A 71533-nucleotide genomic window follows, 5' to 3' on the forward strand; every position below is an offset into this window, starting at 1 on the left:
TCAACATGGTGGTTGTAATTATAAGCAAATCGAATGACCCACTCGGGGGGTGAAATTTAACTTATTGGTGATCCATTTCCAACTAATTGAACACATCTTCTCTCTGGCTTGCTCCATGAGCCAATTTGATGACCCACATGATTGGAAAACTCCCTTATAGACTGTACCAAGTATAACACAAAGCTGCTGGTGTTGGTGCCAAAGGACAACTTCCATAATGCAACCTTTTGTTTTTATCGATTCAAAGAGCTATATATTAAATGCTATATAAAGAAGATAAGGATGGGGAATTTCTTGAAAGGAGAAAGATGGATGGTTCTTAAAACCAATACATTCACCCTAGGGGCCCTATAACCAGCACTTAAAATAAATCGAACTGGTCGTCCATGATCACTCCTATGGAGGATTCAAACCTGACAGGAAAAAAAGCTGAATAAGGAACAAGATCTTTGCCCCTAGAACTACTATAGATCATGTCTCTTTACACAAAGCTGTCATGTGGGTCGATTCTTAGTGGAGCTCTGCAACTTTTAAAATAATAATAATAATAATAAAAAACGAATGTGTTGGAGCAGGACGAAGTGATTTGGCAGATGAGAGAGTTTCTCCACTAACGTGTTGAACAGGGGGCCTCATGTTTATTCAAATATTTCAGTTACCAAGACAAGATTTGGTTCCCATATGAAACTTGGGTTTTGTTTTTTTCTTCTTAATTACATTTGAGGTTGTGTCATGTGTGATTATATGCCAATCTTAACAGAGATCTTCATTGAAGATCCCGAATAATGTTGGGGAAAAGGAAAGATGGAGGAATGTTTGATTTTTTTAGCCTGGAATGGTGGTCGAGAAGAATATAAATGGCTTTAGCAACATTGGAAATGGAGGTGACACTGGTTTTGGTGCAGGGGATAATATTTAGATTCCGATCCGATTATAGAAGCTTTTCAGCTTTATCTGGGGCTATCACAAGAAATCTAACGTTCAAACTAGTGTGCAATTTCTCTCTCCTCATGTTGTTCATTGTGGAGCAATTCAATGAATCTGCGGATTTGTCTTTTGGGGGTAATTCATTTCCCGGACCAGACATGTAACATCAGCGTATCAACAATTCTGGGGTAGACTTGGAATTCGCAGATGACTAATGAAGATACATAACCGACGATGACACGTTTTACTTGAATTTATTCACAAAATATGTTTGAATCTTTGAATTTAATAAGTGGTTTTAACTATACATGGATACAGATATTGAATAGATATATCTGAAGTTAATTCAACACGTTAATCGCATCTTTTTCAATTGATGTTTTCAACCTGTTTTTTTTTTTCGTCTTAAGCGACCACACACGAAGACGACGGGGGTCGTATGATGTATGACAATGGAAAGATACTGTTAAAGATTTGATTGAAAACAAAATGATTAGCTCTTGATTATTGCGTGATTAAATTTGCTTACTCTTTCAAAATTTAATTACACAATTATCTTTGTATTTGATTTAATCATTAGTATAAGATCTAGTGATTGACTAATCCAGATCAGATACTGCAGAAGTGAAAACGATTCTTCCAACTCAGTTTGTTCCATTCACAAACGTCAGGGTTCAAATCCTTAACATTGCTTAAAGAATCTAGTGTCTCACAAAAACAAAAGGAATAACAGCTATCAAGTTTTTCTGACTGGATGAACCCTAATGCTACCGCTCTCTGATTCTCTTAACTCAAAAAAACCTTGTCGCCGGGATGATGAGCCGCCTAATCCCGGCACCCACCTGCCTAGTCGAATGGACCTCGACAAGTCAATTCCATGCCCTCCGACTTCGCCCCCTCCCATGTCTCGTTCAAAGACACCCTTATTGGTGGTGACAATTTGATTCCGCCTATTGATGAAGAGATTTTCGAAGATGATGATATCGATATAGTTGATGGTGATGTTAAACGGGGTAATGTCAATGGCTTAATTTCAATTCATTTCTCTGATTGGGTCATCGAATTAGCGAACAAAAGTTTTGATCAAACTATTGTGATCAAACTTCTTGGCAAAAAAATCAGTTACACTGCGCTTTGCAATCGTCTTTACAACTTGTGGAAGCCATCGCAACCCTTTCGCCTCATGGACATTGATAATGATTATTTTTTGATCTCACTCCGCACTCACTCTGATTATTTGAAAGTCCTTGTTGATGGTCATTGGATGATTTTCGGACACTACCTAACGTTTGAACCTTGGTCCCTAGAGTTCTTTACCACCCATCCTTTCCCACGCCGGATAGTTGCTTGGATTCTCCTACCAAACCTGCCAGTTACGCTATATAAACGGAGTCTTATCAATGAAATCGGAGAGTGTATTGTTCCAGTTCTGAAAATTGACTACCACACTGAAAATGGTCGACGTGGTAGATTCGCCAGGATAACCATCAATATCGATCAGACGCGCCACCTCATCTCTAAACTCATCGTCAATGAGAATATACAAATAGTAGAATATGAAGCCTTACCGATCGTTTGCTTTCAGTGTGGACGTTACAACCACATTAAGGATTTCTGTCCTGAAAATTGATCGGATGCCCCAAGTGAACCATCTCCTGCAATCGCACCTGTTGAACCACCCCAACTTGTTCAACAACAAGAATCCATGTTAGGTCCTTGGATGGTAGTTGAACGGCGCCAACGACGAACTCTTAAGCAGGGTGCAACTCCTAAAAATATTGTAACTGAAACTCCAAGTCAATGATCCCGATTTGCAACTCTCGATACCCCTCAGAGGAGACCCTGACGAGCGATAATGATGGTACGGTCTCAGCTCCCATCCATGTGACTTCTCAGGCTGTACCCCTGACCTCCCAGCCGAGCATGCCTAAAAAAGATCCCAAAATTTCGCGTGGTAAAGCTATGCTACCGGGTACGTAAACCCCTCGCTATCTCTAGTTCTAACTCCTAGATTCAAAAGACGAGAACATCACCTTCCATTGTTGGTCAAAGTAGTTATAACTCTCGGAATGCTGACCCTTCTCGTCACTTCGACACGTCCCAAAAATTAACCATTCTGGACCACACCAAGCACTCTGCTTGCGGATCTCCGAGAAATCTGATCCCAACATTTCCAATGTACTGTTTGCTTTGGGTCATGTCCCACCAACAGCACTCACAAAACTGCCTAATCCTGGTCCCACTATTGTCTTGGTCCAAGTAACCGATGTCTCTACTACTGCCACTATCAATCATGTTCAAACACCATCCCAAGTGACTCTTCCAAATGTCCAGTTCGGTTTGCATGCGCCAGATAATCGCGACCACGTGGTTTCCATGTTGGAATAATTGAGGTAACCCTCTTACACTCAATATTTTCTTATGAATTTTAATTTTTTTTGTTAGAATGTTCAGGGTTGTGGACACCCGAAGTTTGTGCAAACTATTTGACAGTATCTCGGCGATCATAAACTTGATGTTGTGGCTTTTATCAAACCTCATGTAAATGGCTCTAAGGCCGATATGGTGATTTGGTCTATTGGTTTTCCTTTCTCCCACCGGATTGAAGCTGCAGGATTTTCTGGCAAAATTTGGATATATTGGTTTGACACTGTTCATGTGGACGTCATCTCCAACCATTTCAATTTGTTCACTGCAGGATCACTTCTATAAAATATCACACTTCATTCTTGGCAACTATTGTCTATGCCAGTCATTGCTTTACAAAGAGAAAATGTCTTTGTCCTCATCTGCGCCATCTTACTTCCTCGATTTCTAGTCCTTGGATTATTCTTGGCGACTTTAACGCAACCCTCAGTCACTCGGATAGATCAGGCGGTGCTACCAATTCTCGGCCAAGCTTGGACTTCCAACTCTATCTCTATAATTTTGGTCTTCGTGATATGGGGTTCTAAGGTCTGGCTTTTACGTGGTCAATAGGCTATACTTCGGTTCGTCTTGACCGAGTAATTTGTAATTTCTCCTAGGATGATTCCTTCCAAGACGCAATGGTTTTTCATCTTCTCCGTATGTGATCCGATCACCGTCTGCTCCTTCTCAGTGTTGGTATTTCTTCATCTTTCCCCAAAAACTCCCAGTTCCGTTATTTTTTAGGTTAGCTATCCCATGTGGTATTTTCTTGTATTATCGGAGATAATTGGCAAGCCTATGACTCTTTAGCCAACGCAATATCGGATTTTACTAAAGTTGCTGATCTTTGGAATAAAACAGTCTTTGGCTACTTAGGATCTAAAAAGAAGATTGTTATGGCCTGTATTCGTGGCGTTCAAAGGGCCCTTGCCAATCGTCAGACGCATTATCTCATCGACCTTGAGTATAATATGTTGTTAGAGCTTGAGCAAATACTTGACCTTGAAGAAACTCTTTGGAAGCAACGTTCCCGGGTAGATTGGATCTCTTTTGGTGATCAGAATATAAAAGATTTTCACCGCAGAGCCATGCAGTGCAAGTGACATAATAAAATTTATGCTCTTAAGGTTTCTATTGATACTTGGTGTTATGATGAACTACCCTCCGTGATGAAGTTGTTCATTTTTTTCATAACCTGTATTTGGTTGAGTACCCTGTAATAGGATGCTTTCCTTTTTCTGGATTATTTCCGACTATTTCTGTTGAAGAGTTGTCCTCGCTTAATACCATTCCCTACCCATTGGAAATTCATGTTGCCCTTTGTGATATGTCACCGCTAAAAGCATCGGGTCATGATGGCCTCCATGTTGAATTTTTTCAGCCTCAGTGGTTGATTATTGGGAATGTGGTGTGTAACATGGTCCAGTCAGTGTTTGCAAGGGATGAAATTGAATCCTCCATTAACAAAACGACCATCGTTCTTATCCCCAAAAAGAATGCGCATGAGTCATTTTCTGATTTTCGTCCAATCAGCCTTTGCACTACTGTCTATAAGTTTATCACTTAAGTTTTTGTCTGCCGGTTTAATTATATCATGCCTCTTCTTGTCGCCCCAAATCAAACTAGTTTCATCCATTGGCGATCAATCTCCGAAAATGTTATTATTAACCAGGAAGTCATCCATATAATGTGTTTATGCAAAAAGAACGATTAGATGGTCATGAAAGACGACATTGAAAAAGTGTTTGATAGGATCCGTTAGGATTTCATTCTAGATACCTTCACTGATGCATGCTTCCCGACAAACTTTATTAATCTGATTATGACTTGTATCACCGCTTCCTCTATTCAAGTTTAATAGAATGGTGCTCCATCGCAATCTTTCACCCCATAACGTGGTATTCAGTAAGGTGACCCGCTTTCTCCATACCTCTTTGTTCTTGCTATAGAGCGACTTGGGCATCAGATTTCAGAAGTAGTTACCAATGGTACATGGGTTCCATTTCACTTTCGTCAGAATGGTTTACATGTCTCTCATTTGTTTTTTGCGAACGATCAGATTCTCTATGCTCATGTCGATGTTCATCAGGCCACCATTGTTGAGGCTATTCTCTCAGAGTTTAGATATTACTCAGGACACAAGGTTAGCTAATCTAAGAAACTTCTTTATTTTTCACTGAACACTGAGACAAGCATCCAATGTTCAATTTCTTCCAGATTAGGATTTCGGGTTATAGACTCCATTGGAAAATATCTTGGGGTACATGTTTTCCATAAGTGACCCACTTATTCGGATTACTCTTTCATTTTGGACATGTTAAATAAAAAACTCTGTGGTTGGGCAGCTCGAACTCTTTTTATGGTTGGCTGCATGACTCTCGCTAAGGCTATCCTTGGAGCAATCCCGATATATTTCATGTAAACTTTGGTCCTTCTGAAGCGTGTCTCCAATGACATTGAAAAATGTATTAGGCAGTTTATTTAGGGCTCTTATAATACCGGGAATAAGATCTCTTTGATTAATTGGGAAACACTTTCTTAACCACGTGAGCGATGAGTTGGCGTTATTCGTGCCCATGAACATTATATGGTTTTTTTTCATGAAAAATGAGTATGCAATGTTAACTAATACATGCTCTTTTCGGATTTGGGCTTTACGATATAAATATAATGTAACCGAGCCATGTCCCATCTCGATCTCGCTTCAATTTTGTTTCCCCATGTGGAGTGGTCTCTCCAATGTCTGGAATTCTCTCTTACCGTGTCTATTCTGGTCTCTCGGAAATGGTCCTACGGTTATATTCTGGGACTATGTTTGGGTCCCTTCCATTGGTGCGTTGAGGCCTCATGCAATAACTCAGAATTTGGTTGATGATCTTGAGTGTTTCTGTCTTTACGCTCCCGAATAGAGCATGGAATGAAGAAGCCTTATCCTCTTTGGTGACACCTTATGCTTTAAATCATATACTCGATATGAAGGCTCATTCTGCAAATGACATTGATGATGATATCACATGGAGATGCTCTCATGACTATGCCTTTAATCTCAAAACAACGTATGCCACTTTATGTGATCGGAACTGTAATACCCATAGCTCGTATACGTCTTATAATACGAGTTAATGATGTCACATTAATTCGACAGACATTTGCTGAGCCTAAATGCTTAAAAAATTTTATTTCGGTTTAAAATATTCTTTTTTATCAATTAAAAATCTTTTTCCATTAGTATGCATAGTCATAACATAATAATTTATCGTTCTAAACAAAGTTAATTTTATACAGCAATTAGGCAGTTTTATGCTATTTCATATCTATATACAACTGCCTAATGTTGCTTGTTTTAAACATATTTAAAACCATTCATAATATTCATTCATAAATAAGATTATAACTGAAATTAACCAAACAATAAAACAATTCTCGATTGCTATTTCAAACCCTTTTTTAATATAAATCTGATAAAACAACGCAATGGATATAATGTATATGCCATTAATAAGTCAAGTTGGGATGTCTTACAGATATTGTCGGTAGGTTTGATTTTCACAAGATGCTGGCATGCTCCTCACTTCACTTTCTTTTCTTTACTCGTGAAAATCATCACACGCTAAGTAAACTTCGTGAGGCAATAACATAGCTAAAATGAGATAAAACATAAGATTTCGTAAAACATTATAAACATAAGTCTAAAATTGAAATAAAAGTTTAAAACTTTCAAACCAGACTATTCATGTTATTTCCTCTTGAAAACCTGAAAATCATCATCTCATGATTTTATCAAAAATCATGTAAATCGTCATTAAATATAAAAAACAACATAATATTCTTTTCATTCAGACTTATTTTTTCATTTAAACATATTTCAGAACTTTCACTTCGATTCTATATTGCATTCTTTCATACTTCTGTCATACTTTCACATTTACTGTTATAGCCCAATGTATATGTAAGAGAATACAATGTACGTAAGTCAAACGAGTGTTATCATATCGGAATCATAATATGCACACAAAGTTCAATCACATCTGAAAATATACTAGTGTACTCACTGGTAACACTACATTATATCACATCAGAAATGAGCATACATAGTGCAATTACATCAGAATCAGAATATGCACAAAGTGCAAGCACATCAATATATATATATATATATATATATATATATATATATATATACTAGTGCACCCACCGGTACACCACAATATATCAAAATCGGAACATATAAGTACGCACAATTCTATCATATCAGAATCGTAATGTGCACACAAAGTGCAATCTCATCATAATATATACTAGTGCACCTTCAGGTAACACCCCAGTATATTATAATCACTCCACCTTATGCACCCACGACTCTCAATGCAACATACAATGGGCTTTCAGATCATATTTCATTTATTTATAATTCAACATTTTCAATCGGTAGCATTTTCCAATTTCGTTCTCATAAAAAATCATAATTTAGGACAATTCATACCCTAATCACTCATAAAATATTCATGCAAACATTATATAAAAATTCATATTTAAAACATAAAACATACTTTAAAATAGTATGAGGTTGAATTATCACAAGTCGTCCTCAATCAATTTAATCGAATAAATTAATGTACTCATTTTAACACTTTACTTATAAATCAAAATATAAGCCTCACTAAGCTTTAGGTTTAATCATTTGATTTCCATTGTTTCAACTACACTATTTATTCAAATTTCACATTCTGACAGTTTGCACTATCTTCAAAGAAATATTATTCTGTATTAATCTAAAGATAAAAATTATTCTGTTTGTACCACTAAAAACTAGACTCGAATAAGAATCTAACCATATAAGGCACTATGTCTATTTTCACTTGTACAATTTATAAAGAATTTTCAAAGTTGACTTATAGAAGTTATTTTAGGCAAAATATGTTGCCCTATTTTTTATTTATCACCGATTAAAAATTCATATTTTTTTGTATACTCCTCGAAATCAATTTTCCTTTGTTCTAAAAGAAACTAGACTGATATACAAATTCAATGATATAAGATTCATCCTTCAATTATTTTTTTAGAATTTCTGGTAATTTCTAAACTTACTATATATAACATAATTTTTAGCAGATTTCATCAACTTGCATCCTTAATGTATTCACTAATTCTATTAGCTTACCAATTGAACATATAGGCTTGAATCATACTTCACATGCACTAGGAGTCACTTTTTAACGCAACTCCGACACTGGCTCATCTCAAGCCAATGTTTGTTTGATGACATAAATACAAATTAAATTCACTCACATTTATCTCGCCATCGAACTTTCTCCACAATATTCTTCTCGATCCCACACTTTTCCTTCCCTTTCAAACTACTTGGATCACTAGATTTACCATGGTTTGACGACGTTATATAATTATATAAAGTATTCAAACTATATGTTAGTATCAAACTAACATAATCTAAACGAAATTATAAAATTCGATAGAAATAAAATCAATATTTAAATCGATATAAAACTAAATCATACTTCCTTTATAATTTCAAACTTCTCAAAATGATTATTCAATCCCATGAATATTTATTTTCACTATCAACCCTTCGATTTTTGCCAATTACACCATCAAACCATAAATTATGAATTCTTTTTAGAATTCATATTAACTTTCCCATTTAATTCATAATAACCCTTCACCATTATGATCATTTTACATTAATCACATAAAATTTCCAGTACCTTACTAAAATATTCAAATCAACACTTAAACATTCAAAAGGTTACAATTTCATCCTAAACTTTCTTAGACTTTTCAATTTCAATCACACAACTTGATAAACTTACAATTAAATCTCAACTTAACAATTAAACCCAAAAATCATCATACTAAATATAATTTCCAGCATTTCAATAATTACCCAAATGATACTTCCACATTTAATAAACTTGAAATCAAGTCCCTATAATATTGAGACTTTTCGAATTCCACCCTCGAGCTTTACCAAACTTGAAATTTAGTTCCAATCAACTTTCTAACTTAAATTCCAGCATTTCTAATATTAAAATTCAGCATTAACACTCCATCTATCACATTTATGCAATAATGTCCCACAATTCTCAAAACTTGTATATTAGTCCTTTTACTAACTCAAGTTTCTAAATGGATCCAAATTGATTTCCAAAATACATAGAACACTTCTAATATCATTTCTAGACCATAGGAAATTTTTCAATATTTCTCCCTTAATTTCCCCTTATGGTCGAATATAACAAGTATTTTAAGACTTGATTTTCATTTAATTACAAGCATGAATTCAACTTCCTTAGATTAAATTCATGTTATTCTAACCATAACAACATCAAATTACATCAAAATCCCAACATTTCCAAAAACCCTAATTAGGCCAAATAGTATAAAAACATATACACATCATAATAATCATCATACATGTCTTAGAATTAATCTCCAACCTTAAAAACATCAAAATTCTTCTTCAATTCTTCAAACTCCAAAAATTCTACATAAACCCTAATTCCAATCTCAACACACAAGCATCTTCACCATGAAATATTGGTACCAAATGATAGAGAATTTCATGCAGATTAATTCTCTATTTAATTGCTTAATCCAAAAAGCAAGTGTATAACTTCAAAAATCAAAACAAAAATTTTTCTTACCTTGAGCAAGGTGGTTCGGCCAAGAGAAGAACAACAAGATGAAAATGACCAATTTCTTGATTATTATAACATTTTTTTTTAAATTTTAGTTTGATTCGATTATTCGATTTCAATACCTAACTTTATCGCTTTATAGCTTTAAACACAAATCTCGTACTGAAAATCTGATTCCCAAGAAAATACTTGTTTTAGGTCAAACTATTCATTTACAAGCTAAAATATATAACTTTTTAAAATAAAATTTTGGTCCCTAAAATTTTCAAAGTTTACACTTTAGTCACAAAATTTTCCAAACATACATTTTAGTCACTAGTCAAAATTTGGGATATTACAGGAACTGGGCTGCCACCAATGCCGATTAGAAATTCATTTGGAGCCTCTCCATTCCTTAACGGCTACGCCTATTTTTTTTTGTTATCACTCAATCGAAAACTTGTGACAAACTCCGAACGGGTCCGACGCTCTCTCCCATGATGCCTCTTGCTCTGCTTGTGGTGCTACACAAGAAACCATTACCCATGTCCTGCGAGACTGTCCTCAAGCATGTAATCTTTGGGTACAAATCTTACCTCGCCACATGCATGCGTCTTTCTTCCATGACGACCTTGAGGTCTGGATCCTTTCCAACTTGAGGAATAATTCCAATGCCTCGATGAGTAACGTCCCTTGGTCTATGCTTTTTGCCTCCCTCACCTGGTAGATTTGGAAACGACAAAATGACAAACTCTTTACAAGTTATTCTTTTGCTCCTCCTGATGTTCTTCGATGTGCTCATCATTGGGCGAAGCTTTACGGTCTTGGGAGCTCGTCTTCTCCTCCCACCACTCGCCCGACCATCACTAGCCTCGTCTGGAGAAAACCCAAGTCGGGATGGTTGTGTCTAAACTCAAATGGTAGTATTCACCTTTCGACAGGTATTGGTGCGGATGCTCAAGTGATCCGAAATGAGGAAGGTGCCTGGATTTATGGATTTAGCAAAAACGTTGTGCACTCTTCAATCTTGCAGGCTGAGCTTTGGGGTATTTATGAGGGTCTTCTTCTTGCTGACAGCCTAGATGTGGAGCGATTGGAGATTCAAACAGATTGCAAGCAGGCCGTGAAGCTCCTTGATGATCCCAATGCAGGAAACAGTCCAATTTCCCTCGTTCGTGCCATCACTACCTTGCGTAGACAACATCGAGCACTCGCCTAATCTGGATCCCCCGTGGTGCAAACATTGTAGCTGATTCGCTTGCAAAAATGGCCCCGTCTTCTGTGGCGCAGATGGTGCTTTATGAAATACCCCCTCAAGCTGTGGAATCTCTCCTTTCCATTGATAGAGAAGGAATCTCCTCTCTGCCCGTAACCTAAGCTTTGCTTAGTTTCTTTCAATTAAAAAAAAAAATCTAATGTCTCATCCCACTAAATCAACAGGTTGTTAGTATACTATCAACATTTAACCAAATCAATTATAACCTCAGACTTGAGCTTTCTTGTGTTTGTATCAGTGTCCGGACATAGGGAAATTGTGTTGTTGGTTTATTCGAAAAACCAAATCCGTGATGGAAATGACTGATTCCTAACGTAGAATTTAAGTTTCAAACATTCTCTCTAGAAAATTTTATACGGCAATGTTGAAGAACCCTTGCCATCTAAATTTATAATTGGTAATTGCTTAGACTAACAAGATAAACATAGGGGAGACGCATCAAATCAAGAATCACAATAAACAGACTGACGAGGGCCCTTTTGATAGAAACTTGGTAAATTATATTTTACCATATCATTAATTGAGGAAGATACGGAGCCGAACCACTAAACCAAACCACCAAGCGAACCTGTTCACGAGTCCACCCAATCTCTTGATCTAGGTATAACCAATACAATATTTGATCTTAGAGTGGGTATAATCTTTTTTTATAATATTAATGAATCAGACGATGATATAACTTTATAAATGAATTTAAATAATCCTTCCTCTTATTAATCACTTCAATTATATATATATATATATATATATATTTCTTTAAAAAATATAATGGGTTAAAACAACAACAAAAATTATTAGAATATTAATTTCTACACTCTTCACTGTTTTACTTATGCGAATTCAAATCAAAGCTGATCTAATCCGATCAAAATTTATTCTTAACAAGACTCTAACAACAATTTCGAATCAAACCTATGAACCAAACTGCGTCCAAATAGAACCCAATAAATGATACATTCACACTGAATCAATGAACCGAACATTCAAATCGAATCCTATTAAACGGAATCCCTTGAACAGATCGGTACTGAGTCGGGTCGAGTCGGGTCCCACAACTAAGTGAAATTAAGGTTTTTTTGACCCAATATACCAAAACCCAAAAAAATAGTTCAATAGGACATATGAAAGTTTATTTTGGGATCTATGACATTTGCTACAATGACTTGGAACTCATCATGTCAAGGTGATGAGTTTGAATAAAAAAATATTTTTTATTCAAACTTTTTATCTCAATATGATAAAATTTAATAAAAAAAATATGTTTTATTAAAAGTCATCAACTCGACGTGATAAGTTTCATGAACATTGTAGAAAATAACGTAGACCCAAAATAAAAATATTTGTGTCCTATTTTACTAAAAAAAATTCCGGGTTGCCCTATTGGGCAAAAGAAAAAAAACCCTGAAACTGGAGTCTAGTCATTATAGAGCGTTTGGGACAAAAGACCCAACAGAATAACCCATAGGCCATATCGACAATTACTTCTGGCCTGCTGGTACGGCCCGTCAATAAGCCCGTCTCTTTTAATCGGGAAACCGACGCCGTTTAAGTACTCGGAGTAGGAGTAAACAAGTTATATTACTTTTTTACGTAAGCCATTTAAATTTTATTATTCAAAAACCACAAAAGAAAGGAAGAAAAGTAAGAAAAGAGATTTACCCAAGCTTAAACAAAGTAAAAGGAGGACTCTCGTCGATTAAAAGATGGATTCTCTAAAGTAAAACAATCTACGATCGAAATCTAGGGTTTGATCGATCCAATCTTCTTTGTTTTTTTTTTCTATTCGTTTGTTTTGGGTTTCCCTCTTGAAACTATCATCATGAACTGCGAAGTCTGTCAACTCAAAGAACTGGTAATCAAAATTTTCTCTTTACCGTTTCTTTCACTCTTTCAAATTGAAAAGCTCTATTTATGCTTCTGATTGAAAAGTTCCATCACTTTTTGCTAAATTTAACAATATTCTATTTAGAAAGTGGAGCATTTCGAAATTCGCGAAGTTTTGCGTTGTAAGTTAACTGTTCGATTTCTATATTTTCCTTTTTTTCATAATGAATTTTGATTATCAAATTCCCCGGGGGGTTTTCAGTTGTTTTTATTTGATTTATTTGAGCAGTTAAAGATTTTTTTCCCTTTTAAATTCATAATGGCAGGCATTTTACATACTATTGTGTTTCATAGAGCATTAGGTCTACTTCGGCCCAAAGATGTTGATTTGGAGCTTTTTGAAATTACTTACGTGAGTAATTCATGTTTTCAGTTCTACTTTTCCAATCAAAATTACCGCTTCTGTTTCCTGATTTTTCACTAGCGTTTGAAATCTGTGTTTTGCATTTTCCCCGAATTCGCATTTGTAACAAGTAGGTGCAATGTGGGGATGTGGAACTTGAGAAGAAAATAGATGAGAAGATTGATCATTTCGTAAGTTGGGTGGAAAAACATCCCAATAAGAAAAGTCAGGTCTGTTATCTCCACTTCACTTATAGTTCTTGCGAACTCATTTAGAATATAGCAACCATTGCTTCTTATTTTATGTTAAGGTTTGATTTTCACTTATGTTGCGGGATGTATACGGTCATTGCCTTTTACATTTTAGCATGCATCTTGCTTCGAATATGAGTTTTTCTCTTGCGGTGCAGATATGCTTATCGTTTTATGAGGTGAAAAGCAAGCAGCCATCTTGGTTCGCTAACAAAACCGAACGCTTATATTGGGAGCAATGGTATGTCAATTTGAATGTGATTCAACACCCAAAACGCCATTCAAGCAAGTCTCATCATACCAAAGTGGTCGTTGACCCCAGAGGTAAAACCATGCTTAAAGCCTCGATTTTAAAAAATTTTGTAAATTGTCTGTACTTTCTTTGAAAACTAATTTTATTTTCTTCTTCATTTATGGTTATATATGTTCATTAAAATAGAGAGTGCTAATGAGGAGAGAAGTTCTCATAGAGTGATGGTTGAAGCATCTCTTCGAGAGGTTCTGTTTCAAATAATAAAGTTTGTTAATGAGAAGAAGGACCATCTACCGCCTATATCTGAGGGTGTCATCTATTTTCCATATGAAATTACCATACCAAGGTCAGCTTCCTCTTCATTACTTTTTTTTTCAGGTTAGTTGTAAGATGAATTATGGTAGTGGAAAGTTGCATTGTTATTTGTTCTGCTCTTTTGCACCAGAACTTTGGTGTTTCTCGTCAAAATCTTATTATATCTAGTTGTAAAGTTCAAATAATACGAATGAGTTTATGTCTAAGAAGATTATGAAATAAATGAGTGGCCCAATGATGAATTATTAAAGATTTTAATGGCTGAATCTAAAAGCAGATTCCAACTCAGATTAGGAATAAAACAGAAGTGAGATTCTTTTTTAATCTAGTAAAATTTGTTTCTTATTGTCCTCTGCTACAGAGTATGCATGGTACGTAAATACATTTGAGTGGTTTTTGCTTGAGTAAGCTGTTAATGTTGAAAGCAACACTTGTAAATCTCCCCCCTCCCTCTCTTCACTACTATTAATAGTATTTATCCTCATCCAGTTGTGGTTTTTAAACTTGTGAACCATTAACCATCCAAACATTATGGTTCAGTTTATTCGGTTTCTTTGGTAACACCTAATAGGCTTTACTTCTTGAAAACAGTAGCTTAATATTCATTTTTCTGTCTTCAATCATTCATTCAAAAAAGAAAAAAAAATATATTTTTTCATTTTTCTGTCTAGCGTTCCATTATCCTTCCCACTTGATTCCAATGTGACGAGTTCTTGCTTGTGGTAGATGTAAGATGCTTGACACTTCGTTTAATACAAGCAAGAGATGATAAAAGTATTATATCTATAGCGGAGGTCAGAGAGTGATTTTGCTCTCTATATATATTTATATATATATCAAGTGTTTTGATTTGTGGAAGACATTTGGAGAACTTCTTATGGTTATGAAGTTAGGTTTTAACTGAAACTGATTGCTTTATGTTGATGTTCTCATTTTTCCAATTGAGATATTTGAACTAAGCGTGCGAAAAATAACTCTAGTCAAATTGGTCAAGTAGAGTAGGTTCTATTGAGTGGCGCTGGATCTCTGGCTTTTGTTTTGATGAGCTGTTGTTGCCATTCTCATCTCTGTTTGTTAGGAAATTTCAATGAGGAACATGTTTAGAAATGGTGAGTTAATATTGTGCTGCCATGACTCAGTTCATCAGATTCTGCATTCGGAATGGACATGATCAAGAGGATGCTCCACAGTGGGCATCCAACCATGCTCAGCTGATTACCGGACTAAGCAGCACTCGGGTAAAAACCGTTCCACTACTCGAGATATTCTTAAATGCATGAATAGAACTTGTAACAAAGCACAGCGATGATCAGATGAAAGCTAATGAAGCAGACAGGCAGGGTTAAAGGTATAATAGCAATGTGCATAATTCGAATCTATCAGCTTGTAAATATCATGCCATCATTCACTGTACAATCCTATTACTTAAAATGAACTCAACCCTACGTGTCGGAATTGTGTTTGCTATATTCGTATCGTATATGATGTCTGAATTTCCAAAGTAATTAAAATTGAAGTACATTATTTTAATTAATTTTTACGTGAAATGATAGTACATCTTAATTGTAAATACAATGTTAATAAAAAATTTGAAAAAAATTAAATAAAAGTTTCTGATTTTACCCAAATGCAATTTGTTTACATAACCGTCGAGTATCAATGAAATTTTCTACTAAATTTTAGATTAGTTAGCAGTTTCGACCAAGGATTTTGAAGATTATGAAAATGATTCAGTTCTATATATTTACTAAAATATATATATATCCATCAATGGTTCGTAATTTTTCAAACATTTTACCACGCATGGCTAATAAATTCTTAGTGTATGATTGATCAAAAAAGTTGAATTCAATAAGATTGCAGCAAAACTTTCCAGATCGCCAGCTATTCCAAATTGTAGAAGAGAATGGAAGTTTTGACCTTTATTCATCTTATTTCAGCTGCTTCAGTCAAGAAGACTTAACGGTTAACAGTGAAGTCGAGCACATTCCAAGTAGTGAGAGTAATAGCTCATCAATGACTCTGTCAAGTATATTTGTCTGGAATTTCTTGAAGGCAAGAGCACGGTTCATCGGGTCTTGAAAACATGACCATATGATCCGAGCCCGGAATTGACTTTACCTCGTCCGGCGGATTGTTTTCAATCATCCACCTTTGGTATTCTTCTTTTATGATACGATCTTTGCCGCAAACTATGAAAACTTGACGAATCGATCCATGTTTCTCCTTGGTGACTGCAACAGCCTAGATTGACTCTTCATCGTTGAAGAGGCCAACATGTCTGACTAAAGTTTGTGCAAGCGTTAAATCCTGACCCCTAAACAAACAAAACAATGGGGATGCTTAAAAACTGAAAAAGAAATATGTAAAATGATGAAGGGTTATTGATTGAACTTGAACTAGCCTCAGGTGGGGATAACTGGTATAAATTGGATGCCATGAAATTAGGCCCCAAGATTCGTGAAGTTGGAGGCCTATCTATTCCATTGGGGAACACATATTCTGTGTCCATGGTCTTGTCGGAATCCAATGTTTCATTGAACTGTCCCAGAAAAAAAACAGTATTAATGGGAGTTGAGATTAAGAACCAGACAACCAATCTGGTAAGAAATGCGGAAAAGCATGCACCTGTTGAGAAAGAGTTTGACAAGGGAGACTTGAACTAGGCATGTAAGCAGTGGCAAATACTGCAACAGCAACTTTTTCAGGGTATCTTTCCATGGCAGCTGATATGCTTTACCCACCCAGGCTGTGACCTACTAGAATCAGCTTCTCCTCTAGTTGGAGTGATGCCATGAAACTCATCAATGGAAGTAATCGACAAAAGAATGGAACCGCTTCGGATGAACCCCGGAACCAGCCATGTCCAAAGCTGTAACCTTATGCCCCATCGATTTGAGAAGAGTTATCACTTTATACCAACACCAAGCTCCATGGCAGGCTCCATGAACCAGCACAAAGTGACCCTCTTTCTTCTCCATCTCTTCTTGGTTCACTCTCTTACACCACGGAACAACGTCAACGGCTTCCCTTTGACATACGGTAGCCAATTTATCTCAAACTTATGTGCGGCTTCGGCAACTCAAATCTGCTGACCTCAAAACAATCGTCACTTTATGGTCGTTTTCAGTGAGTTTTCTAACTTCTCAAAACAACTAAAAGTTACAACAAAACAAAAACGTAAGACTTAAAAGATCATTTGTACTCGATCTATTTAAAAATTTTACGTGGATAATATGTGTCTATTCTAAAAAAATTTTAGGATTCGTCACTGTATTCAATGATTCTAAAAAATTACTTTTTTATGCAATTACGAAAATTGTTACATCATTTTTTTGCTGTAATTTTTGTAATAATTTCATTAATTGCTAATAAATCTCTAATAAACTATGTAGTTCCTCTAACCTGATGGTAATTACTCATAAAGTTTGAATACTTTTTATTTTGGTTATTTGAGGAAATGGAATGACATTATACGTAATACCGTAAATTGTTTTAAGATTTTTAATTTTTTTCTGTAACATTTTACGTTAGTCTCTAATAAATGCTATGGTTTATCTAATTTTATAGTAATTACTCACAAAGTTTGAATGTTTTTCCTTTTGATTATTTAAGGAAGTGAAATAACATTATGCGTTATTATAAAAATTATTTTAAAATTCTTAAGTTATAAATAATTTTAAAAAATTAAAAAAATTGTTAATAAATATCTAACAAATTATATACTTCTTTAATTTTATTATAATTACTCACAAATTTTGAATAGTTTTTCAGTCGAATTCATAATTACGAAAAATGTTATAATATTTTAACTTTTCTATTACATTCGTTGCATTTTACATAATTACATAAATTGTTAAAAATTTATATATGAATTCTATAATTCATCTAACTTTTAAAAATAATTACATAGTAAGTTACAAAGTTCTTTAAAAAAAACAACTGAAAGTTGCTAAAAGAATACATTGCTATGATCATTTCAATCATTGGGGACTTAAGTTTTTTTTTTTTTTTTTTGAAATTTAAAAGGTGGATTTATTCAAATGCAATAGCATCAAGAATTATATCGTTTTTTTTATACATTTTGATTCTTCATGAAAAACCCAAAAAGGATTGTTTATCGATAAAGCCCAATCAACAAGAGTGTGTGCAACCCTCGGTTTGCTACGCAGTTGACGTAATGAACTTTGATGTTTGGTGTCCTGACAAGTAGCAAGTGAGCGTGCCTCGTCGAGCAACAATCCAGTAACCAAATTGTCTTCATGTTGGTTAGTCAAGCGGTTCACAATGGATATTGCATCCCCTTCAATTATCGCTTGATCCCATCCGTTTTCCATCGCCATGCGTATGCCTTTCGTAAAAGCCAGGGGTTCAATATATTCTGCTGTAATTGTTCTATCCATCTCTTTCGCCACCCCATCAACAACCATGCCATGGTGGTCGCAGTCCACAATGCCAACAGCCACTTCTCTAGTGCTAGTAAAGAAGGCATCATCAGCATTAATTTTGATCCAATTAATCTCTGGTTTTCTCCACTTCTTGGTCCGAAGGCAGCCCGCATTGACGGGGGGCTATAGGCATATTTCCCATTGCCTCTTTATAACCGGTTCATGGCACCCAGGCCGCGTTAAAAACCTCAAACTTCCTGAAGATCATTTTTGTGTATCCATTTGTTTCTACGATTCTAAATATTCCAAAGGAGCCCCGCAAACCTCGCGAGACTGTCTCTATCCATCTTTGAGGTAGAATCTTCAAACCACTCCTTGCAACTTGAGGTCCTAGAGTCTATGACATTTTTTGGCAAACCTGAGAGCACCAAAATCTATTTTGCAAGCCGACAGTCCCTAAGCGCATTTATCACAGTCTCCTCCTCTTGTTGACACATTGGACACAAACTATAGCCCGGAACTGCAGTCGCTAACCTGATCCCCGTGGGCAGCGCTTCATGGCAAGCCCTCCAGCTAAATACTTGATCTTCGGGAGAGTGAGAAGCTTCAACATAGATCTCCAAATAGGAGAGTGATCACGCTCTGTTCCAGCAAACATTAAAAGCCAGTTATGTCCAGATTTAGTAGAGTAGCAGCCCGTGTTATGATGCTCCCAAATGAGATGATCACTTTCAATCGGAGAGATCTCAGCACCAAGGATGGCTTGCGCATCTTGAGGTTGTAGAATTCTTTTAACCTTGTCCAGATCCCATCTCGGAACTCATTGGATCGTGAGATCCTTGCATTTAAGGGGTTTGTCTTCGTTATCGACGTAGCTGCAGGATAAGTGGATCGAGTTTGATCCTCCCCAAAGGACAAATGAACACGTGAGTGGCCATTGAAATCCACTCTCCAAAAGAATCCGTCTTTGAGTGCATCCTTGACTTGAAAAATGCTAGACCACGCAAATGAAGCCTTGTTCCCAAGCTTTGCATCAAGAAACGATGCTTGAGGAAAGTATTTGGATTTGAAAATACTGAAAAGCAGTGATACCGGTTTGTGCAAAAATCTCCATACTTGCTTCCCAATAGTGCTATATTGAAAAGTTTGATCTCGAAATCTCATTCCGCCATCTCTTTTAGCCCTACAAACTTTGTTCCAAGCAATTAACGGCCATTCCTGAGCATCTTACTTTACCGATCACCAGAAAGACTGCATGTGCGATGTAATCGAGTCAATCACCCCGCTCGGAAGAAGATAGCAAGACATGACGTACGTCGGAAGGGCTTGTGCAACCGACTTGACAAAGACCTCCCTTCCACCAAAGGAAAGAAGGTTATTGGTCCAACCTTGAATTCTTTTAACCACTTTGTCTCGAATGAAGCCGAATGCATTAAGCTTATTTCGTCCCAATGTGAGAGGAAGTCCAAGATGCATACCCGACTCAAATTGTTCGTGTACACCCAAGACAGTTGCAATGGTGCTTCGATCTTCATCTCTAGTCTTTGCACCGAAGTAGATCATAAACTTATCAAAGTTGATTTTTTGATCAGAAGACGACTCGTACATATCCAGAACTTCCTTAACACGTTTGGCCTAATGCATGGAATTCTTATAAAGAGCAGGCGATTGTATGTACAAAAGAGATGCTCGACTCTTGGACCTCGAATACTTGCTCGAACTCCTTTGATAGAGCTGCATCGCTGCTCGGCAATAAATGTAGCTGATAATCCCTAAGAACAAAATAAGGAAAGGTATGGAAACAGGAGATCTCCTTGTCCAAGTCCCCTTTCCGATTTGAAAATCCTTAAAAGCTTGTCGTTAATTCTAATACAATAGGACAGTAGAAATACATTGAAAAATGAGATGAATAAAAGAATTTCTAAACCCCATTTTACCCATCACATTTGTAACAAATTTCCTTTCAACTCTATCATATGTTTTTTCCATGTCAAGTTTGAGGGCCGCTCCTTTATTCGGTCCATTTTGTAATATTCACTGCTACATAATTTGTAGTATTCAATAACAATTAGAGTTTAACAAAACTAGCTTTAGCTTTTGTCTATATAAGTAATGACTGTATGTTTTTAGGATGTGCAGTGGGAATCATAGCAACTTATGCCACTGCAACAGCTAATTTTTTAGGGAATCTTTCCATTTTCATGGCAGCTTCTGTGCATACTAGAATCAGGTTGGAGCGATTCAATGAAGTTGACCAATGGTTCAAAGTAATCGGAAATTCGATGAATATCCCAGAACCAGCCACACCCAAAGCTGTAACCTTGTGGCCCATTGATTTAAGCTGAGCTATCACTTTGTACCAACACCAAGCTCCATGGAAGGCTTCATGAACTAGAACAAAATGACCCTCTTTCTTCTCCATCTCTTTTAGTTCTCTCTCTACCACTATGGAACACCTTCAATCGCTTCCCTTTGTAATCTTATAATCAGCATATCTCTAAATTATTGGAGTTGTCCTAAGTTGCCTCCTAAGCATCCGTTTGGAATGTTTCTTCTTCTTCTTCTCATTAAATGAACAGTGATACCAAGGTCATAGTCATGCTGCAAGACTAGAACAAGACCGGTTCAAATATCCTTCTCCTTAACTTGAATGTTGGGAAAAATTGAAAGATTGTAACTAAATTATAATTTTTGGTACATCATTGCATCTTTACCTGCTGAAGTTCAAGAATCATCAATAATACTTGTCTAATTTGCATCACATGTTTTGACAAAAGAAAAAGGTAGAAGTTAAAAGAATACATGAGAGCTCAGTTTCCTGACTAGGCCTTTCATTCCTCAGACGTATTCATCCTACTCTTTAAAGCATAGTTCCTGAAATCTTGTTAAGCTGCAACCAAAACAAGAGACAAATGTTTTATGAGCATATGAAGAGCTTTATTGCATTGACAAAAGAAAACTAATCATAATAGGAATATGAAGCACCGTTTTAGAAGCACTTCCGGGTTGTATGGAAACAATTTCTTCCGGTGAAGGTTCCCCACAGATTTTTTCAGAGAGAGTAAACAATCCTTGGCTAGCTCATACATTTCTTTCACGTGTCCACATTCAATGTCACCTTTAAATTTCTTCTCTATGGACAAAGTTTCCGTTTTCACAGGTCCAGATGAAGGCTCTGTCTTAAAATTGGAGCTTTCCAACAAAATTTTTCTTCTCTTGTCAGATAATTGATTTCTTTGTTTCTCATAAACTGAAAACTCAGTAAATGTTTGCCAATAATCACATACGATGCGCAAGCACCTACAGAATAAACAAAAACCCACACCACAAAAAGTATGAAAAAGTTACATTGAATCAGATTAAAAGGAAATGAACAAAATAGTCGTCTTATTATGCCACTTTGTATTCCCAAGTTTAAGAAACATGTTATAGACAAAAGATAAAATACATACTTTAAGAGATACTCTGCGCAACTAATTCCTGTGTCTTTGGAGATGAGATAATCGAGAAGAACTTGATGATCATAGTGCAACTGCAGATAGTGAACCGAAACACACAACATTAAGGATCGTTTATGACCTACTCTTTTCTTTTTGAAAGTTCAATGATCTACTCAAATAAAAGAAATAGAACCAATTTTCTCAGTAACATATTTATTGATGGACAATGAAAATGGAGCCTGGGGTGCTTATAGCAAGATTAGGAAGTAAAGGACTTGCCTCTGCGAGGAACAGATGAAATAGGTGTATCGGATTAAAAATATCTGTAACATGAAAAAGAACATCTATCGTCTCATCTTCAGCTGCCTGTCTTTCTACATCTATTGTCTCATCTTCGGCTGCTTGTCTTTCTTTGTGAAATCTGTAGACAAACCAAGAAACAGTTCAAAGAAAAATCATTAAAAAATTAGGTAAGAACATGGATATTGGCTCACTGTTGTTCTTCACAAGCTTGTAGAGAAAGTAGTTCCAAGAGCAATTTGAATAATATGTCATCCTAAGAAAAACAGGGAATTAAAAAAAATGGCACCCTAAAAAGAAAAACAAACAACTAGTATACAGCAACTACACACAAATAATTGCAATATACTAACCAAAATAACGATAATAATGCAGCATAATTTTTAGGAAAAGGAACGCACATAGAGACAATGAACAACATACAATCATATAACCTTATAGTGTTTAACAAAGTTTCTAATGCTGCAGGGAACATACCTCATGTATATAGAGCTTGAGGAGGGAAGACGAAAAGTTAATGGACTTCTCCCTGTATGTTTCATGGATAAGAAGCTCATTGACTGGAACATGTCTAGAAAGCCAAGCATATAGCTCTGATAAACCTTTCTTTCTTCCATAACAACTCAACTCCGAAATTGCATCACTAGGATAATGCTTGCTAGCATCTTTGGCTGGATTTATCAAACGGGATGAACACCTCAAGAAAAGATAAACGGCCCGTCTTTGTAAATGGCGAGCTTGCATATCATGTACTTCTCCATCAGAATAACTTAACATAAAAGGAGAACCTTCTAAACAATCATCTTGATTCTCAACTTCAGTTAAAGGTTGGCATAAAAGGTCTTCAAAGTAAAAATGGAGAAGCTGCAACCAGGAAACAAGGACCAAACCATCTAGGGGTATTTGAAAACTAAGTCTGATCATCAAAACCTGCAATTTTATTTTGTAAGTTCATGAAATTAAACTGCTTATGTGCAAAAGTAAAACAGATCTGAGTAGCATCAAAACATCCAGATTCACATACCAATAATTTGTGTTTGAAGTACCGAGAGATGCAAATGTTGTTACAGACAGCTTTCTTGCCAAGGCACCAAGATAGAAGTTTAGGTACAAGGTTGATAATTTTGGAAAGAATTGCATGCTTATCTACAGAATCAACTAATCCTTCTGCAAAACTAAATTGCTCTACAAAAGAACATAGTAACTGAACAAAATTCCCCAAAAACAAATTCCTAGGCTCATCCTTTTCACCACCAATTCCACAAAAGATCTCATCCATTGAATCCCAAGGCACATTCAAAACGTAAGAGCTTATCGAATTTAAAAACACTAGAACAAGCTCATCATCACACTCTTCCTTCAAAAATTTCAGCATATTTCTTAATGTTCGAATAATTGCAGCTACTGCAAACAAGTTAGTCTTTTTCAACTTAGGCTTAAACAAAACTACGACACTCAATATGTCAGAACCGGAACCCCCAACTCCAGTTATTGAAGGTTCAAAGGAACACGAAGTTATGTTCAAAATTGATAATTCAAGGCAAATACAGAGCGAACGGATAAAAAATTCCCAGCTTCTTACCTGCAATAACAAGGGAAGAAAATGAAAAGAAGGAAAAAGAAAAACAAAGTTTAAAATTTTAATCTGCAAATTTGATTAACATACAGATGAGGCTAGAAATTCAGAGAGGGTTACGAGAACATTGCCAGCTAAATGTTGAATGTATCGGCTTTCCAGAGTTAACAAAGTAACCTGAAAAGAATATTTGAGAAACCATGCTATTTAGCGATTTGGGGATTCAATAAAAACTGTAAAAATGAAAGAGAGAATATTAAAAAATTACCAAGTGGGATATTGCTTTAGATAAACAGTGGTGGTTTTGTGAGTTAGGGTTTAATGAAGAAGAGGTTTTAGTCGACTGAATCAAGCGGCGAGTTTCGTTTGAGACCTGAAAACAGAACCAGAGATTAGAGTTAAGTAATGAAAGGAGGTTCAGAGTAGGAATTTGAGAGAAAGAGAAGAGAGGGGAACCTGAGACAGAATGAGAAGGAGGTTTTTCTCTTCTTGTTTGCTGAGAGAGAGATTCTCCGATTCCTGACATTGTAAAATAAATAAGAAATTAAAGAGAGAGAAAATGAAATGGAGATTGAAATTTTGGAGAAGAAAGGAACGTACGGTGAACTGGAGAAGCGAATCGTTGATCAGACGGCAGATACGGGAAAACTCAGACTCAGTTAGCGAAGGAGGAGACATTTTTCCCACTTTTATCAATCCTGATATTGCATTTATAAAAGTAAAAAAAAAAATCCAATTTAAGCTTGTTTCAAGTTTTCTGCAAACAAATTCAATTATACAATGTGCTCATCTCAGCTTATTATCGAACTCCAAACCATGCTAATTTAGCCTTTGGATTGGTTCATCAGATGGGTTTCGAGTGTTTAAAGACCTAATGGTGTCACAAATTTTTGCTTGCATAAATGGTAAAGGATGTTGTTGCTTGGAATTCTGCAGTATATGGAAACTTGAGGATGAAAGAAGGGCTGGGTTGGCTCCCTTTTTTTTGGCATGATTAAGTTTGGGGTTCTTCCAACTCCATTTACTTTGCAAAATGCCTTGCTTAACATGTATTTGCAATTGTGGTGGTATTGAAATGGGGTTGAAGGTGTTTTTTTGTACGAGTGAAAACCTTGATTTGAAGAGAATGACTTTTCTCAAGTCCTGATAAATACAGTTTTGCTGCTTTCATTTCTGCAACTAGTCCATTCCATGCATATGGGAAGCCTCTGCATGGTCAAATCACAGGATCGGGGTTGGAAAGTAGTGTTTTCATAGGAAACGCTCACGATCTCATTTATTTCGAAAACGGTGACAGTGAATCTGCTGAGGCGGTTTCTAGTATAATCTTGATGGAAGATGTGATTCTTTGGTTTTATGGGTTTATTATAGAATGGCTGATGGGGAGAGTGCAATTAGATTGTTGGTTCAAATGTGTCATTACGGGGTATAAGATTGATAGCTTTGTCTTCAGAGGAGCATTAAGCGCTTGTGCTGACCTAGCAATGCCGAAACAAGGTGAGATGGTTAATTCTCAGGCTATAAAATCTGGGTACGAAGTTGAAATGTCTGTTTGTGGTAGTCTGATTGACATGTATGCCAGAAATAGAAACCTTCAAGCTGCTAAATCCATATTTTCATTGGGTTTTTACCCTGATTTCAAGTGTTGGAATGCAACGCTTGGGGCGTAGCAGAAGATGCAGTTAAGCTATTTGAGGAGATCCTAAAACATGAAGGAAAATGGCTGCACTGCAAGACCCAAGCACTATTCTTACATGTCGAGTTTACTTTGTCAAGCTGCATTATTAGACGAGGCACATAAGTTCAAAAGGAGTTCATGCGGCTATCAGGTTTTAATGGTCGACTCAAGAGTGGAACTCGTATCTTGCTTCCAAATCTTTATGCTGCAACAGAGAGAAGGTAAGATGTGGCAGAAATGAGAGAGATGAGGGACCTGATTAAATGTGATTTAACCAAGATGTTTAATATCTTCAAACAGGAATAATAGTTTTCAAATCTTATTTCTCGAAAGAGAAAATTTTCTACAATGTGTTCTACAATGTTACAGTAATAATGATCTTGTAGCACTTTAATCAATGCTGAAAAGCCTGCAAAAGATATTAGGATGTTTCACATAGCTAGCATCTTTGCTTTTTGTTCTGGATAACACCAACAAGCCTACAGGATCCTTCAACTCCAGAGCTAATGACACTGCACTTTAATGTAATACAATGGGCAGAAGAACTGTCGCGCAAAGGATAATTTTTGTAAACAGAAAGCAGTTCTGTGATTTCCATATTAAAGCTATGACTAGCGCCGGGATGTTCGGGATTTTGGCCTTGATGATTTCTACAAGAACACACATCGGTTAGGTTAGTTATGAGAAATATAATTGATTCATGTGACAATGCCGACTGATGCATACTCGGAATTTTAGTATTCTTTGAACACATGAACATTCTTTATGAAAATTATGAAAAAGAGAAAAACCGAAAACCAAGAGAACACTCTACTCACAGATGCAGCCCCGAAGCTAGCACTAGATCCCGTTGGAGCACCTGGAAAATAGAAAAATCAGTCAGACAGCACAACATGATTAGATTAAAATCTATCATGTCAAAACAGGGTGGCTAACTAAAACAAAAATGCTAAGCATGACCTGCAAATGAGATTACTTGAAAACAGAAAGAAGTGATTGCAGAAAGCATAATAGCATAGGAAGGTACCCGAAGCAAATGGTATTGAAAAAGAACCTCCAGCAGATGCAGTTGAGCCTAAAGCTGATGTGGTACTAGAAAAAAGAGAGGGAGTAGATGCAGATCCAAAGAGAGATCCTGATGAGGAGCTGAAGAGGGATGTTTGGATGGAAGCACCAGTGGTTGGAGTTGCAAACAGAGAAGATGACATGGACAAAGCAGGAGTGGAAGACGGTGTACTAAAAAGAGACAGTCCACCTCCTGAAGAAGCTGCTGATGGAGCTGCAGATATCTGAGGGGCAGAGGCTGCTGCAGGAGTGGCTGCTGAGCCAGCAAGCAACCCAGCAACCTGAGTTGATGGTTAAGAATTTGCAGGTAAATGCAAGGTTGGATGTACCCTCTTAGCAGCAGCTTCTTGCTTAGCAGTTTCTCTCCGATCAGCTTCAAGAAAAGGACCATTAACATCTCCTCGGCGACGGTGATCAGCAAGATATGCTGTTTTCATTGATTCAATGTATTGATGAATGCTCTCCGCCTACAAAACAGTCATAGGACAAGTCAAATCTTTTTTCTTCTGTGTTTTGTTTTGGGTGGGGTTGGACACGTGTTAAGAGTGCAAGTAAAAAGTAAAATTTAAGATCATATTTTGAATGCATGTATGACTACGATAAAACATAAAAGATAGACTATATAAGAAGACATTAGAAAAACCCTGGTCTCAACTCATTTTCAGTAAATAAATTTTCAAACAAGAAATATATCTGCTCCTTAACATACAACCATAAGCGTACTGCCAATCAGACAAAGCATTACTCTGCATAGAATGATACAAGTACAAGCATCTTCCTTACCTTGGCAGCCACGTGAACAAAAAAGTCTTGAACATTAGACATGACTTTTGGAAGAGATTGCAACAAAGAGGATGCTTGATTGATAAGTTTATTCAAAAGGAGAAGCTGTTCCAACTCTTCAATCCACTGGCGGCACTCACCCAAATATTTCTCAAATCTAGCAACGGTATACTGTAGAAATGGAGATGGCTTATTGGGAAGCCCATGGTAAAAATAAAAAACGGGTACCATGCTTGTAGCAGCTGGTTGAGCACTTGAACCTGATGCCGTTGCTGCCCCTGGAGCCTGGGATGGTGCAATGCATTTGAAGCGCCTCCTGTGTTTGAATGAAGGAACCATGGCCGAAGCATCATGAAAGAACGAACGGCAACCTCTGTGTTCCTTAACATATCTTTTGCAGTAACCATCAATTCCTGCAGAAAAGCTTTCTGCCTCTCCATGGCAGTGGTGATTCCTCCAAGTTCCTGTTGAAAACAACCATGCCATTTTATCCACCGATGCAAAGCACCACAACAGGAAAATGACAGGGAAAATGTTTCAAAACTGATGACTTGTTATACATATCATTCAGACAGGAAATATTTCATAGTTTTTTTGGGGGGGGTCCACTGACTGGTCCAAAACGGAAACTTTGGAGATCTTTTCTTCTTGAACTCATAAAACTAGCACGGGGATAAGACCTAAACTAATTCAGATCAATGAGTTCCAAAACAACTTTTAAATGTTGAACACCCTCACTTAATGAGAGAGGAAGCAACCATTCTAACAGTTTACAACTTGTTTCTGTATTTGCAATAGTAACAAATTGATGAACCACCCATGGTTATAGATTCAACCATCATCCAGAACATGGAGTAGCTTAGTTTCATGAAAGGAACGTAAGCCACTCCACAAAAAGAGAAAACAATACATCTAAAGTAAAATTAGATTAGAACTTTGAGCTAGTCTAAATATTCACAACAAGGGTATCTACTTTTTATCACTTAATACTTTTATTTACTTAAGACCACAATAAGGGCATCATATAATAGTTTCATGTTGAATAATAAAGCATTCCTGATTATTCACCAAATTAAAATATATGAGAAGTGAACAAGCACAAGAAGAATGAACTACATAATTAAAGCTCATCTTCTCTATCAGTGGCTCAATGCAATGTCTAAAGAAACAGGAAAAGTTTGACAGAAAGAGAAACCATAAATGAAAGCAAGAACAACAGCACAAGTTCATATGAAACGGAAAGCAAAGGTTAAACCTGAACGATGTGGCTAGCATCATGCTCAAACCCTTCATTCGAAACCGAAGAATCATGGAGGCGACTACATTGATCTGACCTTTGGCTTTCATCTCTCTACTCCAATATCCTTTCCATACATTCCAGTAATACAATCACACTACTTACTACTAAGGGTGCCAATGCCATATAACAATAATAAATATCAATATCCAAGCACAGCCCATAAACCAGATCAGCAAATGAAACTTATATCTCGGACTTTTCCAGGTAAAACACTATAAAAATATCAAAAGGCATGAAAAATCATGTTTTTTTTAATTAATCACGACAGAGTAAAAAATCATTCTTTGAGAACCCAAAACAAAATCCATTAAGAAGAATTGAAAACATACTCAATTTGAAGCAGAAACTTTTGAGAATCAGGATGCAGATCAGCCCATTTGGTGTTGTAATTAGCAGGAGTCTTGTCATTAGTAAAAAGAAAAAGGGGCTGCTGCTGCAGCTGTTGTTGTTGCTGCTGCTGTGGAAACTGTAACTGATGTTGCTGTTGGGGTTGGGAAATTGGCTGCTGCTTTGATGGAATGGTGATTGCTGCTGTTGGGGTTGAAACAATGACTGAGGTTGTTGGGGTTGCAAAAAACGATGACATTGCTGTTTTTCCTTGGAAACAAAATTTAGGGTTCTAAAAGTAGAGGAATTGAGATGAGAACTGAGGAACAAAAAACCTTGCTTTTTTAAACCCTAGAGAGGGAAAATTATTGAAGAAAGTTAAAAAAAAAACTAAAGAACCGGCTTGAACTAATGTTTTTTTTTATTTTTTTGCATTTGTTGGGCTGACATAAAGTTCAGTACTTTTTATTTTGGATGTTTTTCACAAATAAGGATCACGACCAGTGTTTTTATTGTAATTTCAAAAATAAAACAATTGTCATCATTTTAATCTAATCTTGGATTAGAAAAAGCATTACCAATACACATGATTGATACTCATTTACTTTAGCTTTTTGAAGAAATATATATGTTATAAATGACCGAGTAGATAACATAAAGATTTTACCCTTGATATAAGGGGACATGAACAAATGGATCAAAGATTCTAAAACATTCCCACCTCATCATAGCTTGAATCGACCATTCAATGCCTTGCCGGCCATCGGTTCGTGAGTAAAGACTCTGAGATTGGCATTGAAACACGAGGAGAGTGTCGACCAATAACTATAGATGCCGACAGAGCTTTTAGGTTTGGAACACTAATTGAGGGATGAAAAAGTTGGAATTTTGGGGGGTTGCGTTCATAGCACGAGAAGTGGATTTTTTGAACATTTTCAACGACCATCAATTAAATTCTTGCAGCTGCCTCCGTCGAAATGTCGATCTACATTTATAACCAACTCAACCCTTGTCTTTCTTTCTTATTGTAGCTGCTAAATTAACGCCCTTTTAAGGTTGCAGTCAATTTGCTTTACTTGTTTGTATGAGTAAAAAAGGCCAGTTCTGCAATTCTTCAATCTACATTAGTATTTTTTTGAGCGGAAAGTCTTGAAGCTGTTGGACAGAAAAAGTGAAAAACTAAATGAAAAAAGGTGGACAAAACAAACCAAATCACATGGCATTGGGCCATTTAAAGAAGAAAAACTAAAGTCCTAATCTTATATCTACTTTGATATAGCAAGATTAAAAAAAAGAAACGGAATCTCCGCCCCCAACAAACCCAGTCTCTCCGCCTTCAAACTGCCACGTGTTCGCCATTCCCATACTACCAGCAGCCCCGCCACCGACCGCGGCCGCTACATCTCCCATTCCTGAAGAGCCCCACATTCCTCTCCCAAGTCCAAACCCAACATCCTCTAGTGCCGGAGCAATTCCAAGTCCAAACCCACCGAGAGCCAGGAAAGCAGGCCCTTGAGTATTCAACAACGAAGTAAAACTTCCACCACCACCATTGCACTTCGGTTCCCCACCACCGATACCAAAACTCCCTTGACTACCCGAGATAGGCAACAAAACTGGCGTAGCTGGTAACGGGAAGTTATTATGACTAGTCGCGGCGGTAGTGGTGGTAGTAGTAGCAGAAACATGGGAGGAGGCTGCGGTGCGTGAACGCTTAGCGTGTTTCCTTGTGCCACCGCCAACGGGGATGTCACGTAGAGTACCACCATGAGTCCAGTAACGGCGGCAGGACTTGCAGAAATGGCGAGGCTGAGAGAAGTTATAGTTGTTGTAGTAGCAAAACTTGGTATTCGTGGAATCGCAACGCGGACATGGCAGCTGTTCTTGTTCAGGCGGTGGAGCTCCATGGTTAAACGACTTGCTTAGACGCTTGCTCTGATCTGCGGAATCCGTTGGCATTTTCAGATCAAAAACAAACCAAGCTTCAAAGTATAGTCTATAGGTTTTTGTTTATGCCGTGGGTTATATATATATATGGGGAGAATAGAGAGAATCTATAGGACAGGGAAAACATGTTCTGAAGGTCATATGGGACATAAGAGAGAGAACATAGCAGACTTTTACAGTGTTGTGTTTGGGCAGGACAGTGGGCTAGTCGGCTCTATCGACTAGGAATGCGGCTTTGTGTTTGTTTAACTGGTTTTTAATTTGTTGTTTTCCTTTACGAATTTTTGTTTAGCTTTTTTGGCATTTGTAAAATGATAATCATGGGAAGTAATCAGTAATGGATGATGACAATGTCCTTCAAAGTATGCTAATACTAACACATTAATTAATGATGGTGCATTTGAAGTCAATATAATGAATTAAATTTGAACTTGTATACATATTTTTTGTATTGTATGTTCAAGCAATGTGAAAGAAGGGTGAGCATTATATGGACGGGATTTCTAATTTTGGGTAACAACAATTTTTTTCTCTACCTATGGTGAAAATTCAGGCTTTGATGGGACATTCCATGAGATGAAAACTACATCTCAGATTATATATATATATTAACAGGGATTGATCGGAGTAGGTGTAGGTAATCGTCGTCATAAAATTTTAAAATTATTATATATTTAAAAAAAATATGTATTTTCTATTGAAAATATATTTCGTCTCCTTAAAATTTTAATTCGCCCCTAAAATTTTAATTTATCTCCTTAAGTTTAAATTCACCCTTCTAACATAAATTTTTACTTGTGTCTATCTATCGATATATATATATATATATATATATATATATATATATATATATGTTAGAAATGGCTTTGCAACTTTGAATGCATATCCAAACTCATTTCAGAAATTGCTTTATCTTTGGGGTAAAGTTGTGCTATTGCTTTATCTATGCCTTTTCTCTTTATAATATAAATGAATAATAATAAAGATTAATTCAGTAATTAATGATTTGTTCTCAAATATATATATATATATATATATATATATATATAAAAGTAAAAAGGGTAGTGAGATATATGGCGTGAAGGAAGAGGATAGAAGGGATTTGATTGAGGGGTGGGACAGAAAAATGAGTGTGGCGTGGGTTGTAATTATTGGGTCTCCTCTCTGATTTCGGAAGCATCAGATTCCTCCTCCGTACTCCACCCCCGCCTTCTGCTTCCGTTTCTCACCGCATTTCCCGCTGCCATTTCAGGAAGCATAAGCCCCCTGCCAACACAGACTTTGAACCCGTAATATTGGGCGTTTTTACCCAAAAATTACCCTAACAATAAATAATTACTTGTCAAGTATCTATTATTCAAATATTATCAATCTAATATCATTTTTTTATAAATGGACGGAAGATACGGATCACGAAACACACCTTCCTAGAGTTCTGTCTAAACTGACGCCACGGTGAAAAGGCACGACTCATGAATCGTGTCTTAGCGGGGTTTTCTGACACGTAAGAGAGGTATAGATCATGAGACGCACGTTTCATCCTAATCATATGTCTCTCCCTTTAATTATCACATACCCCTTTAATATCGCATGTCGCCTCCCCCTATAAATACTCACATCATACAACCCTCAGATTACACCAAAACTACTCTCTTTCTTCCTTTCATTAATCTTTCTATCAAACTTTAAGTAGGTTTTGTTATCATTTTTAGAAGGTAATTTTTTATTATATTATAATCATTTAATAGTTTATTATTTTATTATATTTTACTTTACTAATTTTTTTTTACTTTTTGCAGTTATAAAATAGAAGGCGGGTTGCTGCGTTTAGATGAGAATCATATCTCGAGTCATTTTACCAATACGGTAACGGTTTAAAATTGTGTTATTTTAATTATTGTGAATATTTTATTTATTTATTTAGTATTAATTTATATTTTAATTTGTATACTATTTATCTAATTAGAGGAAGACCATATATTAGATCCATTTATTCGTAATGCTAAGTTAAAGATACTAAGTCGTGTCTAATTGTATTTAGCCGATGTTGGATTTGGTTACATAGTGAAATATGAAGGGCACAATAACCTTGAACCCAACCTTATTTCTGCACTGATTGAGAGGTGGAGACCAGAGACACTCACATTCCATCTTCCGTGTGGGGAGTGCATTATTACGCTGGAGGATGTTTCCATACATTTGGAGGTTCTGGTAGATGGGGATGTTATTTCTGGTGTGGCGGATGGTGATTGACATTCCTTGTGTGAGGAGTATCTTGGAGGTATCCCGCCTAATTTCAACGGTGGTCGAATACCGTTGAGGTCGAATAAGCTCTTAGTTGAATGTCTCCCCTAGAGCTTGAAGGCATCGTGTCAAATGGGTACTGCACAGATTGTTGAGTCGAGGGCATCTCCATATTCAGGCCAAATAAATTGGAAGATGAATGCCTCCCCTTGAACTGGATGCGAGGTTGCCATACGGATTGTTTGTGGACCCATCTCGGTACAGATCGTAAGAAGTTGTTGATGAATGTCTCCCCATTGAACTTGATAGGGGCACCATGATGTGGATTTCCTATTATGGCGTTAAAATCATTATACATTACTATAGTTGGGATGTCAACTTGATCAGTTTGTTGAGCCAGCCCATAGTGGAAGCATAATGACATACCACGAACAATACATACTTCAACAAATTTTGCATACATCTTTGTATCGGCGTCTAAATAATGATTTTGAGAATCAACTATCATTGCAACATCGTCACCGTTCGATAGTTCAAATGCTGTATAAGTTAACGGAAACACCGATGTTGGAAATCTGTACTGAAGTGAGGATAGTCTTCTAGTACTTCCAACATGAACCTTCCTTGAAATCTTTGTTATCAGCTGCTCAAGAGTTATGTTTTTCTTGAAAGATATTTTGACAGAATGATTTGATGCGAACACGACGCCAGTTTCATCTTCTGAATTTCTCCATTATAGTACACAATAACTGAAATACGTGTCATTCTGAGAGTTTGAAAGATTGACAGTCTTATATCTTCAAAAAAAAATAGCTGAAATAAACCTAATTAAATAAATAGTATATGAATTAAATATAACCTAATAAAAAATTTAAAATATTCACAATAATTTAAATAATATAATTTTATATTGTTATCGTATCGGTAAAAATATCTCGACGTATTATTCCATTTTCCAATTTTACAATCGCAAAAAAATGATAGAAAATAATTAGTAAAATAAAATTTTTAAAATAAATATAATATATTAAAAAAATTAACTTACGACAAAAGATCGAAGAAACTGATAAAGCAAATATAGGAGAAATTGATGTGCTGATGTTTACGGTTAAAGAGGTGTTATTTATAGGCGGGAGAGAATTTAAAGGCCGAGAAATTCGGAACCAATAATGAAAGGTGCGAATGGTTATCGGTGTCTTATTGGCACGTGTTTGATACCCAAGAAAGGCGCGAATGACGATCTGCGCCTTCATTACATGATGCCTGCTCAGATAAAGTGCAGATGACCATCCGTGCCTTTCATGACGTGGCGCTTACTCAGATAAAATCCCTCAAAGGCGCGAATTGTCTTGTCAGAAAAAATATTAGATCAGTAAAATTTGATGAAACAATTGTTGACATATAGTTATTTATTGTCAAGGTGATTTTTAAATAAAAACGTCGTTAGAAATAGTATATTGTTAGGGTGATATTTGGGTAAAAACGATTAACAGTACAGAGGAAGATGGGGTTACAGACCACCAGTAAGAGCAGCAAGCGAAGGACCGGAGCTGTCGGTTGAAAATGGGGTCTGGGAAGCACGCGAAGAGATGAGTAGCCATGTAAGTGTCTCCACCACAGTATGATGTGTCGTTATCAAATATTAACAAACCTTCTCGGCCTCGGGCACAGGCAATCACCGATCTTCGATTCTTCCTCCACTTGTGTTTATTGGGTCGCCCACAATAACTGACATTTGCTTCCGTTTCGTTTCTTCGCTTTCATTCCTCTTATTATAGAAATTTCAAAAAAAAAAATTACCAAATTATCAAGGAATTTGATTAAGATTGTAAACCGGAAAGAAGAAGAAGAAAAAAAAATAAGCACAGCTAGAGATTACGAAGCTGTTTAAGATTCACTGGTGAAACTAGGGGTGTAAACGAGCCGAGTCAAGCTCAACTCGAACTCGAAAACTTTAAACGTAGGCTCGACTCGACTCAAAAACTCGCGAGCTAAAAATTATGAAGCTCAGCTCGAACTCGAAATATATTATTGAAACTCGACTCGAACTCGAAAAGGCTCGAGCTCAAAAAAATTTCAAGAGCTCGATTGAAGCTCGAGACTCGAGCTCGATTCAAACTCGATTCAAGCTCGAATTTGAACCTACAAAAATCTTATATTACATTTAAAATATATAAATAATTTTTTCTTTAATCAACCATCACCAATACATTATAATATGAATGTATGAACTATAAAAAATCTAAAAAATAAAAATACAATTACAAGAAATTTAGAATAATTAATATAAGCTTTGAAGTTTTTAAAACTTCAAATGTAGTGAAAATTTACAAAAAATGACAACACATCTAAATTTATAAAAAGACGACAAAATATGACAACATATCCAAATTTATATAAGATGATAATATTTTCCTTACAAAAGATAACAATATCATAATAGCTTCATGTAATAGGATAATCCAGATATACTTCCCAACACCAAATTCTCAATGCTATGACATCTTCTTCAATTGATATCTTCTAAAAACGGTGAAGGTACTTGCAACCTTCAAGCCAATGTAAACAAAAGCCCGTGCAAGGGCTTAAACAACTACCAAGAGCTATATACAAGCAAAATACATATGCTGCATCAGCATAAAAATGACAGTCTCCTAAGGATGTACAGTTCCATAATGCACTAACAACATAATACAAAACTAGGGAATGCATTTAGCTACTAAAAATAATACAAAGATGTATGTAAAACAACGAAAATAAAGTCAGGGAATCCAAGAACATTCAAACGGTAAAAATGAAAAGATAACCCAATAAACTGAACGGGGATTGAAATTTAAATGATAGCTGCATGTTAAGTTTACTTACAAAAAAAGAATACAAAAAAAGAATACTTTTAAGAACATTATTTGGGCATTACCAGCAATTTTTATCTGAGTGAGTCACTATATGAGCTTAACTCTTCAAAGTGACAATTAACCACTGGGGAAAAGGAGATCACATACAAAAAAGAGAGGAATGAGCCGAGGGACAGCAGCAATTAACCGAGAAAATAGAAGCAGAAAAAAACCGTCCCCCATTGATTCTTTTTACAGATAATAGCAAAACATAAGGAAGTAATTTGTATTGTATTTTCCTGCTAGTTGAGGAACAAAATAAACAGAGAAGCATTTTTTTTCATCGAACCCAAGCAATATACAGAATCAAGGGGTATTTTAGTTTCTATTATCCATTGCTTTCTTAATTTTCTTGTGTGTGCATATATTCCGAATCGAAACCAAGTCAAAGGCATAAAGGAGATAGCTTAAACGTTTACCTTAGTTGTAGTTCATCCTGCTTTGCCTCTTAGCCGTTCGAGCCTCACTGTCAAAATAAGGGGTTGTGTTAGTCAAAAATAAGTTCATTATAAAATAATAAGAGGGTTTTATTTTCATGGTGGCTGTGGGTTTTGAGAGGGACTCGGCTAAGGTTATTTGAGGGTAAAAGGAGAAGGTCAAACCTATTTTAATGTTGAATGTAGTTACCTAGTCATCGGGGTTTGGTGGTCGAAGTGTAGAACTCCGTTGAAGAAAGGCGAGAGGAGCGGCAATATTTTCTGGTTATGGGTCGTGCGTGAAAATGAGAGGGGGAGAGTTGGAGAAGGGGAGGCTTGAGCAGCTGAATATTTAGGTTTAGGTTTAGGTTTGTTTTTGAGACCCAACAATGGTATTTTCTAGCTTTTCTGACTCCAGAAAGTTCCCACCTTTCCATCAATTCAAATTTTTATTTTAATGTAGTTAGACTCTCAAATTGATTAACACTTCATTATTATAACAAATAATGAGAAAATTGCATCTTTCCCTCTAATATTCATACATCAAATTGCATGAAATTAGCGGGGCTAAGTGTCCACACCTCGTTTTGCCACCTTTTCCATACTCATATGTATATACAACTTTATATTATTCTATGAATTTATATCAAATTATTTAAAGTACCAATATGATATAAAATGAAGGGCTTGATATCACTTTAATTATTCCATTTTATCTTTAAATTTCATTCAATTCTTCTTTAAATCATACTTAATCCTTATGTTTTATTATAATCTTAATTTTCTTCATTTAAATTTCATTTTACATTGGATGTGATAAGATTTTAAAGGAATATTATATTTTAATAGTATTTAGATGATTTTTAAACTAGAAATGTTCATGGTCGATAGAAACTAATTAATATAATAAAAATTATAATATAAATTTAATATAAATAAAAATTTAATAATATTAACTATTATTTAGAATTAATACCAATTTAATTAAAAGTTTATCATTTTTATTATTATAGCACTACAATTATGTATGAATTTGAACACATATTCCACTATTAGTTTTAATCCCACTACTATAATATTCAACACCTCCACTATAATAATTAATCTTTATCACCACCATTTCTTTTTAATCTCATTGCCTATCCATTATAATATTTAATACGTTGTCAATTACTTATGCAGTAAAAAAGTTAAAAAAAGAAGAAAAAAATCAACCAAATACGTGTAATCTAACATGTGCTTAATTAAATGAGCTTTTATTTTTTTAGTAATATACAATGTAACAAATGGACTTAGGTTGGTTAATTAAAAAATTAAAATTTGAGGGTAATTGTATTATAGAATTTTTAATATATTTTTAAAATTTTATAATTATCAATAATATATTTTTAATATATTTTTAATAATGTAATTTTAAAAAATCTAAAATTATAATATAACATTTTTTTTCGAGCTGCTCACGAGCTTTTCGAGTCGAATATCGAGTAGCTCGTTTCGGCTCGTTAAGAACTCGAGTCGAGCTCGAGCTCGAGTCCATTCGATCCGAGTATTTATCGAGCCTTGATCGAATCGATCTCGAGTAGCTCGCGATCTGTCTCGTCTCATTTACAGCCCTAGGTGAAACATATTGGGTACTCCCGTACACGAGTTGCCTGGCGATTATAAGATTGGCTGCCTCGCTCGGATGGTATGCATCCCAGAAAACATGCTTGTCCTGGTCGTCACACAAGCTTGATGTTGGTCCACATGGAATTATCCCCGAAAATTGGCCTACATTTCCAATTCCGCAGCAAGCTCTGCCTGCTGTCGTGAAACCTACATAAAAAAAAACTTTCGGTGATCGATTCGTAACTTTAAACATCGAAAAAAATATAGACCCGAGATGTGTTTGTCAATGTTAATACCATATTGTGCATATTTTGCGATGAGTTCCATCACTAGGTCGTACACATCGGCATGAACAAATATGGCTCCTTGCAGCTTCCCGTTTAGTTCAGACAGCAAACTCTTTAATTGCCGGTTGCATTGCATTGCTAGCTTATTTGCCAAATCAACACACTGATTTTCCTTAAATTGGTTGATCATTTTCTGATACGGTATGCAACCAACCGGACCAACATTTGCTGCGATAAACTTCCGAGCATTTAGCTGATATAGTCTGTGCCGCCAGAACAACAAATTCGAGTACGTGAAGAAAAACGAAGAGTCAGAGTTATATTTTACCTACTGTTAATTGGTTCCGTAGGTGATTGATCATGCCATCGATGTAAGCATCGGGGTTTCCGAAAATCCTTGTTCCAGTGTGTTGGGAAATAAACCAAGTACAAGTAATTTCCATATAACCATATTAGTGAGAATGTGAAATAAAAGCGGAAAAATAATACCCGAAAATTGATAACGGAGTTCAGCCAATTGTGCTTACGTCTCCGGGCTGCTGCAGATCTCTTACTAAGAGAGAAAATTTATAGGTGTTTACAAAATACACTCTACTCACAAGAAAGCTCTCTAGTATAGGAAGAAAGAAATGTTTTGGGATAGTTTTGAAGCTAAATGGGTAAGGGTATTTATAGTAGAAACTTAGGGACTAATCTTTGAAAATACCCTAAAGTGCAATGACTAAAGTGAATTTACTCATTCCTATTTTCAACAAACATCAACCAAAATTTTACCAAACTTTGAAAAACATTTTTCAAAGAAACATTTACCGAACTTTGAAAAAATATTTTCCAAAGTTGGTTGCCAAACTTTGAAACTTTTAACAATCTCTCACTTGAAGACTGATTTTAATATGTCTTCACACCTTGATCAATGCAGCAGCATGTCTGGTCTTGTTATTCTAGCATGTCAACTGAAGCTGAACACAACTTCAGTTTGTCCGTAGTCACCGTCTTTGTCAACATGTCTGTCGGATTTTGAGCTCCACTAATCTTTTCAAGTTTCAAAATCCCATCTTCCAGAAGAGACCGGATAAAATGATATCTCAATTGTATGTGTTTCGTCCTGGAATGAAAAGACGGATTCTTTTCTAGATGGATAGCACTTTGACTGTCGCAATACAAGACATTGTTTTCTTGTTTCTTGCCTAACTCTTCCAAGAAACTTTGGAGCCAAACCATCTCCTTGCTGGCTTCCGTAACAGCGACATATTCTGCTTCAGTTGTGGAGAGAGCAACTATCTTCTATAGTTGAGAAACCCAACTCACTGCGGTTCCTCCTAGAGTATAGACATACCCTGTAGTGCTTCTTCTGATATCGACATTTCTGGCTAAGTCAGCATCTACATAGCCTGTCATATCGTATCTCCACCTTTGAAACAAAGTGCTTTGTTTATGGTACCCCGTAGATATCTGAGGATCCATTTGACTGCTTCCCAGTGTACCTTGCCCGGATTATTCATGTACCTGCTAACAGCTCCTACTGCTTGAGCAATATCTGGTCTGGTACAAACCATGGCATACATTAGACTTCCAATTGTTGAGGCATACGGCACCTTCACCATGTGTGCACGTTCTTCCTCCGTCTTTGGTGACTGTTCTTTGGAAAGTCTAAATGAACACCTAAAGGTGTACTTACTGGTTTAGCATCTTGCATGTTGAACCTGGAGAGTACTTTGTTGATGTATTCAGCCTGTGATAACATCAAAGTCCCCGACTTTGTGTCTCTCTTGATCCTCATCCCAAGAATCTGCTTTGCAGCGCCCAGATCCTTCATAGCAACTGCTTCGACAATTTTTGCTTCAAGTTTATAATCTCTTGCATATCTGAACTACAAGCTCTTCTTCAACCTGCATACCAGGTTTTTCTTGCCTGCCTCTATGAAGCCTTCTGGCTGCCTCATATAGATCTCTTCCTCCAAACCCATGAAGGAAAGCTGTCTTTACATCTAACTGCTCAAGATGTAAATTCTCCGCAGCTACAATTTTCAACACCAGTCTGATTGTAGACAGTTTTACGACTGGAGAGAAAATTTCATTGTAGTCAATACCTTCTTTTTGCTGAAACCTTTGACAATCAATCTTGCTTGTAGCGTTTTCCCTCCCATGTTCTTCTTTGATCCTGTAAATCCACTTGTTATGTGCTTCTTGCCTGGTAGTAATTCAGCTAATTCCCACGTCTGATTGACATAAGCGAGTCCATCTCATCTTTCATGGAAGACTCCCACTTGACTGAATCCTCCACCTGCATTGCTTCATCATAGCACTCTGCGAGTCTCATCTTTCATGGAAGACTCCCACTTGACTGAATCCTCCACCTGCATTGCTTCATCATAGCACTCTGGTTCACCATTGTCAGTCAACAACAAATAGTGCAAAGAAGGCGAATACCGTTGGGTTGGTTTAGGAATTCTGGAGGAGCGTCTCAGTTCTGGTGTGTGTGGTTCTTGAACTGCTTCAGGATTGACCTGAACATCATTTCCAGAAATCTCCTCGAACTCAGCAAATTCCTTTGTTTCAGCTTCGGTGTTACTTGATTCTGCGGTTGACCTATCTTTGTACATCACATTTTCATTGAAAATGACGTCTCTGCTTCTGATGATCTTTCGATTTTCGTAGTCCCAAAACCGGTAACCGAACTCATCACCACCGTAACCAACAAAGACGCATTTGTTGGACTTGGCATCAAGTTTACTTCTTTCAGCAGAGTTTATGTGTACATAAGAAATACAACCAAACACTCTTAAGTGTGAAAGGTTTATTTCTTTCTTGCTCCAAGCTTCCTCTGGTATTCCGCCATCCAAAGGAACTGAGGGCCCACGGTTGATCAGGTAAGCTGCAGTGTTGATAGCTTCAGCCCATAGAAATTTGGGCAATCCGGCATGTATCCTCATGCTTCTGGCACGTTCATTCATAGTTCTGTTCATGCGCTCTGCTACGCCATTCTGCTGCGGTGTTATGGGAACTGTTGTCTCCATCTTGATCCCATTGTTTGCGCAAATCTCTGAAACTACTGTCTCTGTACTCTCCTCCCATTGTCAGACCTCAACCGCTTGACTTTCAAACCAGTCTCATTTTCCACCATGGCCTTCCATTTTCTGAAGGTATCAAAGACTTCTGATTTCTTCTTCAGAAAAAACCCACACCTTCCTTGTTGAATCATCGATGAAGGTGACATAATATAGTGAGCCTGCAAGAGATGGAACAGGGGATGGTCCCCATACATCAGTATGAACCAATTCTAACCTTTCTGCCTTGGGAGTCTTGCCAATCTTTGTAAAACTGACTTTCTTTTGTTTTCCAAAGATGCAATCCTCGCATAGTCCGACATCTACATTCTTTAGATCCGGCAGCTTCCCTTTTGACAGAAGTCTTCATTCCTTTCTCGCTCATATGGCCGAGCCTTTGGTGCCATAGGTTTGATTTTCCATCAGCATCTGCTACTGCAATGATATTCTCTAAATTTGAGGTTACATAGAGAGTACCGGTCTTCTTACCACAAGCAATGACGAGTTCTCCTTTGGTAAACAGCCTGAAAAAGTTGTACTATATCCTTCTCCATCAAGCTGTCCAACAGAAATCAGATTTCTTTTGAGGCCAGGAATATGTCTCACTCCTGTCAGCTTCCAGGTGGTCTGGTTTGGCAGCTTTAATCGGATGTCTCCTTTTCCGACGATCTTCAAGGTTTCATCATCAGCTAGATGAACCTTCCCAAAATCACCACTGACATAGTTCTCCATGATTTCTCGGCATGGGGTGGAGTGGAAAGATGCCCCTGAATCCAAGATCCATGATTCAATCGGACTGTTGACGCTTAAAATCATGGCATCACTTGTCTTCGTCATGTTGGCAGATTCCTGTGCGCCGGTATTTTTCTTCGGTGCTCGGCAATCTCTTTTGAAGTGACCCTTCTTGCCACAATTATAACAGGTAAAATCTTTATTTCCTGTTCTTGATTTGCCCCTTTGGATTTTGATCTGCCACGATTTGAATTTATTTCTGAAGTTCTCCCTCTAGACTCCGTGTGCAAGGCTGAGGAGGTTGATGCTTCACCCGATTCCCTTCGTCGAATTTATTCACTCAATACCAGATCCCGAACATCGTCGAATTTTAATTTGCTGTTTCCCGACGAACTGCTGTAACAGTAGCATTCCAACTGTCTGGTAGAGATGATAAGAGAATTAAAGCTCGAACTTCATCATCGAACTCAATTTCCACTGAACTCAACTGGGTTGTGATTGTGTTGAGTTCATTTAGGTGTTGTGCCACCGATGCCCCTTTTGCCATCCGCAAATTGAATAATCGTCTTATCAAATGAACTTTGTTTGAGGCCGATGGCTTCTCGTACATACTGGAGAGAGCCGTCATAAGACCCGCCGTGGTCTTTTTCTTTGCTATGTTAAAAGCAAAATTGCGGGATAACGTCAGTCGGATAACTCCGAGGGCTTGTCTGTCGAGAAGAGCTCAATCTTCATCCTTCATGCCCTCTGGTTGCTTTCCTGAGAGAGGTTGATATAGATTTTTCTGGTACAAAAAATCTTCAATCTGCATCTTCCAAAAGCCAAAGTCCGCACCATCAAACTTTTCAATTTTCACCTTCCCTTCGTCTGCAGCCATCGCTCCTACTCGAATCTGGCTTCGTTTGGATCGTTTCTGACAATTCTTCCGAATCACCGTGTATTAGAACACCACCGTCGACAAACTCGTATCGCCGACCGAATTTCACTATTCACAAAATTCACTATTCATGTGAATAGTAATAAATAGTAACCTCGTAGAAAATTTGACAAAATTCACAACCAAAAGCTCTGATACCAGTTGTTGGGAAATAAACCAAGTACAAGTAATTTCCCTATAACCATATTAGTGAGAATGCGAAATAAAAGCGAAAAAATAATACCCGAAAATTGATAACAGAGTTCAGCCAATTGTGCTTACGTCTCCGGGCTGCTGCAGATCTCTTACTAAGAGAGAAAATTTACAGGTGTTTACAAAACACAAACTACTCACAAGAAAGCTCTCTAGTATAGGAAGAAAGAAATGTTTTGGGATGATTTTGAAGCTAAATGGGTAAGGGTATTTATAGTAGAAACTTAGGGACTAATCTTTGAAAATACCCTAAAGTGCAATGACTAAAGTAAATTTACCCATTCCTATTTTCAACAAACATCTACCAAAATTTTACCAAACTTTGAAAAACATTTTTCAAAGAAACATTTACCGAACTTTGAAAAATATTTTCCAAAGTTGGTTGCCAAACTTTGAAACTTTTAACACAGTGGAAACAAGTGGGAGAAGGTAATTGTTGAGAAAATCGTTGGATCCGATTGTGATTGACAAGATGGATCTCTTGGAAATATAGTCTTTGGCCTCTGATGCACCCAATAAATCATCAAGCAGTTTTCTTGTGTTGTTGAAGTAGTCGATTTGGATATCCAATCCTAGCCTATTAACCTGCAAAATTCAGATAAATTTAACTCTGGATTTCCATAAATATTTTTGTTGGGAATGGATAAATTTAGGATATTGAGACCCTTACAAATATGCTTCCAGTTGAATTCATGATCCCTCCTCCTGATGCATAATTTACACCTTTTACTATAGCTTTCCCTGTAGAGTTCGGAGCAAGATATGGAACTGCATAATTCGGCACTCCCAATTCTTCTCCTGTCAATACACAAATGACAAACCTTAGTCCATTGTCCAGAAAACTGCGGTGGCTTCGTGTTTATTGCGGTTAAAGATGAACGAGAGGAGGAAACGCTTACTAACAATGTCACCAATGGTTCTGCCAGTGGCGTAGCGGCTGGTAGGCTGGCCGGCGGATGCTTTAAAATCGATCCCATTCGGTGGAACATTTGCCTTGGACAAAGTTTGCAGATAGTTATTGTTACCAGCATCCACCAAAGAATAGCCGAAGATGAAAGAAGCTCCTAAACCTTCATCGTTGTTATTATTATCACCGGCACCATTAACCAAAGAGCTCAAACTCATCATGAACAAAACAATCAGAACAAGGCTCCAAGGTTTCGCCCCAGCCATGGTTATCAACTCAAAGCTAATCCGAAGCAACTGTCGATGAAATTTGTATGTCTAGTTGTCAACAAGTAATTATTTTTTGAATGTAAACTTTGGAGCGCTTTTATATGGAGTTTTAGCAGTGTTTGATGCAGGGCAGTTGATCAAACAAGTTGCAACATAGTTTATCAACCTGTTGTCAACTTCTAAGGACTTGCTTTGGCCATACGTAAATGGCCACCTAGATTATATTATCTAATATATATTGTCAAATGCTAAAAGGTATGATTAAATATTTTCCTTTGATTATTTTATATCAGTGAAACCAATTGAGAATGTTGTGGTTGAGGAGTAGCTTTGATGATTGCTTGGTAATGATTCAACAAATCCAAATATGAATTAATGGACACGATCAATAAAATAAAAAATTAATCCGAATTCTAGCTAAATCATGAATTTATACATTTCAAGCGAAAGGTCGAGATGTTCATAAATGAGTTATTTGTTCCCATCTAAAGTGGACTGAAATTTAGAAGGTTTTGGACCATAATTGTCGATATTATATCTGCATCATCATATCAATTACTGCATAAAGGCTTCCCTGGTATCAATAAATCTACCATTTGTTTTGGATGGTGTAAAGGAGAAGTTTTAAAGACTACACAAATTTGTGTTATTATGTTTCGAGCACTTATTTTGTAGCATTTACATTTTAATCACTGCCTGTTATAAGTCAATTTTTTGTTGTTATATGACTTTGGGTATGATATTTACGTTTATTTCATTTTGGCCACTAGATTTATGGGTTAATCACGATTCAGATACCTATATCTTTACCATGTTTTTACATTATAGTCACCAGGAGGCTCGTGTTCTTTGTTTGTTCTGATTTTGACATTCTGTTTTATCTTGTTTCAATTTGGTCACCATGCATGCTGTTCTGTTTATTTTGAAATTGGCCATTGATTTTATTCTTTTTCATTCTAGTCACTGATTAATTTTGTTTCTTTATTTTACGATTATGATATTGTATTTTCAATTTATGCAGTTTAGTCACTTGTTTATAAAGCTTATTTATTTTATGTTATTTGCATTATGGTATGCCATGTTTGCATGTTTACATTTTAACCCATGTTATAATATTCATGTACATATTATGTTTCAAATGTACTTATGCATGTACTATTTTTATTATTATTTCATTACATACACATGATATATCATATATACTTATATACATATATATTTATTAAATTTATTCATATATAAATATATTACTAATGTTTATTTTATTCATATATAAATTTATTTTTACCCTTGTATATTCATATATAAATATATTACTAATACAACAACAACAACAAAACCCAATTCTCAAATGCAATGGGGTAAGGGGGAGGTAGGGTAGTAGGCAATGCATGTGGGAATTAATACATAAATACATACAATGCATGTATAAATAAATACATAGTTGTACAATGTTCATATGTAGTCATTAATATCCTATGCGCGTTTTTAATGAGAAGTAATCCCTGCAAATAAAACCCTGCGAAAAAATCTCTGCATATAGACAGTAACGTTAGACCAAACTAAATTTAAAAGAGGAAATATGAAGATAATTGTAACATCCCCAATTCGTATCCAACCCGGATACGAGTCAGAGATATTATATTGACTTTTGAAACACAACTCTTACAAATAATAGCAAAATACTTGAACTTATATTAAGAAAAATACAATAATATACATATATTAATACAAGTTTATCAAAATACTCAGAGCATACACAACTTAACCCTTTAGTTACATGCCAACATCCCTTTTTATAACAAAATGACCTACTGATTAAGTTGCTTCTGATCTGATAGTTGCAGGAGTAATGTTGTCCAGCTGCTTAACCTCGATCGTCTACTTTATCGGATCCTACGTGTGAAACACTCACACGCTAAGTCATCGACTTAGTGAGGCAATATAATAATAATATCAATAAATATAAAGTAATTGCCAAATTGGGATGGGTTGCAATGATAAGATGTATGTAAACAATGCAATAACCAGAACCATGTTTCTTACACATATACTTATCAAATTCACATTCATAAGTTCACCTTAGTAAGTTCATTAGCACATGGTACCATACAGAGAACCTAAGGTATGTGAGTATTGTGAGGTTGAGCACTATGTTGTCACCAACACTCATATAATTACACCGAAGTGCCACGTAGAATTGCACCAGAGTGCCGCGTAGAATTGCACCGTAGTGCCATATAATAATGTCCATAAGGACCACATATCATTCCTTAAGAATCATATGCATATACTAGGGATCAAGTATGTGTCTCACCAGACTTCACACATGTTCCAAAGAATACATATATGTCCCGAAGGACCACATATCATTCCTTAAGAATCATATACATATGCCAAGGATCAAGTATGTGTCTCACCAGACTTCACACATGTTCCAAAGAATACATATATGTCCCGAAGGACCACATAGACCATCTACCCTTGGCATGCCAACTATACCTATAGTTCTCATTTACATATCATGGGCTTTCATAATTTATCTTATTTGTATCACGTAGACATGTTATTTTTATACCTTTATCACATAACTCATATAACTTTTTCTTCCATATTCATGTCCCATAATGCATATGGTATGGATTCATGTCATATATCATAATATGAAATACTATCATGTATCAAAATATTAAATCTAGACTTATCACAAGTCTAGAACTGAATAAAATACATATTCATGCTATGCATATGCACTCACCTATATTTCTTTATCTTTCCCTCGATTGATCCTACTTGTTGATGGTTTCGGAACTCGTTTAGGCTCGATATCTATATAGTAATTCATTGATACTTATCAGTATACTAATTAATATATTCTAAACTATCATTTCTTAGGCTAAAAGAAAAGCCATTTTCATCTTTTAATGGAGGTATGCATCGATGCACTACACCATGCATCGATGCATAAATCCTATTCGATGTTTGTATTTAATGGGGATGCATCGATGCACTACTTATGCATCGATGCATAAATCCTATTCGATGTTTTCTTTTTAAATTAATGCATCGATGCACTGCATGTGCATCGATGCACCTTAAATAATTTCTGGGATTTATCATCGATGCATCGGTGCACAATGAATGTGCATCGATGCACATTGCCCAGAATTGTCATTTTAGCACGAAAATCTCTTCTTAGTCTACTTAACACTTTATATTTCCCCTCTTTATATATCCTTAACTTGCATACTCTTACTTAAACTAATTATTATCCATTCCATACTTTTGAAACTTAAAAATCCAATTCTCCATGTAGAATTTAAGAATCTAACCCAAATTCCAACATATTCTAATTTGAATTCTAACACCTCATACTTCTTAGTTAGCTTTATGACAAGTCAAATCCCACTTCTAATTCTTATTAGGAACTCTAATCCAAGATTTCACTTTTCTACTTCCTTTCTTTGATTCTTCATATTCTCCTCATCTTATGGTTTTAAGATAATCTAAGCTTTCCTTAAGCTTAGTTATCAACTAAGGATCAATAAGAAACCTTAAATTCATCAAGAATTTAATCAACAAGAAAACTCACCTTTAGCTTGGTCTCTCGATGGAGAAGAAGAAGTGAAGCTGAAGAGAAATCTGGAAACTTTTGTTCTCTTCATTTGCCTTCCACGTGGATTTAAATATCCTCATCTAATATTTAATTATTTCCCCTATTAAAAGACTCATTTACCCCTTTAGTTCCTCCTTCTTTGTTAATTGATCCTACACAAAACATTCCTATTAAATCTTTCAACTATTCAATTTATCTACTTTGGTCACTAAATTTTATAATTTCACAATTTGATCACTAACCCGGTATGGAGGATGTTACAAATCTCCCTCCCTAAAAAAATTCGTCCTCGAATTTTCATTGTACGAACAGATGGGGATATTGAAGTCGCATATCTTCTTCACGTTCCCACGTAGCTTCTTCTACTTTGTGATTTCTCCAAAGAACCTTGACCAACGAAACGGTCTTACTTCTTAACTGTTTGACTTCAAAAGCCAATATTCTCACTGGTTCTTCTTCATATGTCAGATCCGATTGGACTTCTACTTGTTCTGGTGCAATGATGTGAGAGGGATCGGACCTATATCTTCATAACATGGACACATGGAAGATGTTATGGATCTTCTCCATTTCCGGTGGCAAGGATAACTGATAAGCCACGGGTCCTATTCTCTTAACAACTTCGTATGGCCCAATAAATCTAGGACTTAACTTTCCTTTCCGACCAAAACGTAATACTTTCTTCCAGGGAGATACTTTAAGGAAAACTTTATCTCCAACCTCGAACTCAATCTCTTTTCTTTTAAGATCAGAATAGGATTTTTACCGATCAGAGGCCACTTTGAGGTTATGCTGAATTTCTCGAACGTTTTGTTCTACATCTTGAATTAAATCCAGACCAAGAACACTTCGATCTTTGAGTTCATACCAATTTAATGGAGTACGACATTTCCTCCCATATAATGCCTCATATGGGGCCATCTTTATACTAGACTGATAACTATTGTTGTAAGCGAACTCTGTCAGTGGCAAATACTTTTCCCATGATCCTTTGAATTCCATTACGCATGCTCTCAACATATTTTCCAATATCTGAATAGTTCTCTCTGATTGCCCGTCAGTCTGAGGATGAAAAGGCATACTAAAGTTTAAACGAGTCCCCAACGCTCCATGCAAAGATTTCCAGAATCTAGAAGTGAATCGAGGGTCTCGATCAGAGACTATGGAAACAGGCACTACATGCAATCTAATAACTTCTCTAATATACAGCTCTGCATATTTTTCCATAGAGAAATCTGTTCTAATCGGGAAAAAATGCGCTGACTTAGTTAATCGATCAACAATTACCCAGATTGATTCTCTTTTGTTCAGAGTCAAGGGTAACCCCGAAACAAAATCCATCGTAACATTTTCCCATTTCCATTGAGGAATGACAAGCGGTTGCAATAATCCTGACGGAACTTGATGCTCAGCTTTGACTTGTTGACATATCAAACACTTAGACACAAATTCGGTGATGTTTCGTTTCATCCCTGGCCACCAAAATCAATCCTTCAAATCCATATACATCTTGGTTCCACCCGGGTGCATCGTTAATGGACTGCAATGAGCCTCTGTCAATATTTCTTCCTTCAAGTCTTCATTGTCGGGTATCACAATTCTTCCTTTACAATATAGATTTCCATCTGACTTAACCTCAAAATCCTTAATCTCTTTATTCTTTACTTGCTCTATTCTTTTCAAACACATTTCATCTTTACTTTGCAATTCTCCTATTCGTTCCAACCATGCTGGTTTAAGTGTTAACTCTGCACAAAGACCACCGTCTCCCGTTAAAGATAATCTTACGTCCATAGCTCGTAAAGCTGCAAACGTCTTTCTACTCAAAGCATCTGCTACCACGTTAGTCTTTCCGGGATGATAGTCAATTATCACATCATAATCTTTTAAGAACTCTACCCATCTACGTTGCCTCAAATTCAACTCTTTTTGAGTCATCAGGTGCTTCAGACTTTTATGGTCTGTATACAAGTAACATCTTTCTCCATACAGATAATGACGCTAAATCTTGAGAGCGAACACCACAGCAGCCATTTCTAAATCATGGGTGGGGTAATTCTTTTCATGTGGTTTCAACTGCCTCGATGCATACGCTACCACCTTCCCTTCTTGCATTAATACACACCACAACCCGTTATGGGATGCGTCACTGTATACTACAAAATTCTTGCCAGATTCCGGTTGAACCAATATCAGAGTTTATGTCAGAATTCTCTTTAAAGCTTCAAAACTTTCTTGACATTCAGAAGTCCAAATAAACGGTACATTCTTTCTCATCATCTTTGTTAAAGGTAACACTATCATCGAAAAATTCTTAACGAATCTTCGATAATAACCGGCAAGTCCAAGGAAACTCCGAACTTCAGATACATTCTTTGGAACTTCTCAGTCCATTATAGCTTTAACCTTCTGAGGGTCCACTCTAATCCCAACTGCCGAGATCACATGCCCCAAGAAAATTACTTCGTTTAGCCAGAATTCACATTTGGACAATTTCGCATAGAGATTTTTATCCCTGAGAATTTACAAAACTAGCCTCAGATGTGCGCTGTGCTCTTCAATGGACTTCGAGTAAACCAGTATGTCATCAATAAAGATAACAACAAACTGGTCCAAATAGGGCTGAAAAATCCTATTCATGAGATCCATGAAAGCAGCTGGTGCATTCGTTACTTCGAATGGCATTACGATGAATTCATAATGACCATATCTCGTTCTGAAAGCCGTCTTCGGAATATCTTTCTCCTGAATCTCCAATTGATGATAACCCGAACGTAGATCGATCTTCGAAAATACCGAAGCTTCTTTTAGTTGATCAAACAAGTTATCAATACGTTGATGGTCACCTTATTAAGCTGTCGATAATCAATACAGAGACGCATTGATCCATCCTTCTTCTTAACAAATAACATCGGAGCTCCCCAAGGTGACACACTTGGTCGAATAAATCCCTTTCCTAACAACTCTTGCAATTGATTCTTTAACTCTTGCAATTCTTTCGGAGCCATCCGATAAGGTGCCATTGCAATTGGAGCGGTTCCTGGCATTACTTCAATTTGAAATTCTACCTCTCTATCTGGAGGTAATTCTGGCAACTCAGCCGGGAAAACTTCAGGGAATTCTTGAACTATTGGAATCTCCTCTAGCCCTTTCTCTATCGCTCTTAAATCTATCACATTTGCAAGAAATCCTTGACATCCTTGTAGCAATAGCTTCTTAGCTGACATTACTGACATTACATTTGCTAAAGGATTAAACTTTTCACTGTTCACACTAATCTTTGTTTCTCTTGGACTTTTCAGGGTTACCTTTTTCAATATGCAATTAACATCTCCATAGTAATGGAACAACCAATCCATTCACAGAATCACTTCAAACTCGTCAAAGGGTAAATCCATCAGATTAGCAGGGAATTCAATTCCCTGAACCTTTATGGGACACCCCTTACAGACTTTATTCACCCGAGCACTATGGCCTAAAGGATTTGTTACTATAATCTCATTACTCGTAGCTTATAAGGGAATCCTCAATTCCTTTACTAACTTACTTGTAATGTAAGAATAATTAGAACCTGGATCAATCAGTACCAATACTAATTTATCGTACAGCTGAAAAGTACCTGCTATAATATCAGGGTCATCACGGTCTTCACTTGTCTTTAGATTGTACACCCATGCGGCTGACCGAACTTCAGGTTGAGCAGAGAATTTAGACGGGTTCCTTCCCCTGCCTCTTCCTCGTCCTCTTTGTGATGAAGAACCAACTCTTTCAGATGGTACAGGCTCACCAACCATCAATGGACAATCCCGGATAAAATGTCCGGCATCTCCGCATCAAAAACAAGTCCCAGCAGCCATCCGACAAGCCCCAGAATGGTTTTTCCCACAGTTCTGACACTGTCTCGCTTGACTCGGAGTAGATCTCCCAACACCAGATCCCACTGACTGTGTCTGTCTAGGTCTTGCCTGACTTACTCCCCTAGCAGACGATGCAACTGATTCTGATCTAGCTTGTGATCGAAATCCTGAGTCTCTTTCCCTTTTTGATGGTGCTGAACTAGAAGAAGCACCCGTTATCTTTGATGTCTAAACTCTAAAATCCCCAAATCTCTCATTCTGAGCTCTTTCAAGAGCCTTAGCACGATTGATCACCTCTTGGAACGAGGACAAATTCAATACTATCAGCATCTCTTTCAATCTAGGGCGCAAACCCTCCACAAACCATTCACAGCCTCTTTTTCAATAGGCACAAGCTCGGATGCAAACCTACTCAACTTGTTGAACTCACATTCATACTCATATACAGAGCGGTTCATCTGTTTCAAATTTAAAAACTCCTGCTTCATATGTCGAATAAATTGATCTCTAATGTACTTGTTTTTAAATTCATCTAAGAATAAAGACCAAGTCAATTGGTCACTGGGCATCCTCATGGTGACGTTCGTCCACCATATTCTCGCCTGACCCCTCAACAACGATACAGCTCCATCTAACTTCTCCACTTCAGAACAGTGGATACCATCCAACATGATTTTTAAGTCATTTAACCAAAGATCCACCGCAACCGGAGCTTCTTCGGTTTCTCCCTTAAATTTGGGAGCTCCCAAACCTCTCAACTCTTTTACTACATTCATCCTTTGAGTTGGTGGAGCAAGAGGTTGAAGACGCGTTAGAATAGCGTCTAACATTCTGAAGAACATATCTTGATCTTGCACAGGCACTCCTCGAGATGCTTGTTCTTCACCTTGCATGGCCAGGGTAGGTGAATTACTGCTTTCAATAGGCCTATCTTCTCCCACTTCACTTCGGGAGCTATTATGTCCGAACATCTAATAAGAATAAACACATTGTTCTATTAGCAAAACAACATACTCATACTATACCAGATCAGAAGTTCTTACTATTTGTTGGCATGTATTCCATTTAAAGACTCTATAGACTCTGGTTTATGCCTAGAATCGGCTAAACCATAGCTATGATATCATTAAATGTAACATCCCCAATCCGTATCCAACCCGGATACGAGTCAGAGATATTATATTGACTTTTGAAACACAACTCTTACAAATAATAGCAAAATAATTGAACTTATATTAAGAAAAATACAATAATATACATATATTAATACAAGTTTATCAAAATACTCACAGCATACACAACTTAACCCTTTAGTTACATACCAACATCCCTTTTTATAACAAAATGACCTACTGATTAAGTTACTTCTGATCTGATAGTTGCAGGAGTAATGTTGTCCAGCTGCTTAACCTCGATCGTCTACTTTATCGGATCCTACGAGTGAAACACTCACACGCTAAGTCATCGACTTAGTGAGGCAATATAATAATAATATCAATAAATATAAAGTAATTGCCAAATTGAGATGGGTTGTAATGATAAGATGTATGTAAACAATGCAATAACCAGAACCATGTTTCTTACACATATACTTATCAAATTCACATTCATAAGTTCACCTTAGTAAGTTCATTAGCCCATGGTACCATACAGAGAACCTAAGGTTTGTGAGTATTGTGAGGTTGTGCACTATGCTGTCACCACAGCTCATATAATTACATCGAAGTGCCATGTAGAATTGCACCAGAGTGCCGCGTAGAATTGCACCGTAGTGCCATATAATAATGTCCATAAGGACCACATATCATTCCTTAAGAATCATATAAATATACTAGGGATCAAGTATGTGTCTCACCAGACTTCACACATGTTCCAAAGAATACATATATGTCCCGAAGGACCACATATCATTCCTTAAGAGTCATATACATATGCCAATGATCAAGTATGTGTCTCACCAGACTTCACACATGTTCCAAAGAATACATATATGTCCCGAAGGACCACATAGACCCTCTACCCTTTGCATGCCAACTATACATATAGTTCTCATTTACATAACATGGGCTTTCATAATTTATCTTATTTGTATCACGTAGACATATTATTTTCATACCTTTATCACATAACTCATATAACTTTTTCTTGCATATTCATGTCCCATAATGCATATGGTATGGATTCATGTCATATATCATAATATGACATACTATCATGTATCAAAATATTGAATCTAGACTTATCACAAGTCTAGAATTGAATAAAATACATATTCATGCTATGCATATGCACTCACCTAGATTTCTTTGTCTTTCCCTCGATTGATCCTACTTGTTGATGGTTCCGGAACTCGTTTAGGCTCGATATCTACATAGTAATTCATTGATACTTATCAGTATACTAATTAATATATTCTAAACTATCATTTCTTAGGCTAAAAGAAAAGCCATTTTCATCTTTTAATGGAGGTATGCATCGATGCACTACACCATGCATCGATGCATAAATCCTATTCGATGTTTGTATTTAATGGGGATGCATCGATGCACTGCATGTGCATCGATGCACCTTAAATAATTTCTGGGATTTATCATCGATGCATCGGTGCACAATGAATGTGCATCGATGCACATTGCCCAGAATTGTCATTTTAGCACGAAAATCTCTTCTTAGTCTACTTAACATTTTATATTTCCCCTCTTTATATATCCTTAACTTGCATACTCTTACTTAAACTAATTATTATCCATTCCATACTTTTGAAACTTAAAAATCCAATTCTCCATGTAGAATTTAAGAATCTAACCCAAATTCCAACATGTTCTAATTTGAATTCTAACACCTCATACTTCTTAGTTAAATTTATGACAAGTCAAATCCCACTTCTAATTCTTATTAGGAACTCTAATCCAAGATTTCACTTTTCTACTTCCTTTCTTTGATTCTTCATATTCTCCTCATCTTATGGTTTTAAGATAATCTAAGCTTTCCTTAAGCTTAGTTATCAACTAAGGATCAATAAGAAACCTTAAATTCATCAAGAATTTAATCAACAAAAAAACTCACCTTTAGCTTGGTCTCTCGATGGAGAAGAAGAAGTGAAGAAGAAGAGAAATCTGGAAACTTTTGTTCTCTTCATTTGCATTCCACGTGGATTTAAATATCCTCATCTAATATTTAATTATTTCCCCTATTAAAAGACTCATTTACCCCTTTAGTTCCTCCTTCTTTGTTAATTGATCCTACACAAAACATTCTCATTAAATCTTTCAACTATTCAATTTATCTACTTTGGTCACTGAATTTTATAATTTCATAATTTGATCACTAACCCGGTATGGAGGATGTTACAAGAATGATACACAGAAGCCAACGATAGCAAGCCCAGTTCTAAGCCTTCATAAATACCAATAACAGAAACGTATAAAAAGTAAAAGTCATGGAAATTACTACAAATGCATTAAAAGAAGACAAAGATGATACACCCTAATGATGTGACCCACACTACTCGACTACCCTAGTCTTAAGTCTCCATATTTTCCTATCAGAGGTCATGTCCTTGGTAAGGGCTAAATCCATTAAATCAGATCTCAAGCAGTCTTCCCACTTCCGCCTTGGTCGTCCTCTCCTTCTGGCACCGTCGACTGTAATCGACTCTACCCTCCTGACCGCATCCGACGGTAGTCGCCTAAGGACATGCCCAAACCACCGTAGTCTTCTCTCCCTCAATTTTTCGGAAATAGGCACCACCCCCAAGGACATCCTAATAGCAGAGTTTGTTGTCATATCCCACATAGTCCTACCACATATCCATCGAAGCATTCTCATTTCTGCGGCCTCTATCCTCCTTACGTGATCCTTCTTGATTGCCCAACATTTTGATCCATACAACATCGTTGGTCTTATTGCCATTCTATAAAAGGACACGTTCTCCCCTGAAAGGATTGTTTCAAGTACCTAGGGTCTATGATACATAAAGATGGGGGTGTAGATGATGATGTTACACACCGTATAAAGGTGGAATGGCTAAAGTGGAGGGCCGTTACTGGAGTTTTGTGTGACAAGAAGGTGCCTCTAAAACTCAAGGGAAAATTTTTATAGAATATTACTAATGTTTATTCCATTTTTATTCAATCTGATTTATTTTAATTTGTAAAAATATCTATTTGTCAATATTTTATATCCCTTGTTTGAATAAGTTCAAGAACACGTATTTGTGGAACGGACGTGAAAAGTATCACTTAATCGAAGTGGTACAATTCGATACGACGTTCGAACGAAATGAGACTTGAAATAAATCTATTTTATTTTATTAATTAAGTATTTTTATGTGAATAATTTAATGCATTTTATATTATTTTATTTTTATGCAAATGTCAATATTTATTTTTATTTCGATATGTGTTATTTGAAGATATACTTTTCTTTTACGAATGAGAAATGATTGAGATAGCTTTCTCGACGGAAGATTGCAAATTTCAAGATTTCTTATCGAGTTAAAGGATTTTCTTTTAAATAATTAATTCAAAGTAAATTAATTAAACTTTAATAAATTGATCATATTTTAACTTTATATTCGATTTATAATTTCCATCATTTACGACAAAGTGAAAGCGACACAGTACCAATTTTGGGCGCTGTGGGGGTGCTTACCCTTCCTCACGTGTAATCGACTCCCGAACCCTTAAAAATGAATTTTTGGTAAACGCAAACTGAATATTATTTTAAAAAACGATTTTTCTTAAAATTATTTTAAAATACGTTTTTAAGGTATGCGACCATCATTCGTTTGCAACAGATATAGAACGGTAACCTTTTGGCTAATGTCTAAATCATCCGCTGACTCCAAGTAGCTTAAAATCACAAAAATGGCACTTTATAATAATGTTTTCTTTTCCCTCCTTGAATTCCAGTCTATACCGTCGGATTTTGCCAAGAAATTTTTGACAAAGCAAACGGGTAATCTGACCTTATGCAACTCAGCTGGGAAAACTTGGACTGCAATGTACTTCAGGAACTCAGGAAATAAAATTCTGAAAGCACAACTCTATGGTGGTTGGAGAGAATTTGTGGAAGATAACCATCTCGGTGTTGGAGACATGTGTGTCTTTGAGCTAATTAAACATCCTGAAATCTTGATGAAGGTGATGGTCTACTCGATTGTTGAAAATGCAAGCAAGTCCTACGGACAACCGAGTGAGTAAAACTCGTTATACGTCATTGATTCGATGATCAATTTGTTTAAGTGACCATCTATGGAGATGTCTTTTTTTTTCTTGTTTTCATTGTAACATCTCATGAGAGTACGACCAATCGAGTTAAAACTAGGAGCTTGGTCAGTGATACTGAACCTACTTGTCAACAAAGTCCATGCCCCTCTAGCTCCAGAAAATTCAAAGTTCCGACAGACGCCTACATTGAAATCTTGGATGACTCTCCCCTAAACCAGAAAACAAAGAAGAAATTGAAATCCCCATCGACTCCAACTGAGAAACAAAGAGCATGTATGGGAGCTAGTAATTTCAGAACTTCAAATCCCTCTCAGTGTTGTGATGCACACAGAATAGGTCAGTTCTTTTACTCATCTGGTGAGATTTCTGTTCAATCCTCTCTTCATTCCATTACTGATCAAAAGTGCCAAAGTCACAAACTTCATCGGATTATGCTAATTACGAACCGAAAAGGATTTGTACCTTATGAACATAGATTGCTGATCAAGAGCTGAAACTATATCCATTCTTAATTAGGATCTTTCACTTCTTTGGCAGAGCATACCGGAGGAATTTGCCGATAGATATTTGAAGAACAGTGGAGAAATCATCCTGAGAGTTCCGGATGGTAGGACATGGACCGTCGAGTACGGAAGAATAACGACCGATGAACGTCAAAGAGCCGTGTTTGGCCGTAGTAGCTGGGGAGCATTTGTGATAGGCAATGAGTTGAAGGAGGGAGATGTGTGTATCCTTGAGCAGATCAAGGACAACGGTAACTCATTGGAAGTTGTCATTCAATCGAAATTAGTTGGACAGTACTTGCTATAATAGGAACTTTGTATTTTGATGGTATCCACTTAAGGATGAAAAATACTTGGGGTTAAAGTAAAAAAGCCCATGTTGTTAGGGATTATATTGTAAAGTTAGAATAATTTTTATCTTATGACGTATAACATAATTTTAAAAAAAATAAATTACATTTAGAATCCAAGACGGATTACAAATTGTAGAGATTATTTAAAGGGGGGAAAAAATAATAAGTCAAAAGAAAACGGTTACTACGCAAATTAAAAAGAAAAAAGCCTAGCCACCTGTGTACTCGAATTCGATCAAGCTTTGAATCCTTCATTCTTGTTAATCTCCGTGGAAGATCTCAACATCCAAAACCCAGCGATTCTTTGTTCTCAAGTGGGAATATCGAATATCAATTGTGGGATGCCTTCGGTCAGTTTTAGCTTGGAACTTTACATTGTAGAATTTGTAGCTTCTGAATAGCTTCAAACTTTAGTGTGATCTTCTACGATTGAATTTTTCTTTTACCTAAACTAGTATGCCAATTCTACCCATACAAGTCACTATCTTAATGATTGAATTATTTACTATATATCTCTTAGTTCTTGTGTAAATTTTGAATTCAACAATGGATTAATGTGTTCATTGTTTTAGTTTAATGCTCTTTGTTCAACTGATCGTTCGTTTTTAGTTCTGAACAAACAAGAAAGGAAAGATCATTCGTTGTTAGAAGCCTACCGCGAAACCTCCATTAGTGGTCACTTGAATCAGTGTTGTTAAAGTGTGCATTAAGCTTTGACTTTTGGGTACAGACAAAAAATTCAAACCAAAAAGGTTTTAGGGTTTCCCCCCCTCCTTTTGTACCGTGTGCAAGAGGAATTTCTTTTGATAGGAATTTTCTTTATTTTTTTTACCATCCATTATTAATTATATATTTAATAATAAGAAAACAAATTAAACTCCTTATTATCAGTATTTGAGTATTCATCAAGATCATAAGAAGATTATATGTTTGTACTTGAATTACTCTTTAAAATTTGTTATCATACTTGTTTATCTTAATTTGTTATTTACATACATATTCAGATGACAGCTGAAATAGATGGTGTGCATGATTTTAAGGAAAAGAAGCATGCAATCAATGAATTAGGTTTTTTTTCTTTCAATTCAGTTAAAAGTAAATGTAAAAGAAGAAAAGAATTTTGAAACAATTTCTACTCAATAAGAAGTTAAGAAGCATGTCTTGGTTGCTGGGAATTAATTTAGGAACACACCAAACAGTTACTGACCTTTGCACTGATGACTTCTTGCTAATTGTTACATGCAGAAGGAGAATAACGATTCCATGTTTAAACCAAAAACACCCCATTTCTTCAAGATCGTTTTAGAGGACACTATTCGAGATAAGAAGCTTGTAAGCATTATTCTCTACCCTCTAGTATTTCTTATTATTGGTTTGCATATTTTGTGCTTTCTCTATGATAATTTCTTATTTTCCACAGGGGATTCCTAGAAAATTTGTGAAAAAATATGGAAATGGGTTATCGGATTCAGTGTTATTAATGGTTCCAAGTGGTGATACATGGCATGTTGAGCTGACAAAATCTGATGGTGTTGTTTGGTTGCAAAATGGATGGGAAGAATTTGTTGCGTTTTACTCTCTCAAAAATGGGCATTTCTTGGTTTTCAAATATGAAGGGAATGACAAGTTTATTGTACTCATATTTGATATGAGTGCATCAGAGATTGAATATCCATGCAAGAGTTACATTGAAGATTACCAGAGTGGTGAACAAGTGTGCCTAAAGCCTGTCAAGGAAGAATCTAAAGATGATACTTGTGGTGAAATCACGCATAAGACTCCTCCAAGCAAGGAAACTAGGAAGAGGAGATCACAACCATCATGTTCTAAACCTCGGAAGAAACAGCAAACCAATAAAAAGGACAATGATATTGCAAGTAGGTTTTCATCCATTGATCCATATACTAGCAATGAAGAGGATAATGATTCGTTTCTCAACTTTTTTAATGATGTTTCAGTGAGTAGGAAAAGCAAAGAGAAATCAAATTCGCCATGTCCTCTTGGAAATCTCAACGAAGTTGAGAACTCACCGGGACAAGTTGGACAAGTTGATGGTATGCTTTCTTAATTTCATTCTTGGCAGTGGGTTACTTTTGAGATCCTCTTTTCATTTTTCCTTCTGTAATTACAGCTGAGGGAAGTGTGCAGGCTTTCGGTTGTTTGCGACATTTGACAGCCACTGAAAAGGTACACGCCATTGAGATAGCCAATGCTTTCAAAAGTAATGGAAATCCAGTTTTCATGGTGGTCATGCGACCATCATTCGTTTGCAACAGATATAGAATGGTAACCTTTTAGCTAATCTCTAAATCTTCCGCCGACTCCAAGTAGCTTAAAATCACAAAATTGGCACTTTATAATAATGTTTTCTTTTCCCTTCTTGAATTCCAGTGTATACCGTTGGATTTTGCCAAGAGATTTTTGACAAAGCACACGGGTAATCTGACCTTATGCAACTTAGCTGGGAAAACTTGGACTGCAATGTACTTCAGGAATTCAGGAAATAAAATTCTGAAAGCACAACTCTATGGTGGTTGGAGAGAATTTGTGGAAGATAACCATCTCGGTGTTGGAGACATGTGTGTCTTTGAGCTAATTAAGCATCCTGAAATCTTGATGAAGGTGATGGTTTACTCGATTGTTGAAAATGCAAGCAAGTCCTACGGACAACCGAGTGAGTAAAACTCGTTATACGTCATTGATTCGATGATCAATTTGTTTATGTGACCATCTATGAAGATGTCTTTTTTTTATTGTTTTCATTGTAACAGCTCATGGGAGTACAACCAATCGAGTTAAAACTAGGAGCTTGGTCAGTGATACTGAACCTACTTGTCAACAAAGTCCATGCCCCTCTAGCTCCAGAAAATTCAAAGTTCCGACAGACGCCTACATTGAAATCTTGGATGACTCTCCCCTAAACCAGAAAACAAAGAAGAAATTGAAATCCCCATCGACTCCAACTGAGAAACAAAGGGCATGTATGGGAGCTAGTAATTTCAGAACTTCAAATCCCTCTTTCAGTGTTGTGATGCACACAGAATATGTCAGTTCTTGTACTCATCTGGTGAGATTTCTGTTCAATCCTCTCTTCATTCCATTACTGATCAAAAGTGCCAAAGTCACAAACCTCATCGGATTATGCCAATTATGAACCGAAAAGGATTTGTACCTTATGAACATACATTGCTGATAAAAAAGATAGTGAGAGAAGCGTCTACCCCGATTCCCTCTCCCTTCTCTCTGGGCTGGAAGTTTCGGTGGCCGCACCACCGTCATAACCGTCGTCAGAAGCCGTGCCGGCCGCTACCTCCGGTGGCCGTATCAATTGAATATTTTTTCTCAGTTATTTTGTTTCTTGCCTTTCTCCAGAGTGTACCATACAAATTTGTGAAGAGTTATCTTGATGAAGAGAAGGATGAAGCTGTCCTTCAAGTTGCCGATGGGAGAACTTGGATTGTCAAGTTTGCTGTTAAAGTAGTCACCGCTGGACAACATAAAGCTGAATTCTCTAATTGGAGAACTTTTGCACAGGACAATAACTTGAATGTTAAAGATGTATGCGTCTTTGAGCTGATTAACCGCCATGAAAATTCATTCAAGGTCTCCATTTTTTCAGCATCACCAGGAGCTAATACTTCTCTGCTACAAAAAGGTTAGCATGAATCTACTTGATTTTTTGTTAAATTAATGACAGATTTAATCTATAATATTTAATATATTTTTTGATATATTCAGCTGATGATGTTAAAGCCATTGAAGCTGATGATGATTTTGGCAATTGTTCTACTGGAAATTCTAGCCCTGCTGCCAAACTCGCTACTATAGGATGTCAAGAAAATGAAGAGGAAGTCAATCATAGTAAGTATTTCTGCAATGTCCTTGCTTTAAACCTGACAATACTAGATACGACATGAACCAGATACCAAAAAAATAACTGACAAGAAGATATAAACACAATGCAACTAGGAAAAAGAAGCACGAACATGTTTCAAATTAACAAACATATTAAATTTTGTATTGATTAGTATATTTTTTTATATGTTCAGCTAATGATGCTATAGCCAGTCAAGTTGCATCTAAAGGTTGCTTGGTACCAAATATTGAAGCTGATGATGATTTTGGCAATTGTTCTGCTGAACATCGTAGTCCTGCTGCCGAACTCACTACAATAGGATATCAAGAAGATCGAGGGCAAGTCAATCCTAGTAAGTATATCTGCAATATCCTCACTTTAAACCTGACAATACTAGATACAACACGAACAAGAAATGAAAAAAAAAACTAATAATAGGATACAAAACACAATGAGACAATAAAAAATAAGCACGGGCAAATACATTAATATGTCAAAATCTGTATTGATGAGTATATTTTTCGATATTCAGCTGACGCTGCTAAAGCCAGTCAAGTTGCATCTGAAGGTTGCTTGGTACCAAAAACTGAAGCTGATGATTTTGGCGGTTCTGCTGGAAATTCTAGCCCTGCTGCCCAACTCACCACCATAGGAGGAAATCAAGAAAATCAAGAGGAAATCAATCCTGGTAAGTTCATCTGCAAAGCACTCACTTTAAGCCTGACAATACTAGATACAACAGAGAAGATTTGGAAAAAAACTAACAATAAGCAACAAAATACAACATGACAAGAAAAAAGAAGCTTGAGCATGATTCTAATACACAAACATGTCAAAACCCTTTTTGATTTATATATTATTTTTTCTGATATATTCAGCTGATTATGCTAAAGCCAGTCAAGTTGCATCTGAAGGTAGCTTGGTACCAAAAACTGAAGCTGATGGTGATTTTGGCAATTGTTCTGCTGGAAATTCTTGTCCTGCTGCCCAACTCACTGCCACAGGATACCAAGAAAATCAGGAGCAGATCAATCCTAGTAAGTATATCTGCAATTTCCTCTCTTTAAATCTGGAAACACTAGATGTGACATATGAAAAAAATAGCAAACAACAAGATACAAAACACAAGAAAGAAGCACAAACACGATTCAAATACACAACATGTAAAAATCTTTATTGATTCGTATATTTCTCAAATTATTCAGCTGTTGATGCTGGAGCCATTCAAGTTTCATCTAAAGATTGCTTGGTACCAATAATTGACGCTACTGCTGATATTGGCAATTTTTATGCTGGAAATTCTATCCCTGCTTCCCAATTCACTGTCATAGGATATCAAGAAACTGAAGAGGAAGTCAAACCTTGTAAGTTTATCTTCAATGTCCTCAAAACACAATTGGAATATACGAACATGTCAAAATTTATATAATAGTAATTATTAACTTATCAAATACTTCAGGAATACAAAATAATTTAAATGTGATTATGAAAAATGACAAGACTCGACACAAATACCTTATAAAACTGAGATTAAGCTGTAGAACCCAAAATATTAATTACAAATTACCATCCTTAAATGCAAGGGTATGATTTGTTTTTAGTTTAACTATGCATTGAGCTTAAACCTCATACATTGCACTACTAATGGCCTTTTGCCTTTGCAGCCATATCGACATGGCCAAAAGACCCACGAGCTGAGCATACCAAGGGGAAATCGCATCAGTCACAAGCTAGTGGAACACTTAAAGCTCTTCAAAGAGCATGTGATTTCAAGTCTCTGAATCCATTTTTCATCATTACCATGCAGCCATCCTATGTTTGTAATGAGTATAGATTGGTATGTATTCATTAGAAAAACAGAAAATTAAGGCTCTAGATTGTAATTTACTGAATTTCCCCCCCTTATGTTTCATGGCAGGCAATACCACTGCACTTTTCGAGGAAATACTTGACAAATGAGAGTGGTGATGTAATCCTCTTTGTGCCGCCAAATGGGAAGGCTTGGTTGACAGTGTATCGCCGTGAAGCAACAGAATCAAACCCGAGAGCCAAATTGATTGATGGTTGGAAGCCTTTTGTGGAAGATAATAACTTGGAAATCGGTGATGTTTGCGTCTTTGAGATGAGCGATTTAAAGCGCTATGAATTATTATTGAATGTAGTTATTTACAAGGCCGAAAAAAGATGAAACATAGCTCTACTGAAAGCTGTTGTATTTGTATGTACATATTTTTTTTGAAACGTAGCGAACTCTAAATTAATAGAAGTGGTTTCTTGTCCCTTTATGAACTTGGTTTTTTTTATTGTTTTAATTTCCTTTTGGGATGTAGATGTGCAAATAATTTGAAGGGTCTTAAAAAATACATTGCAAAGCTGTTCTTACCAAGAGCAGTGCTTTATATATGGATATGTTTTGGATCTATGATCCTACCAAGAAATGGAGCCATATCTTGGAGGACCACATTGCAGTCCATTGGAAATATGAAGTCCCTGTTGCAGATATTCAACCAATGAGGAGACAGGTTCACCTTAAGAATCATGTAGTACATTGGACATCTCTATCATAGACTAGTTAGAAAGTTGGCGAAATATGCACCCTAAATTTAGGAGTAGTTGCTTGTACCAAGAAAGGTCTATCTACGATCGATCTCGATAGTTAAAAGATTATTATTATCTTTTCAGGTCTTGGTTCAAGCGCATCATCTGGAAGCAGTGACGGATGCACTAAGCCCCTATATGAGCTAAGTGCATCCCCATTATTTTAGAAAAGTGAATAAATCTAGTTTAATGTATTAAGGAAAAAAGAAAAAAATTAAAATTTTTGTATACTCATTATTTTTAAGAAAATAAAATTAAAATTTTATACCTTCATTCTTAAAAATTTGGATTCGTCATTGTCTAGAAGAGTGCATGACTTTTATTACTAAATGATTGAAAGTCTTTTAAAGATATATTATCTCGTATTTATTTCAGACTAGTAAATAAAAGAATTTTCGGCATTTAATTATTGGATGTTTTCTATAAGAAAAAAAATCGGATGTTTAACTTTCTTTTCATTGATAGAGTATTGTTTGCCAAACAAGTAGCCATTGACAGTTTGCCAACTTAGACAGTTTGCCAACTTTGACAGTAGCAGTTTTCGGCAAATGTATCATGAAATACTATAAGTTTTCTTTAAAAAAAAATAGGGTAAAGTATAATAATGGTCACTGAATTTTTTTAAAGCTTTCATTTAGGTCCCTAACTTTTAAAACTTGCAATACAGTCCCCCAACATTTAGTCCGTTTGCAATATGGTCCCCCAACAGTTACGTCAGAGACCATATTGCAAACGGACTAAATGTTGAGGGACCATATTGCAAATGGACTAAATATTAGGGGATTGTATTGCAAGTTTTAAAAGTTGGGGGACCTAAATGAAAGCTTTAGAAAAATTTAATGACCATTACTATACTTTATCCTTAATTTTAATTTGATCTCTAAATTTTAATAAAATATTAATTTGACTTTGATTTTTAGATAAAATACTAATTTAATTCATGAATTTTAGATAAAAATATTAATATCATCCTTTAATCTAGTCAAAGTTTCCATCATCGATCATTGTTCATATTGTCATCGGTCACAGTCGACCACCATTTCTTACTACTGTTAGATCTAAAATTTATAGTTCACTAATTTTTTGATCTCTTAAAAGCGAATCTAATATCATCAAAAAATACTTCGAACTCTACAATCTTTATTGAGTACCTTTCAATTTAATTTTAGATGAACAATTTTTTTTATTAACAGGTGAATCATTTTTAATATAGCATGTAAGAGAACGTAAAAATAGATATGACTAAAAAGTTAATATTATTTTATTTAAACATATAAAAATACAACGTAAACAATATAATAATCGATTTGAAAATTAAATGACACGAATAGGGACGGACGTATAATTTTATATTATAGTGGATAAATTTAAATTTATAAAATTTTAAGAGAAAAATAAAATTTTAGGAGACGAAAACAAATTTTTAATAATTAACATATAAAAATTTAAATAATATTATAATTTTAAATTTTTAAGAGGACATCTTCCGTATAATCCATTGTCGATATATATTCTTCTGTCAGATGTGTTCACCTCTTCTGTACCCTATTATTTGTACCGGTGGCGCTGTTCTTGTTCGCGAATAATTTTCAATTTTGGAGACTATTTTTATTCGCATTGGCATTAATTATCAACTTTTTTAAAATGGAAAATGAGGGAAGGAAAAAAAATTACGTTAACCTTAATGTTAACATCATCGCGTATTTGACGTATTATTAATTTCTATTAAATAAAGTTGAAGATATTAATTTTTTTATCCATATTATTATTATTAATATTATTATTATTATTATTATTATTATTATTATTAAATATATATTAAACATATATATATAAATAATAATTACAGACCAATTACAACTGGACCGGCTCAGTTACAAACAAACCAGAACCGGTCCAAATCAAACCAGAAACCCTAAACATTTGGGTTTCCAGTTAGGGTTTCCTAACCCTAATCTAAACCAGCCGCCTCATCACAACCGTTGGATCTGGCACGATCCAACGGTCCAGATTGCCCCAGATGGAAACCCTAGGGTCTGATACCCTAGGGACACGCGGCCGCCGTTGCTATCTCGCCGCCTCCGCCGCTGCCACGTCCCAACCGAACGCTCCAGAAGCTCCAACGCCAGCCGTCCACGCCACGACTACGGGGTGAGTCACCACTGGTAGTCCGGTGACTCACCGAGACCCCCTCTTCGGACCGGTCCGACGGCTACAACGGTGGTGGCTATAAAAGCCACCACCCCAACCTGAAAAAAAAGGACAGAGACAGAGAACGGGACAGAGAGACAGAAAAAAAAAGAGAGAAACAGAAAAAAAAAACAGAGAAGATACAAACTATTACCAACGATCTCAGCAGCAAAGAACCAGAAGAAAAAAAAAGAAAAGGAAGAGACTTACCGAGGAAGCCTCGACCACCGGATCTCGTCAGAACCTTCGAAACATCGAAGGTATTTTTGTAGATTCGCTCCGATTAGGAGCTTTTTAAGGGAAAAGAACACCGGGACCGTCCTTAGGACGGTCCGATCTATTTATTAGTATAAAAATAATTTTTTCCGGCCACCGGATGCGGTGGCCGGCGGTGACATTCACGGCGGCACATGGTGGCCGACCGGTGACCGGCTTCCCTCCGATGAGGGAAGCTAGAGAGAAGGCAGAGAGTTTTAAAACTCTCTCAGTTTAGAGAGAGAGAGTGAAATGAAAAATGAAGGCTGGCCCGTAGGGCCAGCCGGTTTGGACCATATATAGTCCTTCCCGAACGACGTCGTTTCGGGAAGGACTATGCGCGTAATTATAAAATAGTTAAACCCCGTCCGCAGTCCTCCGAACTTGTAAACTTTACATTTTAGTCACTAAATTGAATTTATAATATTTTTAATTCAGTCTTCGAATTTTAATTTCTTTTATTTTAGTCCTTCATATTAAAATAATATATTTAGGATAAATTACAGATTTAATCCATTAATTTTAATAAATAATATTTTAATCCCTAGTTTATATTTTTAATTTATTTGATTCTAATATCCGAATTTTAGATAATTTTATTTTAGTCACCAAATAAATAAAATAAAGAAATAACATATTTAATCCCTATAATTTTGATTAATTATGAATTAGATTTTTAATTTTATTTTAGTCAGTTATTTTATATGTTTTCATTTATTTTATTGTTTTTAAATATATTATTTTAGTAGTATTTGTATTTTTATTTTATTATATTGTTAGATATTTTTATATTCATAAATATATAATAAATAGTATTTTTAAATATTTATTTTTAATATCGAAGAAAAGGACAGTCTTAATACAACTGGATGTCCTATTCTGATATTTTAAAATTAAAAAGTAAACAATATTATTTAAATTAATATTTATCAATATCAAAGAAAAGAGCTGTCTTAAGGCACCTAGAAGTTCTTTTCGGATATTTTTAAATAAATAAATATTTTTTTTATATAATTTTGAAATAATAGAATTATAAATTAAATATATTTTTGAATTTTTAAAATTTTAATAATAGAGCCAATTTATAATTAAAAAGTACCAATTTTGGGCGTTGTAGGGGTGCTAATCCTTCCCTAAACGTAACCGACCACGAATCCCTTTTTATTATTAAAAAGAACGAATTTTTGGTTATAAATGCAGATCAGTTCAATTTTTTTAATTGATGTTTTCTTAACTCTTTTAAAAAAAAAATAATTTTTAGGTATTCGACCTACCTGACCCAAAAGGCCGATGGCGACTCCCAAATTATTTTCAAAAACATTTATTCACATCACTTTTCCCGCCAAACAAATAAATTCATGCCCGGGCGAAAACCGGTTACGACAGCTTGGCGACTCCGCTGGGGACCTGGTCAAACTTTTAAAAATCAATTATAAATTGTCTCTATTAATTAAAAATTAAAAACTATATATTTAATTTTTTCTTTCTTTTCAAAATTTTTATATTTACTTATTATTTTCATAATATTTATATATTTTATTTTATTTGCAAGTATTTTATTTCATTATTTATTTCTCTGTTGAAGGTTTGAACATTTCTCCTCACACACAACACTTGCATTGCATTACATAAAGCTCTATAATTGAGTTGTCCCTTTTAAGTGGGAGTGAAAGCGACGTCTTCGTGAGAATTTATTCTCCGTGTCAGACCTAGCAAGTAACTTTCGGGGTTCATATGCTCTATGTCTTCGTGAGAATTTATTCTCCGTGTCAGGCATAGAGAAATGTATCCCCTCGAATTGAACTCGATCCACTTTAGTCTGTAATGGACTAGGATTGAGGGTTAGCAGCCTAAGGGGGCACTAACATGGACAATTCGAGTACCTTTACTCCTAGATCTGAAACCCTGCATATAAAAAACCTTAGAAACTCTTCCAATCCGAAGTCATGCCGAAATTTTGTCCAAAATAGGTGTACACACAGGAGAAATGAATTCTGTCTTTTCTGTTAATTTATTTATTGTTTAAATTACATGTTTATTTAAATTATTTAAATTCAGAAAAGCATGTTTAAATAAAGAATATTTATGTAAATGTTATTATTAAATTTCTTTATTATGTAAACTAATTTATTTTCTTTTTGTGTGTTCTTTATTTTTCTGTTTGCATTGCATCATACAGGATAAAAGACATTGATCCTTGTGTTAATTGTCTCATTGGAAAGCCTTCATTTATGGATAAAAAGTGTTCAAGTCAAGTAATTCTAAACTCAGAAGTAAGACAGTGGGCTGAAGATTTACAAAGACAAGAAGGAGACAGTCTGCAGGATGATTATGTATCTGACTTGGCCAGTTATGCTTCAGTTTCACTAAAAAGAAATGATATGCAAGATTTGCGAAGCATTTGGGAAAGTTGGGATTCAAACAAAAAATTGCAGTTTTATCAGACTTACGGAGACATCCCATATTTGCTCTATGTTGAAGTTGATGATGAATTACTCAGAGCCCTAGTTCAATTCTGGAATCCAGGGTACAATTGCTTCACTTTCAATAAGGAGGACTTGGTCCCTACTATTGAAGAATATACAACTTTGTTACATCTTGAAGGTGCTTTGGAGAATCGAATATATTCAAAGTCAATTAAAACTCAACCCTTTCGAGTTAAATTAGCAAAGATTGCCGGGGTACGAGAAGAATGGGTAGCATCCCGTACAAAACAAAAAGGCGAAAGCGAAGGCATAGCTTGGACCAACATCAGAGAACTTATTCAAAGCCATCCATATATTAAAGTACGATTCGATCTATTTGCTCTGGGTATATATGGTATGGTCATCTTCCCAAAAGTATTGGGATATGTTGAAGCTGCAGTGGTAGACTTGTTTGAACAGCTACCGAAGAAGATTAATCCTGTTTCTGCAATCCTAGCAGAGACCTTCAGATCGTTAAATGCTTGCAGAAGGCTAGGAGGTGGACGATTCTCAGGGTGTACTCAGTTGTTATATGTTTGGATCCGTAGTCATTTCTGGAGAACAGAAAAGGTTTCATACCGACGCTTTAATACGGATTATTCACCATTAAAGGAATTTCTGGAGCAGGAATGGCCTAAAGAAATTAAGAAAGATATGTGGATTAATGCCTTTCGAAATCTGCAAAGCAATGACGTTGTTTGGCGAGCCCCGTGGCAAATACAAAGGGAATTCTTTTACAGGTGTGGTGATTACAACTGGATAATGCTGCTCGGATTATGGGGAGGAATTGGATATGCACCACTTCTGGTTATAAGACAGTATGAAGGTCGTCAATTTGTACCTGTCACTGCTGGACTACAGTCATCTGAGTTCGCATTCCACAGCAAAAATTATAAAAGAAATATCATGGAAGCCGTTACAGCTTGGAAAACAACTTTTTGTATTCGAGCTAAAGCAGCAAAAGAAATGCTAACTCCTGATTATGAAGATTGGAGATCTGTCAGAAAAAACGAAAATATTCCTCTACCAGATCAAAATGAGGATATTTCTATGGAAGATCGCATTAAGGTGGTTCCATCAGAGATTGAAATCTTGAGAGCTGAGTTTGAAGCAGAAAGAGATGGTTGGTCGAAAGAGTTAGAGCAAATGAGACAAGATAAAGCTATGTTGGGGGTTGACATTGACTTTCATTCATCACAATGTGCAATGTTGAGAAAAGATAAAGAAAAAGGTGAGGATGAGTACAGATCCTTACAGAAAAATTACCAAGAGTTATATAAATCCCGAAAAGCATCAGGACCCAGCCAATCGACGGTACAGATGACCAAAGAATTGAACATTGAGAAAAGACGAGTTGAAGATCTGAAAGGAAAGAATAACCGTCTACTCAAAAGCCTGGAAAAAGGAAAGCAAAAAATGGAAGATTTCGAGGTTGACAGAAGAGAGCGAATTATAAAACACAAGGCTGAACACCGCGAGATCATGAATGAAATGCAAAGAGAAAGGGATCGAGCCAAAGATTTAGAAGAGATGAAGAATGACATCTTTGATAAATTTGAAGGCGAGAAAAATATCATGTTTAAGGGATTTGAATCTGAAATGAACCAGTTGATTGTTGAACTTGAAGTCAGAGGCCAAAAGATGGAAGAATCCAATATTGAAAAGGAAAAATGGGAGCTGGAAAGGAAAAATTTCAACACCAGACTTGAGGTAGAGCAGGAGGTGGCTAGCAATTGGATGCAAAGATGTAGAAACAAGGATGTTCAAATCCAGAAGCTTAATCAAAGAACACAAGAAGCACGAACAAAACTTGAAGAAGATCTGGATCAGTCTAGAAATAAAAACTCAGAGTTTAATGCTTACATTTTGCAACTTGAAGAATCATTGTTTCAAGAAAAGGTTCGTCTAGGACCTAATGATCTCAAAGAAAGTAATGAGGAAAATGCTTCACTACGAAGACGCATTAGAGATCTTGAAAAA

General features: G+C 36.1%; 7 protein-coding genes and 3 pseudogenes across 8 annotated transcripts; 4 read left to right on the top strand and 6 right to left on the bottom strand.

The window, feature by feature from the left end:
• The first annotated feature begins 1804 nt into the window (after positions 1-1804).
• Positions 1805-2557, top strand: LOC120205496. Its single transcript, XM_039205350.1, has one exon. The coding sequence runs from the start codon at positions 1805-1807 to the stop codon at positions 2555-2557; it is 753 nt and encodes a 250-aa protein (XP_039061281.1).
• Positions 2558-12879: 10322 nt separating this feature from the next.
• Positions 12880-15718, top strand: LOC120205511 (autophagy-related protein 101-like). 2 transcript variants are annotated; one of them, XM_039205362.1, is made up of 7 exons: positions 12880-13099; positions 13217-13253; positions 13398-13483; positions 13609-13704; positions 13884-14049; positions 14165-14324; positions 15372-15718. In XM_039205362.1, exons 1-7 carry the CDS (start codon positions 13067-13069, stop codon positions 15382-15384), a joined length of 591 nt encoding a protein of 196 aa, XP_039061293.1. In that variant the 5' UTR covers positions 12880-13066; the 3' UTR covers positions 15385-15718. The 2 variants fall into 2 exon arrangements, with proteins under 2 accessions (XP_039061293.1, XP_039061291.1); XM_039205360.1 differs by having other exon boundaries at positions 15433-15718.
• A 600-nt stretch (positions 15719-16318) lies between these two features.
• Positions 16319-17274, bottom strand: LOC120205510 (annotated as a pseudogene).
• Positions 17275-20836: 3562 nt separating this feature from the next.
• Positions 20837-21103, bottom strand: LOC120205497 (methylesterase 2-like). Its single transcript, XM_039205351.1, has one exon. It carries the CDS (start codon positions 21101-21103, stop codon positions 20837-20839), a length of 267 nt encoding a protein of 88 aa, XP_039061282.1.
• A 142-nt stretch (positions 21104-21245) lies between these two features.
• LOC120205514 lies at positions 21246-24633 on the bottom strand. Its single transcript, XM_039205364.1, has 10 exons — positions 24266-24633; positions 24088-24174; positions 23446-24003; positions 22899-23351; positions 22616-22677; positions 22401-22542; positions 22134-22213; positions 21667-21981; positions 21500-21571; positions 21246-21282 (listed from the first exon to the last, which is right to left on the bottom strand). The coding sequence occupies exons 1-9, from the start codon at positions 24521-24523 to the stop codon at positions 21535-21537; spliced, it is 1992 nt and encodes a 663-aa protein (XP_039061295.1). The 5' UTR covers positions 24524-24633; the 3' UTR covers positions 21246-21282; positions 21500-21534.
• On the top strand, positions 24562-25981 carry LOC120205498 (annotated as a pseudogene).
• Positions 25982-26136: 155 nt separating this feature from the next.
• Positions 26137-29409, bottom strand: LOC120205513 (annotated as a pseudogene).
• Positions 29410-30381: 972 nt separating this feature from the next.
• On the bottom strand, positions 30382-31304 carry LOC120205512 (dof zinc finger protein DOF3.4-like). Its single transcript, XM_039205363.1, has one exon. The coding sequence runs from the start codon at positions 31107-31109 to the stop codon at positions 30435-30437; it is 675 nt and encodes a 224-aa protein (XP_039061294.1). The 5' UTR covers positions 31110-31304; the 3' UTR covers positions 30382-30434.
• Positions 31305-35209: 3905 nt separating this feature from the next.
• On the bottom strand, positions 35210-44665 carry LOC120205488 (GDSL esterase/lipase At2g23540-like). The gene is made up of 9 exons (XM_039205346.1): positions 44353-44665; positions 44124-44251; positions 43862-44038; positions 42854-42861; positions 38880-38942; positions 38556-38812; positions 38276-38466; position 37121; positions 35210-35247 (listed from the first exon to the last, which is right to left on the bottom strand). Exons 1-9 carry the CDS (start codon positions 44624-44626, stop codon positions 35210-35212), a joined length of 1137 nt encoding a protein of 378 aa, XP_039061277.1. The 5' UTR covers positions 44627-44665.
• A 13729-nt stretch (positions 44666-58394) lies between these two features.
• LOC120205499 (B3 domain-containing protein Os03g0619600-like) lies at positions 58395-64309 on the top strand. Its single transcript, XM_039205352.1, has 14 exons — positions 58395-58539; positions 59435-59521; positions 59610-60066; positions 60148-60243; positions 60321-60475; positions 60581-60863; positions 60961-61256; positions 61562-61844; positions 61928-62050; positions 62239-62397; positions 62924-63082; positions 63251-63409; positions 63710-63882; positions 63964-64309. Exons 1-14 carry the CDS (start codon positions 58531-58533, stop codon positions 64231-64233), a joined length of 2709 nt encoding a protein of 902 aa, XP_039061283.1. The 5' UTR covers positions 58395-58530; the 3' UTR covers positions 64234-64309.
• The last annotated feature ends 7224 nt before the right edge of the window (positions 64310-71533 follow it).

The sequence above is a fragment of the Hibiscus syriacus genome, unplaced genomic scaffold (genome assembly GCF_006381635.1).
Source record: "Hibiscus syriacus cultivar Baekdansim isolate YM2019G1 unplaced genomic scaffold, ASM638163v2 tig00012493_pilon, whole genome shotgun sequence".
Lineage (NCBI taxonomy): Eukaryota > Viridiplantae > Streptophyta > Magnoliopsida > Malvales > Malvaceae > Hibiscus > Hibiscus syriacus.

What these genes read in the sequence shown, in the direction of transcription:
- LOC120205496 (XM_039205350.1), top strand. Translation starts at nt 1,805, where the DNA reads ATGCCCTCCGACTTCGCCCCCTCCCATGTCTCGTTCAAAGACACCCTT.
- LOC120205511 (XM_039205360.1), top strand. Translation starts at nt 13,067, where the DNA reads ATGAACTGCGAAGTCTGTCAACTCAAAGAACTG. An exon ending in AGCTTTTTGAAATTACTTAC is followed by an intron (nt 13,484 to 13,608) that starts GTGAGTAATTCA and finishes TGTAACAAGTAG; the next exon opens with GTGCAATGTGGGGATGTGGA. An exon ending in AGTGGTCGTTGACCCCAGAG is followed by an intron (nt 14,050 to 14,164) that starts GTAAAACCATGC and finishes TCATTAAAATAG; the next exon opens with AGAGTGCTAATGAGGAGAGA.
- LOC120205497 (XM_039205351.1), bottom strand. Translation starts at nt 21,103, where the DNA reads ATGGAGAAGAAAGAGGGTCATTTTGTTCTAGTTCATGAAGCCTTCCAT.
- LOC120205514 (XM_039205364.1), bottom strand. Translation starts at nt 24,523, where the DNA reads ATGTCAGGAATCGGAGAATCTCTCTCTCAGCAAACAAGAAGAGAAAAA. An exon ending in CTAAAGCAATATCCCACTTG is followed by an intron (nt 24,175 to 24,265) that starts GTAATTTTTTAA and finishes TATTCTTTTCAG; the next exon opens with GTTACTTTGTTAACTCTGGA. An exon ending in CAAGCTTGTGAAGAACAACA is followed by an intron (nt 22,543 to 22,615) that starts GTGAGCCAATAT and finishes GTTTGTCTACAG; the next exon opens with ATTTCACAAAGAAAGACAAG.
- LOC120205512 (XM_039205363.1), bottom strand. Translation starts at nt 31,109, where the DNA reads ATGCCAACGGATTCCGCAGATCAGAGCAAGCGTCTAAGCAAGTCGTTT.
- LOC120205488 (XM_039205346.1), bottom strand. Translation starts at nt 44,626, where the DNA reads ATGGCTGGGGCGAAACCTTGGAGCCTTGTTCTGATTGTTTTGTTCATG. An exon ending in ATTCAACTGGAAGCATATTT is followed by an intron (nt 44,039 to 44,123) that starts GTAAGGGTCTCA and finishes TGAATTTTGCAG; the next exon opens with GTTAATAGGCTAGGATTGGA. An exon ending in CGCAAAATATGCACAATATG is followed by an intron (nt 38,467 to 38,555) that starts GTATTAACATTG and finishes TTTTTTATGTAG; the next exon opens with GTTTCACGACAGCAGGCAGA.
- LOC120205499 (XM_039205352.1), top strand. An exon ending in TCAGTTCTTGTACTCATCTG is followed by an intron (nt 61,257 to 61,561) that starts GTGAGATTTCTG and finishes GCCTTTCTCCAG; the next exon opens with AGTGTACCATACAAATTTGT. An exon ending in TGAAGAGGAAGTCAATCATA is followed by an intron (nt 62,051 to 62,238) that starts GTAAGTATTTCT and finishes TTATATGTTCAG; the next exon opens with CTAATGATGCTATAGCCAGT.